Below are 72,089 nucleotides of genomic sequence, written 5' to 3'. Positions count from 1 at the left end.
GGCGTATTGTCTTTCTGGGTCTGCCATGGTCATTGTGTTATGATATGCTCTCTCTTCTTGGACTCTCTAACTCTCTAACTTCTGCCAAGTTAATTCTGCCATTATTTCAAGTCTTGTTATGCAAAATGCCGTTCAGTTTGCCGTTCAAAATGTGGTATTGACATAATGTGACAATTCATGCAACTATGTTTTACATGGATAATTTTTTACTTGATGTATGTATTGAAGGAATTCAGGATTTGTGAACTTGTGCACTGCCCTATAGATAAATAAAAATGTTGCATACTCCTGTATGTCAAACGGTGTACATGACAGCTCTATATCACAAATGTCTCCAGTGAGGATTTATTGAGCAGGAATAGTATTTTCTTTTTCAGGCTGGTGTAAATGATTTCAGGGAAAAATTAAATCCAAATTGTGTTCCTTTTGCAGACATCCCACAGTCTCTTGCAGCAGAATGGGAACTCTCAGCTGCGCATGCTGTGTGCGCTGTTGAAGGAGAGGGGTGTGTGGACCAACAGCACGCTGTGTCATATTCTGTCAAATGATATGCTCCAAACAGAGAAAGGTTTGTTTGGCATGGGCACCTCAATTAAGCAGCCTTTTCTATTATTTTTTTTTGCCACCTTTCGGTATTTTTGTCTGGCAGTCAGTGAATGGAACAAAGTGTGACGTGTGATTCAAATCCTGACTGGCTGATTGCTCCATAGGTTGCTGCCTAAATAACTGTAGTGTTCTCTTGGCAAGGTGAGTTGTGGTCGGAGAGTTTATGTGGCAGCAGACTGACCTGGTCTTTCAGGAACATGCCATCTGCCTACACATTAAGTGTATACCTCCGACAGTATGACTGCGCATGCTGGCTGACTGGTAGAAATCTGTATTGATAGAGGTAGTTGCAGTGATGGGACCAACCTAGATGGTCAACTGGGCATTCTCTGTTTGCAAAGGAATACAAATCTCAACTAAAGATTTCATTAAAAGGAGAACCGTTGCCGTGGACACAAACATGTGGCGTGTAACATTGCCTAGCAATTATCACTATGTTTTAATGTGTTGGTGTATTGCATTTCAGTGAGCTATGTGCAAATTGAAACTGAGCTTCTGCCAAATGCCAATAATGTAATGTAATGTAATGAGCTTTGAGAAAATTAATAATCTTTTACAACATATTCTCATCCCTTTTTTCACTGTTTAGTTCATGAATTTCTTGCACTGGAAGGGCCTGTTCTTCTGGAGCTCCGTATGAAGCAGCTAAAAAACAGCAACCATTTTGAAAAAGCTGCTTTGCTGGCTAAGCAATGTGCAGAGTACCCTGAGTTTGAAGGAAGGGCCAACTTCATGCAGACATACCTGGTCTGTCTGTGTGCTGCTGAACCACAAGAACAGCTAATGCAAAAGGTTAGTAATCTGTACAATTATTATGAAAGTAATATTATTTACTTGTTTTTTAGCTTATGCAGCCTACATTTGTGCATATTATGCATCTACTGAAGCAATAGCTAAGTAGCAGTTGAAGTACCTTACAAGTAGGGATGAATATTGTTTAGGTTTTGCGGATCCCTTTAACATGATACCAGTGCCTAAACAGTGTCTTTTAAATAAATCGCAAGTGACAACAAAAAGTATTTTTATTGCAATGCAAAGAAAATAAAAAATGTCATTGTTTTACTAATTGTTTAGATTATATTTTTTACTTGTACCATTTTGCCTTTGGCATTTTGACCCAGTCTAATCTTTAATCTTACTTGAATTAATGCTTCTGTTGCCTGTACCTTCCTTTTCGGACCACCAGAGGGGTGGTGGATATTTCAATTGGCAGCTCAGGCATTGTATTTTAAAGTGGCACCAGAATGAGGTGCCAAAATCGGCATTGCGATTTGGTACGGTAGCTACCAATCATATGGGAACGAGTGGTTTTGGTACCCAACACTGCTCATAAGTATTGTGGCAGTCCCCAGCCTAGAATTTGGTCCTGCAACCTCTTGATTTGCAAGCCTATTTCTTTGCCTCTACACTACATGTTGCTATTGTAAATCATACATTGAGTCTTTATTCATCAACTGTAGTATGTGTAATTATTGTTGGTTCTGTATTCTCTGTGGCAGATTTCTGAGGTGGACTGTAAAGACATACTGGAGATGGTCTGTAACCTTGAATCAGATGGAGATGACAGAGGAGCCCTTTGTTTGTGCTCCACCTTTCTCACCCGCCAGATTCTCCAGAGTGATGTTTACTGTGCTTGGTGAGTCAATATTTCCGCTATCACACTCATATCTCTCATGATAGTAGCATTACACAAAATCATTGTATATTTGTCAATTTATAGAAATGTATTTTTGACAGCATCAGTGATAACTGCTCCTCTGTACAGGGAACTGACACTGTTCTGGAGTAAACTGCTGAAGCGGGTGGAACCATCTGCACAGGTGTTCCTGGACCGGTGTCGTCAGTTGTCACGACTGTCTAAGTCTGTCTACCACATTCTTTTCCTTATCAAAGTTGTTCAGGCTGAGGTGAGAATTTTGGGTAATCTTTCTGTTCATATCCCAGCCAGCTTTTGTACAGGAGTGGTTGCAAGTTCACTTAACTTCTTTGGTACATTATTTTAATTAGCATTTCCAATAGTTTCATTCCAAAATTGTGTATGATTGTGTGTGTGATTAACAATTACTTGTAAGTTTATGATAATCACAAATGGCCATTTACTTGGGGATATGCAAGTTTTTGATTCTGTTGGACAGCAGCTCGGGGCACAGCATCCAGAAACTCTGGAATTCTATGAACTAAGCCTCCTGAAGCTGATATTCATAATTGTTTCACTGATTTGCATTTGCTTCACAGCTGCAAGATGAGGGTCTACCTGTGTGCATTGAAATGTGCATTCAAGCCCTGCGGATGGCATCCAGCAATGAAGGAAATGTTAAGGCCACTATATGCAAAACCATCTCTTGTTTGCTGCCTACTGACCTGGAAGTGAAACGGGCATGCCAGCTTACGGAGTTTCTTCTGGAGCCGACAGTGGACTCCTACTATGCTGTAGAAGTGGTATACAATGAGCCTGATCAGAAGCTGGATGAGAACAACTCCCCGGTACCATATTCATTGCGCTGTGAGCTTCTTTTGGTCTTTAAGACCCAGTGGCCTTTTGACCCAGAATACTGGGACTGGAAGGCTTTGAAACACCACTGCTTGGTGCTCATGGGAGACCAGTCATCCATAGTTTCTTCCATCGACGAGCTCAACGACTGCAAAAGCCTGGATGAGCTTGATGGTGATGAGGAGGGAGGCAAAAGTCATGATGATTTCAAAGACCCAACAGATTATTTTCTGGACACTACCAACCAACTGAATGAAATTGAGGATGAAAGACAGAAAAAGAGGGAAATCAAGAAACTTAGAGAGAAAGGATTTATATCTGCAAGATTCAGGAACTGGCAAGCTTATGTGCAGTATTGCGTGCTCTGTGACAAAGAGTTTCTTGGGCATAGGATTGTTAAACATGCACAGAAGCATTATAGTGATGGGGTTTACAGCTGTCCAATATGCACAACAAACTTTGATTCCAAGGAGCAGCTCATTCCACATGTAACATTGCATGTGAAACAGTCCTGCAAAGAGCGACTTACTGCCATGAAAGCAAGTAGGGTTTCAGCAACTTCTAAAAAAAACATTTCTGACCCTTCTTCCAACCAGAAAACTGAGTCTGTGATTGGGGTTTTTGAGGAAGAACAGAGCATGGAGCACTTTTGTCCTGTTACAAACTGTCAAAAGAGTTTCAAATTTTTCAGAAACATGATAGCCCATGTGAGAACCCATGGCAACAATGAAGAAGCTAAATGTTTTCTTGAAATACAAAGCAAAAAGGTGGTGTGTAATTATTGTCGTCGGCAGTTTGTCAGCATTGCCCACCTTAACGATCACTTACAAATGCACTGCAGTGACAAGCCGTACATTTGTGTGCAGCTGAGTTGCAAGGCCCGGTTCCTCTCCAACACTGAGCTGCTTTTGCACGGGAAGGAGCATACTACGTTTAAAGCGAAATGCATGTTTCCAGACTGTGGAAAGATTTTCACCGAAGCCTACATGCTGTATGATCATGAAGCACGGCATTACAACACATTCACTTGTAAAGTTTCAGGCTGTGGTAAGATATTTCATGCAAAGTCTCAGCTGGATTTGCACCAAGAAGACCATGTCACGAAACATCTCCTTACTGAGGCGCAAACTCCGGTGTCAATGGATGTGAAGACTGAGCCACCCACTGAAATCCTTATTGACCAGGAGCCAAACTGCCCTTCTATGAATACATTGCTATCAAATGATGAGGATCACCACTTGGAAAGTGCAGTGCAGTCAGTGTCAAGTTCTACCAATGAGATGGTGACTCTGCAAGCTAGTCCAATCAAAATAAAGCACTCTGTTGAGAGTATGCTGAACACAGCTAGTTGTTCCATGCAGGGGGTTGAGCAAAATCTTTCTTTAAAGGTTGAGCCACCTGCTGAACATCAACAAATACCAAATGCTTTGGTTCAGTCTTCAGGGAACATGTATGCCTCTTACTCAGAGCAACCAAAGTTGGAGAATCTGTTACCATCTCAAATGGGCTCACAGGGTCAAAGTGGCACTCTGAATCGCTGTGTTGCACAGAATTTGCAGGCCCCTTCAGCCTCAGATGTTCCGCAATCTCATGCTCAGAATCTGGTTTCATTCCCTACTTCAGATACAAGTAATCCAGACTTTTTACCTACTCAATCACTAGATTGGTCCTGCAATCATAGTCAATCTGAAAAAAACTTGCAGGACCCTCCGTTAGAGTGGAATCGTCCTGTAACCTCCTATAGTGTCTCCTGTAAAGGTGATCCTCTTGAATCTTCCCAACATGTAAGTGAAGACTGTTATAGCTACACAGGCTCAGGGCCAGCAAACCAATCCTGCACTTTTGACAAGCCGCTAGTTGTGCAGCAGATCCCTCCCTGTATGTCTAATTTTAATTCTGTTGCTACGAAATCTGTTGCGGCTACAGTGATTTCTGCTCAGCCTGCTATAGGCCTGGTTGTCAGCAGTAAAACTCTAGGTAATATTACCCATCAATCCAGTTGTGGTCCTACTGCACCTAAGGCAGCAAAGGAGAGGCACTATTGCCAATTTGAGACATGTTCTCGGAATTACAGCTGTGCAAAAAGTGTCAATAAGCATATGAAAACGGTGCATCCTGAGTTCTATATACAATGGAAATTGGCAAAGGAGAACAGTAAAGTCTCAAAAGGCCCTACAAGGATGCGGCCTATCAAGATGAACAAAGTATCTCCTGCAGCAGATACTCAGAGCACTATGAACCAACAGATGCCGTATGCAACCTGTTGTAGAAAAAATCCACCTGTTTCTCCTGGCAAGTTCTCAGAAAATTTCTTCAATGCTGTGTTACCATCTCAGCCTGGACAATCTCATAATGAGGCTGTACTTAACCGGACCGGACCAATGCAGACTGACATTGCAAATTGCCCACTTCTGCCTTTAATTATTGGTAACCATTCTGAAATTTCCACTCAGACGACCCATCCTTCAGAGTGCTTGCCACAAGAACTTCAGTCTCCTGCTAGTCAAGTTTTCCCTTCTGAAATGACCAAATCACAGGCTGGCTATCCTTCACAGACGGTCTGTGTTCATGAATTAGGTACAGTGAACCCGATTTATAATGGAATATCAGGTGTAGGTAAGACTTCAGCTGCTCATGGTACAAACTCATTTGTGATGACTCCGATTTGCAGTGGAACTTTGCAGAGTGAGATCCAGGCAGACGCAGATCTGGTTAATTCAGTAGATAAATTGCCTTTATTGAATAACAATGGGCCTGCTTTCCAGACCAATGACAGTAAAGGTTCTATTCCTATCTTCCAGTCACCCATGGACCAGGGTTCACAACTATCAGCTCTCCTGTTAGGTGAAAGGTCCTGTCCGTCTCATTTCTCTACCAGTGTACATCCTGATGCACCTCCCCTGAAAATGGATGAAGGATTAGCAAATGTTTCTTCATTCAATCACACCACACTACCTAATGAGCGTGCAGTAGCCAGGTCTATGCTGGTATCGACTATTAAACAAAAAAGCCAACTTGTGGTGCCCTCAGGTTTACAAGATCCAACAGGCAATTTAGCAAGTCCTGTATTGCCTTTGCAGTTGCAGAGCAGTTCATCTTCAGGGTTGATCACTTCAGAAAGAATAGCTAATTCAGAAATGAGTCTCCCATCCATTGAAGGAGACTTACTTTCGAGAGTTGATGTTGAATCCTTGGATAAGAGTAACATTTCAAGTCAAGAAGCAACCACACAAATGAAAAGAGCCAGACACAGCAAAAGATCAAAGTGGCCAGCTATTCTTAAGGATGGGAAGTATATATGTTCCAGATGCTTTAGAGAATTCCAGAGCCCCAAATCACTTGGAGGTCATTTATCAAAGCGATCCCTTTGTAAAGATACTAATCAGACTGGCTTGATTGGCCAAGTTCCTCCACCGTTACTTGATTACAAGTCTCCACAGACTACAGATATCTATAACCAAGCAGCAGCCTCAAACATGAATCCAAACATGCACTGTAAAGACCAGCCAGGGCAGTTATTCAGTGGTGCTATGGAACAAGTGTTCTCTCCCAATGTCACTTTAACACAATCTAATCCTTCAGTTGGTGAGGATGGGAAAGACGGTGAATCCCTGCAAAGGTTTTTTGATGAACTCCCCATTTCTAGCCATTCTAGTTTTGAGTCCTCTCAGTTTGCTCAAGGGACATTCCACAAACCTTGTGAGTCGTACACATCTGATGGCCTTTTAGCAGAGAGCACAGTCATACAGCACACAGGAAATCTTAATTTTAACACGGAAAAAGAATGCTGTAAGGAGGGTTTCAAGTCTGAACTGCAGCTGGACAGCAGTATTTTGTCTCAATCTCTCCCTGCTGTACAAGTCCAAAATGCCAGTTTACATAATGATCATCCCACAGATTACCTAAATGAAATCCTAAAAGCTGAAGCGTTGAGAAAAATGAGGGAGCTTTCAGAGAATGATGGGACATCCCAGAGGTTCGGGCTATCAAATGATACTCTGCTGGCCACTATTACCAATCTTGCTCAAAATCTGACAAGAAATCCATCACCGCAGTTATCCACCCCTGATGTTCAGCAACTTTTACTGAAGCTCAAAAGCCCCCTGGATTTTAATCAAAACCCAAAGTGTGATCAGGTTAAAAAAGAATTACGTGATCAGATTTTAGCTGGGGACATTCTCAGAAGGGGCGATACGTGTGAAGAACCAGTTACTGATGCAAACACTGCTTCGGAAATTTCTGGAGTCCCTCAAGTTGCAGAAAGATGCCAAAGCGCTGGAAATTCTGTGGTAATTCAGAAGATCACTGAGTGCAATGCCCAGTCTAGCAGTGGGGGGACAACCACTGTAGCCCCTTCCCAGAGTGAAGGAACATTGCCTATGCAGTCTGCAAAACAGGCAGAAGGTTCTTCCATGGGTTGTGGAAATTTGGTATTGGGGAAATGTATGACAGATAACAAAGATGAATCCCCTGCTTTGTCTACTGGTGATGAAAAAGTAATGGAAATTATGGAAGCATTACAGAGATTGGATCTAGATAAGAAAACCTTTGAAGATCCGTCTACTGCAGATGGTTGTTCACCTCTGAATGGTTCTCATTGCAATGAAGAATCCCCAAATAATATTGATTCTTTGAAACTTATAGATGTAAATGGAACAAACAGACCATATATTTCGGAAAATGTCTCAAAACCATTCTTGTGTGAAAAAGAGGGTTGCAAGTATGGAGCCATGACAAAGGAAGCACTGTTCAAACACCTTTCCAGGGTACATGGCTACACTAATGATATGATTAAGGAACTGAAGAAAGGCCCAGCAAAGTTTGCTCCCTATTGTTGTCATTTATGCGAAAAGACGTTCACCAGAACCACAAATCTCAGAATACATTGTGAGAGTGTCCACAAACTGTCACGGGAGGAGTTTGTTAAGCAGAAAGTGTACTTTCGGTCAAAGAAAATGGCAGTAAAAGACATTCCTGAGAGGGAGTCGAGCAATAACCAAACTGGCGTATGTCAAATGAATCCATCCTGTTCCCAGAATGTCTCTCTAAACTATGCAACATCTAAAATTATTATGGACAAAAGGCATGAACCATTAGATTTAGCTTCTGTACAAAATACAGGTCATAAACAAAAAGCAATAACACAGGAATATGTTTCTGGTTCTTATAAAGAGCTGACCTCCACTCAACAGGTAACTAATGCAAGCCAGTCTCCTAATGTCCAACATGCATCTGCAGCTGGCCAGTGCTTAGAAAAGCCACCTGCCCGAGTCTCTGTAAGATTAGCTGCAGCAGTCTCAAGTTCTTCAAGTTCCTCTCTTGAAAATATTGTTCCTAAACCAAATCAACCCAAATTTGTAAAATCCAAAATTGAATGTCCACAAAAGACTAAAGAGAAAAAGGATGAAAACCATGAAATGGAAGATGCTTTCAGCCCCTACAGACCATACCGCTGTGTTCACGAGGGATGTATGGCTGCTTTCACCATCCAGCAAAATCTGATCCTTCATTACAAGGCTGTGCATCAGTCTGCTCTGCCGAAATTTGACATGCACACAGAGGATAATGATCACAGTGAGGATGACAGTTGTGAGGGGGAGGATGAAGAGGCAAGGATTAGCGAGTTCCGCTGCCAGGTTAAAGACTGCTCAAGGATTTTTCCACAAATAACTGGCCTGTTGCAACATTACCTCCAACTTCATGAGTTTTCTGTCAACAAAGCAAGTGCTCTGATGTCTAGCATTAACTTCCGTAGGTTCCAATGTGATCAGCAAGAATGTACATCATCTTTCTCTGATTTCCAGAGATACATTGAGCATGTTGAAGAAAATCACAAGGTGGCAACGATGTCCAAGGCTGATGGCATAGAAGAAATTTTCCGGTGTGAGTATAGTGGGTGTGACCGTGTGTATTCAACACGTTCAAATGTTGTGCGGCACATCATGAATAAACACCAGAATTTCTACAAGCTCCTAATGCGAAAACAGAAAAGGCGTGAAAGGGAGCAGCAAGCCTCAAAGAAGTCTAAGGTGGCTGGAGTGAAAACAAACGGTGGGAAAGAGAACAGAGAGAACCAAAAACACGGGCAAAAGGGGAGTAACAGGAAGCGAAATCCAAGACCAAGATGCCACTGGACCAGTTTCGGAAAGCCCTCCCTGAAGTCCCGAGAGGAAGCCTCTGGGCTGTGCACCAAGAAATTTGCCTTGCAATATCCTTGCATGCTGAAGGGCTGCGATTGTGTTATGAGCTCTGAACGGAATGTTCTCAGACACTATGCTTCTCATGGTCTTACTGAACGATACATAGAGGAACAGAGAAGTGGTTTCATATTTTGCAAGAAGTACTCGCGCTCAAGACTAAGGGACACAGAGGAGTCTGAGGATGACACCACAGAAATCTCAGAGAACGATGATGTGGATGAGGCAGGAGCTGAGGAAAGAGAGACTGAGAGTTCCAAACGCACCTGCAGAAAAGTGGAGAGCCCTGAGCTGCATGAGGTCAAGCCGCTGTCAAATGAAAGTACTGAAACCAAATCGACAGAATCTGTTGTAATCAAGCGCAAGAGGGGACGGCCCCGAAAGGTGGACAGTATGGAGAGGAAAATAGTTGCTTCAGGAAGCAGGAGGGGGAGCTTGAGAAATGGAACTAATAAAGTCAACCGGGTGGGCAACCGTGCAGACCGCCTTGGTGTAGTAAAAGGACAAAAGGGGCAACCAGAGAAGACCATGTCTTTCAGTTCCTTCAAGCCGATGGGTTTTGAGGTGTCCTTCCTTCAGTTTTTAGAGAAATCTGCAGAGCCTACACATCCAGCAAAAAGGATAGCCAGTGAAGGACTCTCCAATGAGATGCCATCGAAGCGGCGTCGCACACTTCAACAAAGAACAGTTAACATAATTTGCGAGAGGCCTAATTTGCACAGGCGTGCAAAAGGCAATCAAAGCTTGGTTGATTTTAGAAACCCCCTCAAGCTGAAGTATGTGAAGAATGTGAAAATTGTGGTTGATGGAACATTTTCCAGTGGTGCTGATCTTGTGATGAAGCAGCTACAAGAGATGAGACCTATGGTGATACTGAAAAAGTGGTTGTATAGTTGAGCAGCAAAGGTTGAATGATTTCACTGTCAATGACTCATACTCAGGACTAGATATTATGCTGCAAATTATCTAAAATTTGTTTTTAGAATAATGCATTTTTTTCTCCTCCAAAGAAAAAAAATGCGGTAACTGTATTGGTGATTCCTTGTCTGGCATACTTGAAAGCGCCACATGTCTTTACTTAGAATAATGTGGCTGATTTTAAAGTTTGTGAAAATGATTTAGCTCTTGAATACTAAATTTGAATGCGTTTGTATGATAATTACGTCATATGTTATGAACTTGTGCTTGAATGTTTGCATTTTTAAGCTTCTCATGAAATATGTTGCCTTTGCTAATTTCAATTTAAAAAAAAAAAAAAAAAAGGGTCCGAGTTTTTCAGTCAATACACAAATAAAACCGTTTGTCAAAGCACTGCTTATTCCCAAGAATAGTTCTCTCCCCTCTTAAAAGCACCTTGGATAATGTGGACAACCTAGTGAGTATATTGGTATGCTTTACGCATGGTGACAAGTTCAAGGACTCATTAGGATTTAGCGGTTTTGTCCTCCATACATATGATTAAAAATCTCATTTGGATTTTTGAACTGACTTTGCATTTAACTAGTTGGATTGATAGGTTGTGAATTTTTATATATCCCTGTGGGACAACTTTATAACACATAAATGTAAAATGTAAGTATATATTCCACTTTTTCCATAGTGTGCTTTGTGTATAGTCTCGAGTTAGTCTCCATAATTTAAAAATGAAAATTGTAAGGTATTACATTTTGTGTATTCATTATTTGAATTGACCACACCAGTGGTCCAAGTCAGGCCAATTAAACATTGTTTTATTACACTTGTGCATTTTTGATTACACTTTAATGCAGATGAAACCTTTGACACTCAAATGGGTCCTGTTTGTGGGCATCAAAAGTATTTTCTCTAAAACGCATTGAAGGGCAGGAGGGAATGCCTTTCAATGATCTAGAACTGAGATTGTAAACGGTTCGACCATTACATTACATGAATGGCATTTGGCAGACGCTCTTATCCAGAGTGACGTACAGTTGATTAGACTAAGCAGGGGACAATCTTCCCCTGGAGCAATGCAGGGTTAAAGGCCTTGCTCAAGGGCACAAAGGCTGTGCAGCTCTTATTGTGACTACACCGGGGATTGAACCGCCGACCTTGCAGGTCCCAGTCATATACCTTAACCACTATGCTACAGGCTGATCAGGTTTAGCGCATGGGCCATTCACTCTTAAGAGGTTGGAAGTAACTGAAAACAACAGCTAAAATAATTAACTAAATGGTGTCCCCTTGTGGTGAATCTAATTCTGATTGCATTTGAGTTGCATTCCATTGCAAATCTTAATTATTTGCTGGTAAACCTAAATCACTGCTACTTTTAGAACCAACATAACTAAAATACAGTCCCCTCAAAAAATATGGGAGCAGAAAGGTCAATCCCTTTGTTTTTGCAATACCCTGAAAACAAGAGTTTGAGATCAAAAGATGTGCATGAGATGACTGATCCAAATTTTGGCTTTTATTTCTTGATGTTTTTATCTAGATTTCAAGATAATACTTCAAACATACCACCTTTTGCATCAGACCACCAAATTTCTAGGTGAGCAATTGGAACATGCAACTGACAGGTTTTTTTTGTTGTTGCCCAGATGTGTCCTGTTTGATTGGTTAAACGATAAATGGTTCAGAATGTCTAGCCTTGTAGGCCAGAGAGCTGTCTCTGGGAGAAAAGCAAGCCATTTTAAAATTTAGAAGGCCATTTACATTGGGGATGGCTTGTACAACAACTTGGAATGTCCTGAAAAAGAAGAAATACCACTGCCGTACTGAGCAACAGACATCGAACAGGTCGACCAAGGAAAACAACAGCAGTTGATGACAGAAACAATTGTGAGCTCAAGAAAAAGCCCAAAACATTAGTCAGTGACATCACAAACAATCTCCTCAGGACAGAGGTGAAGGTATCTCAATCAACCGTTTGAAGACTGAGCAGGAATATAAAGGCCATCCCACAAGATGCAAACCACTCATCAGTAGTAAGAATCGGAAGGCGAGATTACAATTTGCAAAGAAAATTTTACAATTTAAAGGAAAGTACAGAAATGAGGGCTTGCTAATCTTTATCTATGATGTAACTTGTGATGGTAGCAGCAGGATGAAGTCTACAAAAGCATTCCATCTCCCAACTTATGGAGAAATGCGTACAAACTAATTGGGAGGAACTTCATGCAGCAAGACAATCTCCAAAAACACACTGCCAACACAAAGGACTTCATCAGGGATAAAAAGTGGAAGGTTTTAGACAATCACCAGACTTTAACCCAATTGAGCATGCATTTCACCTTCTGAATAGGCGGGAAAACCCTCCTGAAACAAACAACCGAAAGAGGCTGAATGCAACTGTTTGGCGATGTCAATGGGTCACAGGCTTGATTCTGTTTTCATTTCATTTACTTAAATACTTTGTTCCAATACTTTTGCTCACCTAAAAATTGGGTGGTCTGATACCAAAGGTGCTATGTTCTAAGTAGTTTAACACATCTATGTGTAAATACCAGGAAATAAAAGCTGAAATTCGGAACTCGTCTCGTGTTCATCTTTTTCCTCAACCCCAAATGTATTCAATTTATTGCAAAAACAAAGTTGGCCTTGCTGTTCCAATACTTTGAGGGGACTGTATAAAAAATAAATGAAAAATAAATTATTCTTGAGCATACAAGTCACTTAGAAACCAATGATTTTCATCTTTATTTTTTGCTATACAACCATGCTGGCCTGCAATCACAATTTCATGGTTTCTGAAACACAATCGCATCTTCTCAGTCGATCCAGTTGGTAACTTGCTTTCCCTTTGTTTGATATCAATTTAAATTGATCAATGACAGGCTACATTAGTAGTTACACACATCCCCAGTGACACGGGCATGTGTGCACATATGCATACAGTATTAGCCAATTTCTATTGACTACATTATAGTTCTGAGATTGGCAATATGGCATGCATTTAATCACACTCCTCAGACAATGTCACATACCTGTATGTAGGTAACACAATATTCAGTAAAAGCACTATATCAGAGTTCTTGGCTATGCAAAGTCAAGCTGATGAGAAGGGCAGAATGTACACAACAGGCTTTTATCTAAGGCAGGTGAATTTCATTTTGTAGTGGATCTTGGGTGATGGCTTGTATTTAATATCTGGATTTTTTTATTCGATAATTCTTAAAAGCCATTCTGTGATAAATTCTCTCAGAAAAATGCCTATAAAATGATTAATTTACTCCTTCCTTGAACCTTCTTCTTTATACCTGCATTGTCAAATACTGTTGCATGCAGTCTGCCCAGCTCTAGGGACATCTGTTAGCATTAGCATTAGCATTAACAATTAGCATTCATTGTGCATAATTGAATGTTCCAAGCAGTCACCCATTTCCAGTGCATGTGTTAGCTGATTTTAGCTGCTGCTAATTGTTCATTGAGCCTGAAAAGGGATAATGCCTTCAACACATCTCCAGTGGCTATCCCACAGCCTGCCACTGGAGGCTAATGATAACTAATTATTTGATGCCAATACTTTTTTTTCCCACATTAGACCGATCTGACAAAGATTATGCTTTACCAACTTCAGAGTTTAACCCAGGACAAAACGCCTTGATTGGTTCCATGGTAACTGGAAATGTTAAGGGTGTGTTGATACCATAGAGCCATTGCTGATACTTATGTAAAACAAGACATGGCGGGGCCACGGTGGCGCTCAGCTAAAGTAACGGACCTTGATGCAGGCCTCAGTTCATTACAGTTGCACACCGAGGACCGGGGTTCGATTCCCAGTCCTATCAAGAGCTGAGTTGGGCCGGCTCTCATGGAGCGGCATAATTGGCTTGCAGGGACTAGTTGGGATTGCCATGTGCATGCACCCCCGGTGCGCCTTGTAATTACAGTCGCTGGCTGTGAGACAAGAAGGCGTGTTGTTCTCAGGATCGCTAGATCCATCTGTTGTAAGCGGTGTATCCCCAGCTAACACTAGTTGGATTAGATAGGGTACAATTGGCTACCAAATTGGGAGAAAAGGGGAAAAATTTGAATAAAAAAAACAAACAAAAAAACGACATGGGAGTGTGTTTCTATTTGGAACAATGGCAACAGGATGAGCGGAGAGGGTTTCCAGGTGCTTCGACAAGGTAGGTGGTCACATGGGAGAGATGGTGATGGTTAGTTCCTTGCCCAGGGGGGGCAGGATGTACCTCTCCTCCCTGAGCAGTCTGAGCAGGAGGTCCTCCACGTCCCTGGGCCAGCGGTAGATCTTTGTGTTGAGGAGCCACCCTGGCACATGTTTCTGTATAGGACAATTAAATAGCTACAGGGTTCTGCATTCCTATTGCAAAAAAACATTTCAGGACAAAACTTTTGAAGGAGCATAATATTTATAAAGAATTATGAAACTGCCTTTGGTAAATCATGAGGACTTTTAGGAAGTCCCACACACTTCAAAATAAACCCATTTGTATTTAGTAGATTGCACAATTGGCAAAACTGATGTTCAGTTCCAAGAGTACAAAATGCATAGCTGATGTAAAACCAAGCCGTCTTCTTTGTTTGTTGCCAAATGAGCAAAATAAGTATCTAATATTTAATTTGACAATAAAAATAGCTACTTAATGGTCAGACAGATTCAGCTTTGCCCATGGCTTGATTAAGCAAAAGAATCTCCATTTAAAATGGACTGGTCTAGAACCAGGCTTAATCGGGAATCTGGACCAATAATAAACTTAGAGTGATTTTTTCCACTCTGCTGCCATCCTGGCTAAGGACATTCACTGCTCATGTAGACTGGACTCACCTTAGTTGCATTTGGGAAGAGCACAGGGATGAATCTGAAGTTTAAGCTGCCTTGCTGGATGAACTCATTTTGTATCTGAAGGATGTGTGAAAAGAGAACTTTTAACTTTTTTTTTTCTTTTTCTTTTATAACCTCTTCTACAAGAATCATTGGCTATTTACCAATTACATTACATAGTTATTATCCATTCATTTGGCAACCGGCTTATCTTAAGTTTTATTATAAATCTTGGACAGATTTATGTTCATCACATAATATATGCTGGAAAGCTTATGGAAAAACTCAAAGCTGCTAGCGGTATTTCATCGTGAACTTAGACAACTTGAAATTTCTATTGCTTCTAATTTATAATAAAAAAGGACAAGTTTGCATGTGTCAGGAATCTGCAGGGAATAAATCCGTGAATCCTTGATAGTATACGACATCTCCACCTATTTGGAGACTTGATGAAGGCCCCCTCTCCCTTCAATAAGATAAGTATTTTACCATTGAGTGGATGTACTTGGTGTGCAGGCCATGTTCATCCTGCCCAGGCCCCTCAATGTCCAGCTTGTACTGAGGACTGATGACTATGATGATCAGCACTGATTTCTGAAAATAAAACTTTGTTATTAATTTCAGAAAACTATGTTTTAAGTGAAATGTTTGCATTTGCTGAAACCTCAAAAGACTAAATTAAATTGATCAGCCCTAACGCTAACATCAGCCTGCTCTCCATCAAGGTTTCAGTACAGATCTCTGACAACTGCTATAGCCATGTATAATGTTTACTCTATGTCAAACAACATGGGCTCAACACTGGGCAGATTGTTTTAGATTTAAACCTCTTAAATAATTCAGAATCTTGAGTATTGCACTGTAAAGTGTATTGGCAAGTTTGCATAATAAAGTTGAGGCAATATACAGTCCCCTCCAAACGTATTGGAACAGCAATATTTTTTTCTTTTTGCAATACATGGGATACATTTGGGGTTCAGAGAAAAAGATGAACACGAGACAAGTTCAGAATAGCAGCTTTTAGTTCCTGGTTTTATACCTAGAGCGGTATCCCCACTGAATTGAAATACAAAGAAATGATCTGAGGTAGAATGTCCGTTCACTTCATCTCTATTTCAGTGAATATGAACCGTAACACTAAACATGCTCGCTTGTGTAGTAGTTTTATATTTTATGGTTAATTGAATGCATTCACCATTTCTATCTACCACAAACATCTACCAGCGCTTACTGCAATATGCAGATAAGCTTCAGTATTATTCGAAGACCGACTTTGCCATCTCGACGCAGCCAAGCCGTTGTCTTCTCTAAAAATGCATTCTGTGTCAGATAACAGCTGACCCTCTTTCCGAAAGTCGTATTCAACAATTATAGTTATATATTACATTGTAAAAGTGTGGGGTGGAGCTGGTTTAGACTGCAATTTAAAATCTGTAATACAATATATTCGGAACTAGGGTTCCGGACATCAGTGTTCCGTGACAACTGTCACAACAGTTTATGAAATGAATACGACGAGGTCAGATATAAAATATATACCTTTATCATTGTAATGTATTCCTTTTTCTATGTTAACCACTCATGAGTCACGCAGCCTTGTCATCTGAGAGAAATCGCGGCGAGTTTACGATGTGCGCCAATGCCAATACGAATATGACGGGTGGGGAAGGTTTTATATTAGAAAATTACGTAAGACCAATCAAAAATACAGAAGTGTCGACCTTCTGAAAAGTAAAACAAAGTTTTGTAGTTATGTGTCATTTTCACTATAATTATTGGTCCAATTCACATGAATAAAGTGTTTTATTGTTTGGGATAGCCAATAAACAACCATAATCATAAACCACATAGATTCAGTCGGTAACGTGTCATAGAGATGTTGGCGGAGAACAAGGGGGAAAACAAACCTGCGTCTGCCATGGTTCTGACTAGGGAGCCATCGTAGATAATCACTATTTTAGTATTGCTGTCCTTATGCGGTTACACAGTGGATAGATGATCCAAATCTATAGCCTGAGGGTATCACTCACTGGCATCGTCTTCTACCTTGTGAAATCTTGTAAGATCCATAACCATAAAAAGTAGACTAACATTGTTAGCAACAAGCTAGTCGAACTAACCAGACGTTAGTTAGTGAACGAACTGACATTGAAACGCCATTGGCTGTGGCAATTAGAACTAATTTTCAACCAATGAGCTTGAATTGTCCGTCAACTGTATATTTTGAAACCCAAATGTAACCCTATAAACACAGGCAGAGGATGAGTCAACATGTCAGTGAGCCTTTTTCAATGATAGGAAGGGATTTACAATGGTCTTGTAACAATGTTTTAACAGAAAAATCTTACCTACCAGTACCTTTAAGAAATGTAAAAAAAAAATTATGTTTTCACTTTGTCATTATAGGTTATTGAGTGTAGATTGATTGGTAAAAATGACAATTTTATCCATTTAAAATTAAATCTACAACACAGTGTGGGAAAAGTGAAGAATACTTGTGTGAGGCAACTGTACATACGATTTTACTGCAGTTGTACTTCCAATATAATCACACTTGTTTGAAATATAATTGCAATTTATAGTTCATTATAATTACAACAGCGCAAGGAACACTGCTTAGCATGTAACTTCATTTCTGTTTATAATCTGTTATATTCTGTTTATAATCAATTGCAAGGTTTACGATTGTGCTTGAAAAGGTAAATATCATAGCTGACTATGTAAAATTGTCATATCGCTTATCCCTTGTGCACATACATATGGGTTACTTAACATTACAACAATCAAGATGAACTTTGGATCTATAGTCCAGTTATTTAATGGATCCCTTGTTTCCTCACACTTTAATCAAGCATAGATAATATTTAACATTTAACTCAGTGACCACTTTCATACATACAGTATGTATTACTTATTTTTTAGACTTGTTGGTCTTCTGCTGTAGCCCGTCCACTTCAGGGTTCACCGTGTTTATTTGAGTTACTGTTGCATTCCTGTCAGCTTGAATCAGTCTGGTCATTCTCCTCTGACCACATTAACATTTTCACCCAGATCAGATGTTTGGTCTGAACAACAAGTGAACCTTATCCGTTGAGTGGCTGTCACATGATCAGCTAGATATTTGCATTAACAAGCTGGTGTACAAGTCTACCTAATAAAGCGCATCAATTGTACAGCGCTTTGGATAAAGGCGCTATATAAATGTCAACCATTTACCATTTAAAGTGGTCACTGAGTATATTATGAAATATGAAAATTTCATTGGAACTTCCCCTTAAATTATGAGATGCAAGATGCAAATGTCCGAGTGTGTTTGAAATATTCAAAATAACAAGTGCATGAGAATAATTCCATATACATACATCTTTTAAGTAGCTGTCCATCCACTTTGTGATGTCCATGCGTCTTATCGGGTTATCAAATATGTCAATCTGCAAAAGGGAAAAATAAAAACACCGTTTCTTATTTTTCCTTTTTTGAACTACGATGTATTAAATTATTTAGTCATTAAATTAGTTCACAAATAACCTAAGTAACTTACAGCAGGAACAAAGCCATGGTTGGTCAGAAATTCCACAAAAGGAACTATTTCAGACGCAGTATCCACAGAATAGGTGACAAAAATATTGCCTAAAAATTTGAAAAAGATTAAAATAGATTAAAATAAATTCCACAATAAAAAGGCAAAATCCAAATCAGATCAAAGGAGTATTGTCTCTTTATAGCAATGGGAGAAAAGTAGCACAAGAACAGCCCCACGATTCTACCTTGTTTTGCTACAAGACCAACAACGTTATATGCAGTATTCCAAACGTTTAAGCATGCACATATGAGGTTACATAAATATGTAGAAAAAAAACATACTGTGCATTTACATACATGCTCTACACATAAAAGATATTTACAGAAACAATTCAGCTAGTGGCTTGAGAAGTACATTTCTCAACGGTGAAACCTCAGTGTCTCACCCTGGATGACAACGTGCAATCTTCTAGCTTTTGACCTATTTCTTTAACCACCTTTCAACACAGACACTCTTAGGACATGACCTGTTCCTTGGTGCCCTTGTCAGAACCTACACTCCAGCTCGGTCAATCCATTCTTTCACCTCCGTTTGCTTTGCAGTCCCCCCTGTTTCATGTCCTACCACAGAGTCTCTACCATGTCCCCTCAGTGGACTGCACCAGACTGGATGGTTAATTCTTATCTGTCTTCAGGCATTCATTGAAAACTCGCTGCACCTCAACAACCACTACAACCAAAGCCCTTATTTATTTATCCATTTTATATAATATCCCTTACTGCAATATAGATTAATACTTGTGCATTTGTGTGTGTGATGTCTTAATTTCCTTCAGTTGTACAGTGGTTGAGTCTGATTAGCTTTTCACTACATATTTACAGTGATGTGGTCTCCTCAAGTTCTGGTGGTTATTTTCCATATTAAACTCATTTTGGAAGCATCTATTGATTGTGATGTAAAATGTTAAGATGGCAAAAAACCAAAAGTTAAAAAAAGTCAAAAGGCTCATGAAATTATTACATTTACCTGGCCAATAAAGGAGGAGTGTCACTGGTCGGCTAGGTCTATCTTTCCCAAAACTGTGTTCTTTGGTTCTGTCTGCCACAATGCCCTTGGTCGAGCAAAATTAACAAATATAATGTAACTTCTTATTTATGACTGGTTTAATATCAGTCTCTATATGTTTGGCGATTTCCAGTGGTGCTGTTTTTTGACATAGGTGTTCACTCACGGCACTCGTCTGGCAGGCTGATGGTCTTCCTGGTGCCCAGAGCAGTAGAGACCCTTGGAGAAGATGGTGATGGGAGCACATTGGCCTCTAACATCACTTCCTGTGGTGGGGTGTCATGGCGTGGGACATTAACACTACATTCAGCTTTGGGTGCATGCTGGCCAGGATTGCTTCCAGAGAAACTGCATAATGGCAAAATGTACTGAATCAACCAAAATTCTGCTTTTTTGGGGTAGTTTCCCTGCATAACACGGGCAAAATGCAATAAGTAAAATACAAGTTAATACATACATAATACATTGCTTTTCATTTTATGAGTGACAAAAGGTCTCTGTTAAATAATATTTAATAAGTAATACTGGCAGGAGATCCAGCATACAGGATATTTTTTTCCTCTTTACTTGTCAGTGATGCGCTTCAAGCTCACATTCTTCAAAGAGGGTAACTCCGGTAACTAAAATAAAATAAAACCTTGTCAAATATAAGGCAAGAAAAAATGGTCTTCTACCTTCATTATATATTCTTGTAACTTAGAATTTTTGTTTTGACTAAGGTGCATACAGTGCAGTGCATACTACTTACTACTACTGTTTTTGCATCCATACTGGGTGAATAGTATAGGAATCATAGCCATTTTTATATCATAGCCCAATTTTAGGTGACCAAAAGTAATTGGACAATTGTTGTTTCATTGTTAGTTCATGTGTAAAAGAGCAAGCAAAATATCTAGAGTTGATTCTAGGAGTTCCATCAACATTTGGAATCTGTTGTTGTCTCTCAACATGAGGACCAAAGAAATGTCAATGGCAGTAAAACAGGCCATCATTAGGCTGAAAAATCATGAATCAATCAGAGACATGGCTAAATAATTATGTGTGTCAAAATCAATTGTTTGATAAATTGTTAAGAAGCAAGAATACACTGGTGAGCTCAGCAATGGAAAATTACCTGGTAGAACAGGGAAGGCTAGTGTAGTGGATGAAAGAAGAATGATTCAAACACTCTCCAGGATGTAGGCGTAGACGTGTGTCAAAGACAACAGTCAAGAGAAGATGATTCCAGTATAACCTCAGTGGGTTCCCCACAAGATGCAAACCTCTGGCAAGCCTCGATAATAGAATGGCCAGGTTAGTTTGCAAAAACGGACATTAAAAAACCTGTTCTCAAACAAAGTTATGGGCAGACGAGACGAAGATCAACCTGTACGCGAGTGATGGAAAGAGAAGAGTGTGGAGAGAAAAAAGGAACAGTTCATGATCCAAAGCATACCACCTAATCTGTCAATCATGGTGGAGGTAGGGTTATGACTTGGGCATGTATGGCTGCCACTGGAACTCACTCACTTCTGTCCATTTATGATGTCACTGCTAACGGCAGCAGCAGGATGAATTCCAAAGTATACAGAAACATCTTGTCTGCTCAGATCCAAGCAAATGCATCAAAACTGATTGGACGAAGCTTCACCATGCAGCAGGAGAATGATCCAAAACGTACAGCCAAAGCAAGGAGTTTTTTCAGGCCAAAAAGTGGAATGTTCTTCACTGGCCAAGTCAGTCACCTGACCTCAATCCAATTGAGCATGCATTTCACCAGACTGAAGACAAATAGCCCCCGGAACAAGCAGAAGCTGAAGAGAGCTGCAGTACAGACCTAGCAGAGAATGATACCCAGGGAAGATACCCAGCATCTGGTGATGTCTATCTGTTGTCAGGCAGTCATTGATTGCAAAGGATTTGCAACAAAATATTGAATATTATTTTATTTTGTGTTCATTTGTCCAATAACTTTTGGTATTGCACTGAATACTCAATGACCTGTCTTGCTTATGCTATGGAGTCTTCTTTGCAGATCTTTATCAAGGGCGAATAATTTAGGAGGACAATGCACCTGGCTAGTGCAAGCCACTGTTCCTGTGAACCATTCCAGTAAAGAACTTGATCCTGATCCTCACACACTGTGTTCTTTGCCTGACATAAACTACAAGGACCAGTCATTCAACTTGGCATATTTTAACAGGGTAATATTCCCTGTTCAAAGGTAATCTGTGCAGATCAACCAGCCGTTCTGGAATGCTTTTGTGAACGTAGCATGAGGAACAATGCATGTGCAAAAAATTGTGCAACTGTTTTTACAAGAGTCATATTTACATTCCTGTCTCCCTGACAAATTGTCAGCTTAATTCGACCTTCTCTACCAGTCCATAGTCTAGACTTGCTTGATTTGGTCTGCCTCATTTTAATATGTGATAAGTTACCAGAGTGTTGCATCCCATAAACCTTATTTTAAGAGTTTCAAGTGAATACAAGTTAACTTATAAGGCACAATGGAGTGATATTATTATTTTTAAGCCTATAAAATATGAGTAAAAAAACTTTCTTTGTTTATTTATTTGTAGATCACCAAAGTTAATTTCATTGTACTCTCTTTTGTGAAGTCTTGTATAATAATCAATTTAAATATAACAAAAGATGGGAATAAATTGGCAACAGTAAATGAAAGTACAAAGAACACAGAACAGGGAAAACCCCTAAAATAATTCCCAGCAAAGAGTTTTGTTTACCTGGTTTCTGTCCCTCCCCTCTGTCTGACTTCCGCCTGTTTCACGGGGCGATTCCACAGGTGGCGGGTGTGGCCAAAAGGCTGATTATGTAAAAACATTCTAGGGTCCATGACACCTCTCCGAAGATCAAGGCGGTGTGGAGACTGAAAGCACCCGCAGTCCAAGGGATGAATGTCTGTGCATGAGAGTCAAGAGAGGAGAAGCTAATCTAAGTGAATACAAGACAATCCAATCTCATTTTGTAGATGGGAGAGACAAACATGATTAGACCTAATGCTCTATAGAAGTGGTTCCCAACCTCGATCATGGGTACGCCCTGTACATGCTGGTTTGCAATCAGTTGCAATCACAGAATTTTAATCTGTTAATTTTTCATAATTAGGAGTTTTTGATATCTAGAGGGATTATTTACCCTCTCCAGCCACATTATGTCAGAAATAGTTCAGCATTCCACAAAGAATAATATTGTGAGATTCATGTTGTGTTTATTATGATATATTGTAAACAATTGTATAAAAGAGTTAACAAAATTATTTCTCATCAAATTAAAGATGGAGGTGAACAACAGGCTCCTAATTGGTGAAAGTGTGGACACAAGATCACTAAAATGCTAATGAAGAATGTAAAGACAAAGCGAGCCAAACCTGCAATGTGAACGTAATTAGCCTATTGATTCACCTCATTTAATCTTTTTTTATTATTTTTTTTTTACCATTTTTATGTAGTTGTTTGCAATATAGCACAATATGAACATAGGCTTGTATTTTCCATGCCATGAGTAGCTACGTCTGACATAATTTGGTTTAAGAAGTTAATAATCCCTCTCAACATGAAAAGCACATTTAACAGTTAACAGTTTAATAACTCAGGTTGGAACAAAAACCAGCATACACTGGGGAACTGGGTTGGGAACCACTGCTCTGTAAGGAGGGGACTGCAATCCTGGTCCTGGAGCACAGCAGACTGCTGGTTTTGTTGTTATTCTGCGCTTAATCCATTAGAGCAGTTGATTGCAGGGTTAACTCACCTGAACTGGTCTGACTGGGTGCTGACTAAGATGAAAACAAAAACCAGCAGAGCTTGCAGGTCTCCAGGACCAAGGTTGCAGACCCCTGCTCTATAGGGTGAAAAAACTCTTCCCACCACTTAACCTGCAGAATTAAATCAAACTAGAAACAACTAATTAGAAAGCATATCCATGTGATAAAAATTCACATGTACTTAGCCTTCTTTGGCTTTGACCTTACATACAGAGATATTTTCTTCCAACCATGTAGATTTGCTAATTAGCACAAATATTATGCCAGGTGAACTAATTAGTGAAATTTGCTAGCTGAGTTCAAGGGTGGACAAAACGCATGGCAGGACATTTTCTGTGTAATTCCACAGTGAACAATGAACCTGAACCATAAAAATGTAAAGTTACTTATTTCCAGTCAATTTCAACTTCGTGCCTCTCCTTAATTTTTCAGTTTAGGACAGGGGTCGGCAACCCTGGTCCTGGAGAGCCTGGATAAGCAACCAATTCAGACCCAAGAAACCAGGTGAGGTGAGTTAACTGTGCAATCAACGGCTTTCATTGATCAATTAATGCCAAGTAACAACGAAAGCCAGCACACCCTGCGGCTCTCCAGGACCAGGGTTGCCGACCCCTGGTTTAGGATGTGGTTACATTCACACTCCAAATACTAGAGCAGGGGTGGGCAAGGAGGGCTATATCTGTTTCTGGTTTTCATGCCAACTGCTGGCTTGAATTACTTAATTAGCCCTAACATTATGCCACCTCAAATTTTAGCTACATTTCATAAGCGCATGAATGACAGCCGAAAATTGTTCGTGTCCCTAAATTAAAGTGTTTTACTCTGATCTAATCTACGAGTCAAACAGTGTTGGTGTGTACACCAATTACAGCTAATTTAGCAAGGGTAATTGGTGGAAACAAAAACCTGCAGATACACTGGCCCTCCAGGACTGGAATTGCCCACACCTGTATAATATAGCAACATATCAAACCTCATTTTAAAGACACTTTGGATTTTAGGCGTTTAGTCATGCAAGTTCCTGTGCATGTGCCACCACAAAAATCTGAATACTGCATGTGGTGGGAATGTCACACCCGAAATGACCAGGGGAAAACTGCATGAATTTGAGAATGCAAACGTTGAATTGATATTGCAATCATTATGATAAGGTATCAAATACGTTATTTTTAAATATGAAAACTATGGATTGACATTTTGACATTTAACTTATGTTGGAGCACAGACTTAATTGTATTCATAGGAATTATGTGATATTACTTTTAAAAAGTAGGATGCATTCTTCCCCAGTATTTTATTTAATAACCTTTTTTGACAAAGTTGAGAAGTTTCTGCAGCAACATGAATAAAATATGAATGTTTATAAATCGTTTATTTTTGATGTATCCCGGCTGTGCATTCTCATGCTTGTTGTGTACAGTTCTATTTCAAGTATCACCGCGGCAAAGCAGCCATTCCAGTCAAAATGAAAAACTGTTAGATGCAAGATGATGCCCGTCAATCACCTCGCAACAATGTTGAATTTGCAAGTAAGAAAATTCTACCTACACACTGCCACCGCTTCTACTTCAGAAATTATCCAGTGCAGGTCTTGATTTGCAAGAGAGATTTGTGTCAGTAAGCAGGCAGAAGCGCGAAAGCTTTAGGGCAGGGGTCGGCAACCCTGGTCCTGGAGAGCCGCAGGGTGTGCTGGCTTTCGTCTCCACCTTAAAATAAGCAACCAATTCAGACCCAAGAAACCAGGTGAGGTGAGTTAACTGTGCAATCAACGGCTTTCATTGATCAATTAATGCCAAGTAACAACGAAAGCCAGCACACCCTGCGGCTCTCCAGGACCAGGGTTGACCCCTGCTTTAGGGTGACCGCAAAGTGGAAACTTTGTGGACCGGAGAAAGCAGAGCTGCGCTTCTTCAAAAAATTAAATGAGTAGACCTATGTAACGTGATCCCACTAATGTTGGAAAGTTTTTTCGTGCTTGCACAATGGTACAAATACACCTCAAGCTAACTAGTTAGTGTGTTTGGCAGAACAACGTTAGATTTGTTTTGCACGTTGCATAGCAACCACCTGGCACGACTGGATATGAGAACTACTTTCGTGTAAATTATTATTGCAATGAAACTTTTAATAAAATTGTTTTTTAATTGGATTGTGTCTATAATATCTGTATTATAATGCTTGGTCATACTCCAGATATGTAATCCAGACATGGTATATAGAAATTTCACCACAGCTACGGGGGGTATGATCCTCCGCTGCATGTCAGGCCGAACAACGCCCCCTAGATGTGATAAAATTTATATATATACTGCCTGTCGTGAGTTATTGCTTAAGTATAAATAAAAATCTTGTAAAGATGAGGTGCTGACTGTGAATCGAGTAAAAACGTAACCTTTCGCTGCCACGCTAGGTTCTTCCACATACCAGTTTTTTCTGTTTGTAAACTGGATTCTAAAAACAGAATACTGTAAACTCAATATAATTCAACTTTAGCTGTTTAATTTGGTTATACTCACATATTTGGAGCAATCATATTTCTGGTTTTATCACATCATAACCTGACAAATCACAACTCAGTTTGAAACTGAACACAATGTGGAACCAAACATATAATTTTGGCTGTAGTAGCCTAATACTCACTGGGACCTGCCACGAGGGGGCCATAGCCTGGTCTGCAGCTGTAGGGGTCCTGGGGCCCCATCATGTAGACAATGTCAGATCTCAGAGGCAGAGGAGCCTCCAATACATCCTGGGACTCGTACCCCGTGTCCTTACTGGGGAGACACTCTGATCTGCCCTGCCTGGGTTGGCCGTCCTTCTCCACACAGCGTTTGGTGTCATCCCCAGGACTCGCTGCTTTGCCAGGCCTGAGCCAGAGGCTGCTGTTGTCAGGGTGGAGCCTGGCTTCTACAGGGCCACATGACAGCTGTGACGCATCAGGAGGCAACCCTTCCACAGTCCACTCCCGATACTGGGAGCTGCGTGCCGTGGCAAACGAATAACCGTTTCTGTTAGGGGTCATACACTGTGCTGGCCCACTGTAAACTCCCTCCTGATACCTCTGCCTAGCATAATCGGACAGTGGGTAATCCATCAGTTGGACTTGGTTTTCTGGCATGCCTCCGGGATCGGGCCAATTATTGTCAACCCCACCAGCCTCGTCCAGGCCCAGAGTCGAGTGCTCAGCCAGCTTCAACTTTGAGACAAGGTCCAACACATTCATTGACTCATCCATCTCTACTGGAATGGAAGGGAATCCTTAAAATAAAAGGAAGGGGGGGGAAGCATGTGTTTAGTGATGTTTCATGAAAAATAGTAATACACATGAAAAAACTAATTTCTGTTTTTTCCAACACTTTGTTGGCAACTGAAAGCAGTGCACAATACTGCAGATTACACTCAGAGTGCAGATTAAACTGAACCATTTTTCAAAAAATGAGCTTGAATTATTGAACAGCTGTGCAATGTCTTGGTACAGAGTGACGGCCCATCAACTGTATATTTTGAAACCAGAACTTAAGGGCTATAAACACAGACAGAGGGTGAGCCAACAAGTCAGTGAGCCTTTTTTCAACGATAGGAAGAGATTCACCAGGTCTTCTAACAATGTTTTAATGCTTTTAAGCATTAATTTCCTATAAGGACTCAATAATTCATTCATACAGTTTCTGAAAGCTCTTTAAAATGTTACATGTAAACATTTTTATGTCACATTGTGACAAGCCTGTGTCTGGCCCCCCTATTTTTTAAAAATGTTTAATTTAAATTAAATAACCTAAAGATCATTTTTCTTATGTCTGCCTATTTATGTTAAACTCATATATCCTAGAATGACAATTACAGTTGACAATAGTGAAGGAAATGTGCAAGTTGTTTGTCATAAAATATGGGATCTCTATTAATTTCGGTATAAACCAAAATGGGATCAAACAAAAAAGCGTTACTTTCAACCCGACTCTCCCCTATAGCCTACGGATAGAACCGTGAGTTTTAACGCTTTCAAGGTAGGCTATATCCTGTCACCATAGTGATTGAAAACTGTATTGTTAAAAACTGAATTAATGCAACAGCAAACAAAAAAACCCCACACCTGCCGAGCCGGTGTAAACGTAAACGTGTTCCGAACGCCAAGTTAGCTCACTATGTTCCGAACAGCAGGCTGCAGATGTCTAAATGACGAATAAAAATAATAATACCGCCAGATCAGCTTTGTTTTGTGTGTCCATTTTCATAGAAACTTGGGACGAGTCACATACGCGATCCGTTTCAGCATAGGCTACAGTGACAAGGAAACGGTGATCCACTGTGACACTGTGGTGGGGAAGATGTTGCTAACGAGAGACTACGAACCGGGACGTTGTACAGTTATTTGTCGTTTTCTCTATAAATATTGGTCCAATTCACATCAATGTATTTTTGTGTCTGGGATAGTCAATACTCAACCATAATCATAAACCACATTCCTCAGGAGAAAAACTACTATTGAACGGATGTTCTGGTGGATGCGGCCGCTTCCCCGTGTTATTTCCGGAATACAGTGAGTTTACGTTATTTGTTTTAAACATCACGCTGGCTATGACATGTTTCCTGAAGGGATCCTACCTGTGACGCGCTTCATTATCTTCGCAGCAGGCTACCCAGGTTTCTTACAGCCTACAAGGACATGCAAAAAGAAGAAGAAAGAACAAATAACTAAAAATAATAATCTCCAAAATTCGAGAACACATTCTAAAATATTTTTTGTGAATTTGTACAGTGGATACCTAACAGGCTGTAACAGACCCACGGGAACGTTAGGTCTTCTGAAAAGTGTGTAATTTCAGTTTCGAACATCACATGAAGTTAGAGTGGGAAAGTACAATATCAACGCTTATAACTGGGATGCAAACATTATGCCGGTCTACAAATGTTTATTTATACACATTGATTTATTTATACATTTTCCACACTTCAACATCGTTCCAATTACATAATTAAATTGTAGGCAACTTGTATCAGGGTAATTTCTGAGACTGATGTACACTTGTATAATTTTACATTTAATGTAGGAATAGAATCACAATTAAATAGGAATAGCACCAGTCCTGAAACAAATACCCTTAACAGCATAGCCTCGGAGTTCTGAATAAGACGCTTCCGCTGGTCGAATGTTTTTTTCTTGACCTGCGAGAGATCAGCGAAACAACGACTCACCGTTGTCCAGTGCTTCTTTCACAATAAGTGCAACACATTTTGTATCAGCGCGGGCACAATACATTTACATTTGATTCTACTTTAAAAAGCAGTATGGAGATTACTTTTTATAGATAGCCTACCTTCTTGCCGTTACCGGTACTGACACTCCGTCTACAAGGAAACTTGCCCGGAATGGCAAACGAGGAAACAATGCTGCATTTTTCATTGGGAAAAGTTACATGCAAAGCAGGAGAGTCACCGGTTCAGTATATGCAAATACAGAGGGTGCGTCAACTGTAATCTACCAATCACAGACGCCGTAGGCTCTGAAATAATTCCTCCATACAACTTGGGGCATGACATTAAGATCCTCAGATGTTAGAGCGTTAAACAGCGGTACATGTAATAAGCTGTTAACCCTCCTGCTGTGTTCCGGTCAAATTTGAGCGATTTACAACTTTTCTGTTTCATAAATGTGGTTTATTTAATCTAATAAGGCTTCATGGATTTGTCCACTCTAGGCCACTCATTACATTTTGGGTGTTTTATTCAGATTTCTATGGTGTTGCTTGTCAAATATAGGACATGAATGGGTGAGGCGAGATTCAATTCATTCAACAATTGGAAAACACACTCACTCTCTCTCTCTCTCTCTCTCTCTCTCTCTCACATACACACACACACACACACACACACACATACACAAATATACACACACATGCAAGCACAAACAGTCGCACACTCAGACAACATGGGTTCATCTTATCTTATCAGGTGCAAGATTGAATTAATGTTTACAATATGACCCATCTTTGGCTTAAGATACATGATACACACTTGATAGTAGTGGCTGGTGGTGATAGTGGATGGGAGGGCGTTACTGTCACCTTCCTGTCAGCTTCGACCAGTCTGCTCCTTCTCCTCTGACCTCTCTCATTAACAATGTGTTTTTGCCCTCAGAACTGAGTGTTTTTTTGTTCTTCGCACCATTCTCTGCAAACTCTAGAGACTGTTGTGCGTGAAAATCCCAGGAGATCCGAAATTTCTGAGATATTCAAACCACCCTGTCTGTCACTAACAATCATCCCACGGTCAAAGTCACTTAAATCACATTTATTCCCTATTCTGACATTTGGTCTGAAAAACATATGTACCTCTTGACCACATCTGCATGCTTTTATGCATTTAGTTGCTGCCACATGATTGACTGATTAAATATTTTCATTAACAAGCTGGTGTACAGGTTGACCTAATACAGTGGTCACTGAATGTATTTAGCCAACCAAAATGAAATAGCACGCACTAGCTCACCCAGAATTAAAACAGCTGTCGAAAGTCAGTTATTGTTTAAGGGGGGTATATGTCCTTATTGTGTAAGTTCAAATGTTAAGAGTATGAGAGTATTTTGTGGGAACAAATGGAATAGAAAATTGGAAAAGGGTGTAAAATATTTATTTGGCATTGAATGACTCAAATGGTCAAATTAATAATAGAGGGGTGTTATGAACCATTGAACAGTACAAAAACGGAAGAAAACAGTATACCTTCCAGTTAAACATACACTCACTGAGCACTTTATTACATAGACCTGTACACCAGCTTGTTAATGCAAATAGCTAACCTGCTACTTCTGCCAAGAACTGGACCTTCCCGGATAATCATCTATATTTTTCATCTGCATAATTATTATTTGTATAAATTATATTAATTTATTCATTTATATATTACATAAAACACTACTGCTAAAGTGCCGGCCAGAAACAGATGTGGTCCCCCTCTTAGCTCGGTTCTGCTCCAGGTTTCTTCCTGTTTTTCCTTGCCACTCTTGCCCTAGGCTTGCTATCAAATTCCTTTTGAATTGTCTTGCTGCACAATGAAGTAAGTAGTTTGATTTTCCATGTAAGTTGGTTTTTGTAGACTTCTGAATTCATCCTGCTGGTGCTACCATCATGAGTGTAGGAAAGCCAGGGTGGTAAATGGGTGTGAAACAGGAGTTTCATTTCAGGAGTTTGGTTTCATTCCACATCACATGCATTGGTAAAAAAATTTTGTCTGCCTGTCACCCAATCAGGGACAGGAACCTGCTTTGTGGGGTATAACGCTTGTACCCACACAACACTTCTTCGTGATTGAACTGCTTTGCTTTTACCCAGTATGCTTCATACTGTAATTAAGACTATTTTTGCTATATTAATAAATTGTTGTTGACCTTAATATCGGACTACAAGTTTTACTTACTTACTGCTATTAAGTCAACATGGACCAGAATCTCTAAGGATTGTTTCAAGCACCTTCTCACATCCATTCGATGAAGAATTCAGGCTGTTTTGCGGGCAAAGGGAGGTCCTACCCAGTACTAGAAAGGTGTACCTCATAAAGTGTACACAGACAGACATTTAAAGATATTCATGCACATCAAAGCATCAAACGACACTTACCATTTGTCCTGAAATCACACCTACTGTATATGCAGGAAATGACCAACAATGAGCAGCAACAGTACTCCTTCAGTACTTCCTTCATAAAACTTCACTTGTTCAGCAGTCTGCATACTTAAGCAAATTAATCTGTTTGCATTGAAAGGAATTAAGAGAAAAATGTGTTGAATTAATCCAAGCATAATTTTCCTGTATCAAATGTTCACCTGGCACTTCACCAAAAAAAACAAGAGCACTATGGGAAATTGAATTATGATTAACAGCAAAAACTGACTGGCCTCCACCTGCTACAGTTACAGGCCCAGACATGGGTTATGCGAAGAGACACAGAAGATACGTATATGGCTTTTATACTGTTTTCTGTACTATTAGTCTTTCAGAGCCCAGAAAAGCATGTGTCTGCACACCAATTTCTGAGCCTGGTTTACCACACACAACCCCAGCAGTCCACAAGTATTAGGACAGTGACACAATTGTTTTGGCCCTGTACTCCAGCATATTGGCTTGAAAATGAAGCAATACATATAAGGGAAAAGTGCAGGCTGTCAGCTTTAATTTGAAAGCATTTACAACCATATCTAAGGCAAGTTTTTTTATACAAAGTTGTCGCATTAAGAAAAGCACTGTACAACAAAAATGTACATGAAAACTTGCAAAAGAATGAGTGAGGATTCTAGCCATTTACAACTGGAGTATGTTGCTGTTTTCAGCACAAATCTATATAAATCAAGCAGAGACATAGCCAAAACTTTGGGAGTGTCAAAATTCACTGTTTGGCATGTTGTCTGGAAACAAGAATGCACTGATAAGCTCAGCTTGAGCATAAAAGGAAGACCATTATAGTGGATGACCAAAGAATACTTTCAATTCTGAAGACAAACCCCCTTTCAACTGTCAAACAGATCATGAACACTCTCCAAGATGTAGGCATAGTGACCGCCAAAATAGCTACACTTACATAACATCAGCGAGTTCACCACTGGTTAGCCTCAAGAACAGAACGTCCAGAATAGAGGTTACTAAAAAGTACATTAAAACTGAATTCTGGAACGAAGGGGAATCTCTTTTCCATTATAAACAGGGCTCTCTCTAATTCCAAATTTCTTGTCTTTTTTTGACTTCACACTCTCAGCTTCACTAGTCAGGTCAAATCAGCCCATGTCTGCACTGTGCATCTCCTTTTAAGGTACGGTAAAGATAACTTGCTTGTGCTTATCCCCAAGTCAATCAAAATCTAGGACACCACAAATTGTCTAAAACACAAGCTACATGCACAATGGGTTCAGTGCTCCAGTGAACAAATGAACAAATGAATGAATGAACAAACACACACACACAGCAAATATAGTAAGAAATTAATGAATGCTGTGGTGCAGTCATTCCCAAACCTCTCCTTGGGGGGCCCCCTGCTGGATCCAGGTATTTGATGTGTTCCACCTCAAGCACACCTGATACTGTATACCTAATCAAGCCTAATTAGTTCTAAGAGGTGTGCTTGAGATCACACATCTGGCTGGGGGTCCCTAAGGAGAGGTTTGGGAACCACTGCTGTTGTGAAAACCATTGAGTTCACTCAAACGCAAAATTAACATTATAAACCTTAGGGGGTCAAACGGTTTAATCCTATTATTTCAGGGATTACCACTGTTATCATTATCATCATTGTCACCGTATTTGTCCTCAGGAAATGAATATTCATATAACATGAATAGGAAAAACATCATAAGGAAACAAGTAAAACAGGGGAGAAGTAAACAAGCAATTCATATTTACAATAAATACAGGCATAACAATATCATCGTTATTTAATTTGAGTACACCCTTTCCCCAACACCCCAACCCACGAAGACCAGTAACCCCAAAATGCCGTCTGACTTATGAGCCTTGAGCATCTGGACACATCCAGCTGGCAATCGTGTGGAGCAGTTTGTATTGGGTGGGCAGTCTGTGCGCTGCCACGGAGACAGCCCTATGTAGGGCAGTTTGTATTTGAGAGAAAGGTGGGGACAGTACATTTCTTGCTGTGGTAACAGGCCTGCATAGGGAAATTGTACTGGAGTGTAGTCGGTACACTGTTATGGTAATAGGTGGATCTGCATTGCGTTTAGAGGTTGTCCCCAGGCTGGTACTGTGGCTCTGTGGCTGTGAAGTAGTCCTCCAGGAAGGCCTGCAGATACTCAAAGGTGGGCCGTTCCTCAGGGTCCTTTTTCCAGCACTGCACCATGAGCTCGTGCAGAGAGCTTGGGCAGTCCTGAGGACAGGGCATCCTGTATCCCCGCTCCACCTGCTCCAACACCTCTCGATTATTCATCCCTGAGACACGGGGAAAGGACAGACAGCAGCACATGCACACACACGCACACGCGCACACACACGCACATGCAAACAAACATGGACACACCCACCAGGACATACATACAAAAACAACCAAATACGCACATGTAAGAGTAAACGCATACACACATGCGTGCATACACAGACGAAAGAATAACAGAGGAAAATGGTGGAAAAAAGGGTTAGAACTGTATGAAATACAGGTGTCAAACTACAGCCATTGGGCCTCATGCGGGAACATTTTTGTCTTCTTAACGTTCTCTTACTTTTTTTTGTATGATGGGCTTGTACACATGTGCCAAGTCGAAATCAACAAACACTTTTAACTTCAGAAAACTGTCCTAATGACCACGGAAAGATTGTGAATCCCACCCCTTCTTAAATGAGCGTGCGTTCATGATAATTGTGAATTAGCGTAATTGATGCCCCAAAAATTCCATATAAGGCCCCATTTGTCTGGAAATGTCATTCATAAAAATGGCATCTAAGAGCACAAAAAAAAAACTTTATGAGTTTGGAGATTGAAGTCCTGCTTTCTGAGATCAATAAAAAAGGAATATCATTTTTAGCAGTGTCAACAGTGGAATTAAGGGATCTGCAAAAGGGGTGGGGAAAAAGGAAGGTCATACTGTCACTGAAATTAAATTATTATTAAAAAAAACACAGCTAAGCAGTCCATGAATGCAATTGGAGGGGTTCCCAGGAGGGGAATCTCAGTCATGGAGCCATGGCGCAAAAATGCTACTCTAACTGAGTTTTAGGACTACAAGCTGTATGATAGCTACTGCAAAGCTAGCTTCTATCATGCAACCATTCTAAATGTTAACATGTTTTTCTCACTCTAAATGACAGCCTATCTACTCTAAAACCATTGATGGCCAAATGCATATTATACTGCAATGTTGATAGAATAATGGAACTACACATGATGAAATATTGTATTTTATCAAATATTGTATAACCATTTTATTCTTTCTATTTTATTCATTACAGATAGCTTGAAGAAATCTAGTGGCCTATTATAGTATTTTACTGAGCCAACACCAGGGAAGGCCAAGTGCAATATAATATAATTTGAAAAAATTATATCAGCCATCAGCCTCCCAACTCTAAAATGTTGGTATCGTTATTGGCCATTGAAAACCCATGTCGGCCCACCACTATTCATGGCCTTCATTAGCAGCTGACTCAAAGGAAACTACAAAAATCGGTAGGCATAATACCCAAGGTATAGAACCAGGAATTGCACCAGAATTGAGATAGATTTTTGGGCAACATTATCATCAAGCAAACAGATAACCACTTAAATCACTGTACAAAACAACATCTAAATCATTAAAATGTCCTCCCTGGCTTGAGTCCCACAGCCCTGACCATGTCTCTCACCTGGATAGGGTACCCTCCCTTTGGTCACCAACTCTGTCAGCAGGATCCCGAATGACCACACGTCTGATTTGATGGTGAACTTCCCATACAGGGCAGCTTCAGGCGCAGTCCACTTGATGGGGAACTTTGCACCTAAAACCAGTTCCAGAGGAAAGGGTCAGAGTTTGAAAGGGGAATGCCTGTAGTGTAGTGGTTAAGGTAAATGACTGGGACACGCAAGGTCAGTGGTTCTAATCCCAGTGTAGCCACAATAAGATCTGCACAGCCGTTGGGCCCTTGAGCAAGGCCCTTAACCCTGCATTGCTCCAGGGGAGGATTGTCTCCTGCTTAGTCTAATCAACTGTATGTCGCTCTGGATAAGAACGTCTGCCAAATGCCAATAATGTAATGGAATGTCCAGATCCATCCAAACAATCAAGCACATGCACAGACAGACCACAAGCAAGGCTTTAGCCCCTGCCCTCCTGCCCTGTTGCCCTCTCTCTCGACTAGTGCCCTTTTGGCGGGTGGTGTTTATAGTTTGTATTTTGTATAATGTGTGCACGGGTCCACAGATTTAGCATCCTGCTAGTAAGTCTAGTGTCCGTGCCTGTGTGCATGTGTGTGTGGTCATGCTGTGTGTGGTATATCCAGTGGTTAAATTGGGCCAAAGTGATCCAGAGCTGTGTTCTGCCACCTACATGATTATCTAAATCTGAGCCACCTTAGATTTCCCATAATTTACAATCAGTAAATTTACATTGCGAGCAGCTGGCACTGTCAATAAATAATGATCCTGCACAGATTCTCCACAGCCTTATGCTTATGGAGCAAGAAATACAATTTATGTGATACACAATTCACAAATGGCATGAGCGTTTTATAAACGGTCAATTCAACAAACGTATCAGCTTCATGGGTACTCACGTTTTATACTTTTTAGCCTCTGAGCATGTCTAATCTGTATGAAAATGTCATTGTAAACATTACTAATTTAATTATTTGTGGTACTTCTTTTTGGCAATAAGCCTAGTGTTGTCACCTTTTCTGATAGGCAAAGATCTTTTCTGTCTATGTACAGTAACGTAACTGCTTGCTAGTTTTGGCAGTGAAACTAAGGTCAGTTAGTGACTCGGTCGTGAGGATGGGACAAAGAAGTGTGTTAAAATGCCTTATAAATGCAGTCTCTGTCTCAACCGAACAGAACGGCTGACAACAAACACAATGAGTGTCCATTACTGTAATATATTATAGCCAACTAGTGTGGTTGTGCAGTTTTTGCCTATACTATATCAGTAGGCTACTTAGCTAGGTGGCTACTGCTCCTAACCCGCTGATCGAGTTGGAAAATATGTAAATCAATAGCATAAGCTAGCCTACTACAAATAACTTTACTATGTGAGCCATGCCAAACCAAACCTCCCTTCCAGACTTTCTTATCAGATGTGTTGTATGGGATTTGGCAAGCTATGCGCTTTGCTAGCTAGTTTTTACCACGTGACACACGGCAACTGTAAATAACTATCGCCATTACCCCTCCAGTTATAAACTTGTCCCAAGTTTTTTCATAACTATTATAAGGATATTGTTGAAGACATTTACATACATTGAAATTGTATTTGAGTTCACAATGTTGGCTTATGTTTCTCCAAGTTAAAACCTCTTATAATGGTCTGACAGTCCTTTGGTTTGGTTTGTTGTTTGCTCACAACAATGCTGAAATCAAAAGTGTGTGTAGTGTGCTCATTACATTTCAAGATAAAGCCCAACACAGGGAGAGATTGGTGCTATAACCTTGAAAGATAAAACCATTTTCATTTTTCATATATAAGAATATATATTAGGAACAGCTGGGTGGATGAAGTGGATACTTATGACATCTGTGTCTGTGTTATAAGGATTCAACCTGTTCATGCACCAGATGGAGAGAATCCAAAGTGCTTAAGATGGAATGAAGTAGAACTGCAATTAGATACTGCATATTGTGAGGTTTCAATCCACAGTTTTGGAGTCACTTTTCAACAAGATGGGTGAAATGAGTGGGGAGGGCTGGTTGGCAGTTGAAATAGTCGAGTGGCAAAGATATCCTCTGTCTGAGAGGCGACTCGCCACTTACCTTGTCGGGCCGTATACTCGTTGTCCTCGATCAGCCTGGCCAGGCCAAAATCAGCAATCTTACACACAAGGCTGTCTCCCACTAGAATGTTGGCGGATCGGAGGTCCCTGTGGATGTAGTTCATTCTCTCGATGTATGCCATGCCTGCAGCCACCTGAAAGCATAAGGGAGCTCAGACAGCCAAAGATGCAAGTAGATTGAAAATATAGACAAAAGTGGCGACCTGAAAACTGAAAGGTGCTCATTGGGGCCCTTAAAAAGAGAAGCTCAAACTATGAAAATCAATGGGTAACTCAAAAAGGGGACATCAAATTTGAAGGTTGCACAAAAACAGAGGACCCAGAGCAGAGACTATTACACAACCCACCTGTGCAGCCATGTCGACCAGGTTCGGGAGCTTCAGTGTCCGTCCTTCACCGTCCTTTAGGAAATCCAGCAAACTTCCTGTGAAAGGAGCAGGTACTAAATGTTAAGGCCTATTGCGGACATTCTGCAAAATCAGGTGCATCAGGAGATGCTCAATGCTAGATAAGAACATGTGAACAATGTACAGGAAAGCAGTTGTTCTCTCTATTGTTAAATATCAAAGATTGCACCAACGATGTGCTGCTATCTCACCAGTCGGCTCTCACTGCTGATGGCTGTGAATGAAATTCTATTGGAATTTGGAGTTAATTTGGATTTGAGGGGGAGAGTGCTAGATTCACTAATCAAATCGCAATTCATATTTATTAAATGGAGTAAGGCCAAATTTAATTAACATTGTAAGAAAATACTTTGCATTGTACTAAACAGCTAGTGAGCGAGATATCATTCATCCCGCTCTGGTGAGTAGGCTTATAGTTTTTTAATAGGCTATCTGTGCTCATTTGTTTTTGTTGTTATAATAGTGCCAATGCTACTGCTGATAATAAAATGTGAACAACGCACAGGAAAACAAGTCATCAAGTCATTTGCATGTCCATTCATCTTTGCATGTCCCTTAATCATTCTGTGACCAGTGCTAACGAGGTTAAATGCTGCGGTGGAGGATATACCCTATACACTCACATTGTTAAAAAAAAGTGTTTATGTAAGAAATTCTTGTACTTTTTTACAAGTACATATTTTTCTTACAAGTACACAACCTAATGGCATAAAACTCCACATACTTCCTTCTCTGGACTTGATTTGCACTTTATGATATGGTGGCTTTGTTTTATAATGAACCTTTATTCAGGAATTCTCTTGAGATAGTTGAGGTACATATTTGTCCTTCAAATTTCTGAAATGTACCCTGCAAGAACAGTTATGTTTTCTTTGGGTACAAATGAGTATGTTTTCCAAGCCAAAAAGCCACAAACGGCTCTGGGTAAGAGCGTCTGCCAGATGACTGTAAGGCGATTTGATGTACCTTTGCTCATGTACTCGGTGACGATGTAGATGGGCTCCTCAGACACCACAGCGTACAGCTGCACCAGCTTGTCGTGTCGGAGCTTCTTCATGATCTGGGCCTCCTCTAAGAATGACTCGGGTGACATGGTGCCCGGCTTCAGCGTCTTCACCGCCACCTTGGTGGTCCCATTCCACGTCCCTGCCAAGGGCAAACAGGATCTAGAGTCAGTGGCTCCGGCCATGTCCAGACACTTCTGGCACCTACAGCTCTACCAGGATTTCCCCAGTTTTTTGTAAACTCAGGTAGCTTCATTTAAATTCATGCAAACTTCGTAAACTTTAAATTAAATGAATCACACATTGTAAAACATTCACTAATGGATGACATTCTGGCACTCATTTTGGCTACAGTTTTCTTAACAGTTTAAAGAGTTTCTTCCCAGAATGATGTACACCAAAGTGTCAGGCCAGAGGTATAAAGCATGTATACAAGGTGCTATGATTTGTGTGTGTTGTACCTTCAACTGAATACATTTTCAGGGTTTCATCTTATAATATGGGCTAAATTATTTTATGAATCTCTTATGAAGCTCTTACTTCACAAGCAGCTGGCTGAATAAAAGGTACAGGGACTAATTTAAACTTCATTACCTGACAAATTGCACTTTGACTTGGCAAGGCCTTATACTCCTTATACTAAGGAGTAGAATGAGCCAGAATTAGACAGCGCGGTTCCAGTTCAGGATTAGTCAAATGTCAAGATGCGGTAAATGCCTTTTTCTGAATCTGCCAGAGGAATGATTGCGGATTATATCCCTGGGTTCTCAGCATGCAAATCCATGAGACACTCCTTGTTCAAACATTCATGTGCAAAATAATCACGATACACAAAGTAAATTTAATGCTTGCTCAATGGCAATAATTTGTGTGTCCAGAGATCTTTATCGTTTGGATGGGTTGATAGTAGAAGATAAAGAATGTTGGATCTGCCCATTCACTTTGGAATCTTGGAAGCTCAATATCTCAAAACTCTCAGAACGCAGATAGAACCTCATAATTCTCAGCTCACGATAGTTTGTACGTAAGTTGACATCAAGTTTGTGCACAAATATAAAGTAGACTTGGTCCTTGACTAAGAAATTGAGATATTCCGTGCTAAACCATAAAAACATTTTTTTTTTTTTAATCTTTTGTGTACACTGTATGTACATGCTCTAACATAAATGTATTCTGTCTCAAATTTCTGAATGATACAAGCCTCTTCTTTAATTTAAGTATTCAATCATGTGTGTTCAGTAAACAGTTCTTCAGATATTGACACTTACAAAGTAGGCAGAAATTTCCCTCGGGGGGGCAAAGTGGAAAGGGTTCACTAACACCCACATATTGAGGCCATGGCACTCAAGTCAACTCTACAATTCAAGAATGTCAGATGTGAGATGTAAGATGTATAAAATGTAAGTTCAGCTTCTTCACAATTTTCTTCTGGGATGGTGGTTTCTGTCGGGAGAATGATCAACTTAAATGATCAGTCATATGTCAGCATTCAGTGAAAATGAAGGAGAAATAAAAGCCAAGGAGACTGTGTGGATGTGACCTGTAAAAAGGGCAAAATTACCCAAAACACCCTTCTCTCACAGACACATCACTGCCAACACTCCAAAAGTTAATAGTTACAAATTGGGATGGGATAATTGCGAAGTCATTAGCTATTATTACTCCACTATTACCTTACATTTCTGGTTGGTATTCCAATCCAATTTCATACGTTTTAGCTCTAGCTCACCCTCCACATGTGAAGGCAACTTCCTGGTTTACCTCCAAAAAATGCTATTACTATAATCACATAATGTAAAGAACGCGGGGAAGCGGCCGCTTCCACCAGAAGTTAACGTGCGTTCAATGGTAGTGTTTCTCCTTGGGAATGTGTTTCATGATTATGGTAAACGACAAATAACTGTACAATGTCCCTGTGTTCGGAAGACTGTGTTAGCTGGTCCAAACACCGCCATAAAAGTCTGCCCAGTTCATAGTCTTTCGTTAGCAACAGCTTCCCCACCACAATGTCACAGTGGAGCACGATTACCATCTCATTGTATGCTGAAATGGAGTTCTTATGAAAATGGAAGGAATTATACTTTACAACACACAAAAACAAAAGCTGATCTGGAACACGATGAGCTAACTTGGTTTTTGGACAACACGGTGAGTTTACGTGAAATAATATCATTTTCACTTAAGAGGCTTTCTGTACTCTAAACCATCTAAACTAATAGGCAATGATATGCCTGAATAGTTTCACTTCATCATTTTTGAAAGCATCTTCAATTTCCAGAATTTACTTAAATGTGCCTAAAACGTTTGCACAGTTCTGTACCTCCCGGTGTAACTGCATGTGTGAATACCAATATAAAGTGTGCTGTACATCAGTAATTTAGTTAATTATCTTTCGTACATACTGTACATATACAATCACGTGTAACTCATGACCCAGCTCTACGGCCAGCCCTCCTTTAATGTAGCGAGGTGAAGCTTACCTATCCAGACCTCCCCAAACTGGCCGTTCCCGAGGCGTTTGATGAGCTGCAGCGACTCCCGCGGGATCTCCCACACGTCTTTGGTTTTGACGGAAAGGTCGGCCAGACGGGGCATGCCTTTGTGACAGGGCACCACCAGGCGGCAGCAAAGCCCCGCGGCCCTCTCTGTGAGAGGGCGATGGAGAAAGGGGAACAGAGGGGACAGGGGAGAAGGAATAGGAGAGAGAAGAGGAAATGCATAGGGAAAGAGACAGAAAACAAAAAGAAGATTGAGAGAGTGAAAAAGACAAAAACGGACATTTTGATAGGAACATATAAATGACAATTCCCCCGAGTAAAACATTATACATTAGACACAGTACTCACAAAAAAGGAGAATAAACAATGACATACACATACATATACTGTACATAATCATATTATGATTAATAACAATTTAATACAGCTTATATCTATAAGTATTAGTGGAATCCTTTTTTTTCCCAACTTTACCTGAGTAATGCTGGACCAGCTGTTGAAGTGTCTCAAACTGGGCTCTGGTGGTGATGTAATAGCCACCACTGTCTAGCTTGCGAATTTTGTAATGCTTCACGTGGTCTCCTTTAATGTCATCCCAGTCTCGTATGGACAAGGAGAAGGCCCCTGAGTGAATTAGAAAGGATATCATTTTGTTGGTGTGATTTCAATGCCCCCTTAAAATGACCACCCTATTTGAGAGAAACCCCCACCTCTTAATACATTAAAAATGGTATAGCATTTCAATACTACCTGAAATAGTATTGAAAATGAACTGCACACACCTGGATAAAAGCAGCACGTTAATGCATACCTGTATTTTTGCAGTAAAATGTTCATTGTTAAATTGACTCTGATAGAAATTAATGGCAAAAAGAATGCGTGTGTATGGGTGTAAAGACGTGATTTTCAATCCCCATCCAGGAAAATGTTCATAGCATCCAGGAAATAAAATAAAATCCTCAATAAAACTTTGACATTGGCAAACTTTTAAAATCTGATAGCAACGACTACACCAATGTGATAGCGTGAGCTATCAACGCCCAGAATCATGCGTAGAATGGTTCCTACATATTAACGAAGCCTTGGGGGCAGCATTAAGTCCTATCAAAGAATATATCGCAGAAAATTGAGCCATCCTTGAAGGAATTTGGGAGGAGATGTTATAATAAAAATGATAAAAATGTTATCAATATATCTGCTGAAGTGGGTACGCTCCAAGGCTCACTTCATAAAAGAAAAAAGTTTATCTTTTATGATGCATGCACTACTTCACTGGCTGAACCCAGATCTACAATCTCCCAAGAGAGATAGCAAGAAATTATATCACCAATCAGAATACAAAAAATGTTGTTTTCTGGCCTAACTTCCAAAGTGGCTCACGCTATGGTTCAATAATAACATATGCTTGACAATCATTTGAAGCTGTTGAAAATTTCTGGGATTAAGTGGCAAGTATTATACTCAATCACCTCTCTGGCATAATCAAAATCTTTTAACAGGTGGCAGGCCATTCATCCAGGATTCATGGGCACAAATAGTTTCAGTGGGGCAGGACTTAATTTTGCGCTATGATATTCCAAAACAATCATGACAAGATTTATTTTCTTGTTGGTAAACAGATTAATCTTGGTCCTGTCCTCCTTCTCTTTGGTGTTCATTTTAATCTAACAATGTTAGAGAGGGGACACAAGTTGTGGTTGGCTGGTATGACAGCAGCGAAGAAAATGATTGTACAACGCTGGCTCCCGCCTCATAGTCTCTCTTTAACGCATCGGTTGCAAATACTTTTAGATATGTATACTTTTCAGTTATTTTCGTATCCCATGGAAGTGGGGAGGAGTGGGGGGTGGTTTGGGTTTAATATGTAACAGTTCTTCAATATGTGATGATTGCCCTCAAATAAAAATGTACCTACAAAAACAAAAGTTTTCTGGATAGTTCTACCATTTTTCAGTTTCATGGGTCATTTCAGGGGTTGTTACCTTTGGTGGTTTCACTTTCCCGGATAAGAAAGGTACCCCGCGGGTTTCCACTGGAGAGCAGCTGTCTCTCCGCGTCCTTCCGGCCCAGTTTTCCAAAGTACCAGCTGCGAAGGCAGGAACTAAGGTTCAGGGCCCTCAAAGTGAGTAAAAACCTCTTCCCAGCGTGCACTGGCACGGAGGGAACCTAGACAAAGGCAGCATCGAACTGGGAAGCATCTGGTGTGGACCAAGTACTGCTTTTCAAGAACATTTTAATGTAATGCACATCCACAGTACTGTGCAAAAGTCTTAGGCACCCTAGATTGTTTAATATAAATGATCTTAGATATTTTTTATGCATTAGTGTGTCAATTGAAAAGAGAACATTTGTAATGTTACAGAGCATTTTTTTATTGCATGAAATAAAGTATACTAAGCAATAGACCCCTTTTCTTATGAAAACTTGATTGCAGCTACTTTCATTCATATAATATTACTGTGTCCCAAACATTATGGTGCCTTGAAATGGGGACTACGTATAAACACTGTTGTAATTTCTCCATGGTGAAACCAAAATGTATAAAAAAGCCATTTACTAAAAACCTACAATGTGCACTTTAGCCTCGTGTGATTTTGTTCATCACAAAACTCATATTGTAGAGTACAGAGGTTTACAGAATATGGTAGATTAAGTGTTCTGGTCAAGGGTTAATCAGAAGTAGTCTGAGACATGTAATGAGCATGCTTGTGTTTGTCTGAGTGGTAGACTCAGGTATGGTTAGAAAATGTACTCACTCCTCAGCCTGTATCGAGTCGACTGGAGCCACATAGTTACTGGGAATGTAGCCAGTACCACCTGTAGTGAGAGAGCGAGCCTCCCACCAATCCCCTTCACTGGAGAGAGAGAGAGAGAGAGAGAGAGAGAGAGAGATGCTTGAAATGCAAAAAGTTTTTAGACAGAGTGACAGTATGAGAGCACTCCAAAGCACTCCATCTTTGTCTTCATATATAATGAGATGTACTTATGGGCAGTAAATTATGGAACACAAAAAGTAACTTCATCCTGCAGTTGCAACACCATTATAATATAGCATTATATTCTACACATGACACTTGAGTGCCGTCCCAGGAAACCCAACCCAAGCACGCGGTGGGGGCCTCAGTCACTTATTCAAATTTGGGGCGACATGGCTCAGGCAGTAAGAGCAGTCGTCTGGCAGTCGGAGGGTTGCCGGTTCGATCCCCCGCCCGGGCTGTGTCGAAGTGTCCCTGAGCAAGACACCTAACCCCCAAATGCTCCTCACGAGCTGGTCGGCGCCTTGCATGGCAGCCAATCGCCGTCGGTGTGTGAGTGTGTGTATGAATGGGTGAATGAGAAGCATCAATTGTACAGCGCTTTGGATAAAGGCGCTATTTAAATGCCAACCATTGGTACAAAATGGAGGACCAAATAGATTAATATCTCAATTTTGCATTGTCAATTCATAACCCTGTTCAAATCAGTTTCTTGGTAGGGATTCAATATCAATTCTCATACACATTATAGGTATTCACAAATTGAATTGAATAACATTTTCATTTACTAACATCTACTGAATTTACTGAATCAAACCTGAATCAAATTAAACAAGTGATAATTCAAAAGTTTAAAATTATTATCACATATTAATTAAAAACATGCATATTAATTATGGAACAAAAAAAGCTCAGAATTGCAGTCCAACTTTAAGGTCAAACATACTACTGTTAGATGGAATATGTGCCTATGTGCTTAGTGCAAAAATCATAACATACTGTAGGCAGGATGGAGAACAGGGAAATGAGAGCACAGATGGCCTGCAGCATTGCATGTATCCACTAGAGGGCACACTCATCTTAACCCGTGTCACAGCAGGAACAGATGTTGAAGGCCATTGGACGCCAGGAACAGCTTGTACTTACCCTCTGCAGAATAGTTTTCTGTTATTCTTTCTTTACCAATTTCATACCTTGATTTTTAAAATTTCACACTGTCAAATTGTATCTATTGGCCTGTCTCACGTTCTCTGCCATGGCACTACGCACAGGCGTATCACACTGAAGTTAGCCTACCTCACTCTGCAGTCACTGCTGCCAGAGGAATACACTTCATGCACAGGTGGCCAAAAGACAGTGAGTGCCCAACTGAGCAGAGGTGGTCAGTGGTGCGCAGCAATACATGGACAATCCCAGCATATGAAGCATCTTCCCTGGGTGACTCTATGGTCATTATGAGCCACACTGTGGAGATGCTGGCCACAGTCAGCACTGGTACGTCAAGATTTGATAGCTGATTTTGGGGCCTGTCCACACCCTGGAACTATAAAACACTGTGAAGTGTTGGTAGTTCTGGATTTGTGATCTTTAAAGGTGTCAAAATGTACATTAATCACACAAAAGCCATACAGATGATATTAAATTTTAAAACTAGGACAAAATACAATGGAAAATACAAAAACCTTTTGTAATCCGCTTAGTTTCACACTTACGTGCTGTTGAGAATCTGAAACTTCTCCCCTTTCCTGAAGCTGAGGTCATCCTCTGTCCGGGCCTCATAATCGTACAGCGCTACAAAGAGCGTCACGCCTGTATGAAACAAACCAGGGGTGTGAGTCAGCACTCAAAAGGCTCACAACAGAAGGCCAAAGAAAGCTCACCTTTCATGGACACCCACTATGACGTTATAGGGTTATAACCCCCAGGACAGGCATTTGCTTGAACATACAGCAGCGTTTACAGAACAATAACCACAAATATTCTATTCATTGAAAAGCTGTTGAGCTTTGTGCATCTGACTGCTTGGAATGGAAGGTTCTAGTGCTGATCATGTAGCCAAAGTATGCTCTTTAAGCAATTAGCTATAAAATAAATCTGTATTAAGAATTCCAACAAAATACCTATTATGTGAAGAGAATATGCGCATTATGTTTCTGTGGTCTTCCACTCATTCCCTTGGGTTCATGCATTTTCTTTTTGACATTCTATTAAATATTTTGTGATAGTTATTTTTCCCATCACTTCTTTCTCATAAATTATCATTATTAGAGGTCCATGCAGCTGCTGGAACCCTAAAGTTTTTGTTGTTTTTTATTTTAGCCAAATGTGAAACGGTCTGATGAAAACTTGGAATTAGATATCAGAACATGGAAAGAATTGTCCTAGTGGTAGCACTATTGAGCAAGTTCCAACTTAAAAAAAGCATAACTTTTTTATCTTTTCTCCTGGAGGCTACAAACCAAGACTATAAGGTGCTCCTGTTCATAACAAAAAAATATTATTGAGCCAATTAAATGCACCTGATTTGATTTTCGGCTATTTAGCATTTTCTATTAAAAAATATTAATCTCATGAAATGATGAATGGGTATGAATCATCTAGTGTCTAATTAAATTGTTAAGCAATAGTTGATGCATAAAAAATGGCTGAATGGTGAGGCAATCAAATTGACTCAGCCGGGTGTGTCCATTAAGATCACTGTACTTAATTCCAGTTGTGGCGTTGAAACTGAATTAAAGCCCACATCGTTCTGAACAAGACAAAACTTAATACATGGCTGATATAAAAGAATTGGTAATTTAGCATTGTTAGTCATTGTTCCAGTTGAAGATAATTCTTAAAAACTTTTGTCTCATGAAGCATAAGATTAATATGCATTTGGAACAAGATCACTTAATTCAATTACTGTACACTGCAAGAATTACATCCAATCATATTTCAATATAGGAAAGTTAGCATACAATACAGTCGGCATTAATTTTTGCACTGTTTAATTCCAGACCGCATTGCCTGTTTGGACCCCAGGAATTGCTGAATAGCAGCTAAATTTATTATTATTGTTATTATTTTTTAGAAAGCAGCCCTCAATACCTTTTAGTATCTGAACAAACACAGATCTCAACTGGTTATCACGGAAGTGTGGTGTGATCAGCGATTTCCTTTCAGCTCCTCAATAAAGCAGAGAGGATTTCCTGGACCTGGTGCCCTCTCTTCCTAACAAAAGCACCAACCCCCCTGCCCCCCGCCCACTGGCAGACATGGGCCTCCCGTCTCACAAACTAATGGGGAAAGAGGGGGGGGTGGGGGGTGAGCCAATTTGGGAATGGTGTACGGTCGTGACCCTTACCCGTTCCACCGCGGGACCGCAGCGTCCCAGAGCGGGAGGACGAGTTCACCCCGCCGAAGACGGCCACCCCCTGGCTGACAGGCGCGTGGAAGTTGTTGAAATTGGGGATGGCGGTGACCCCGAAGCTGGGGTAGTGCTGCGGGGTCGGGTCAGCCCCATAGCGGTACCCTGAGTTCTGGGCGATGCCGGCGTCTCTGTCGTCTGTAAGTTTCGCTACCTCTTTGTCCTTACATTGTACACAGCCCATTATCTATCTCTGTAGAGAGAGGAGAGAAAATACATGCTGTGAGACAGAGGGGAGAGAGGGAGAAATGATGATCTGTGAAAGACTGGCCCGTCACCCACCACCAGTATTGGTTAGTTAATTGGTTGAATTATAATTCATTGTTTAAATTTAAACTCAGTTGAAACTGTTTGGCTAAGCCTATATAAGTCTGTCAGCTGGGAAAAGGGGATGGGAAGGCTAGCCACTATGTTCACTTGTGCTTTTAAAATGAATTCTAGCCTTTTTTACATTTGGTGTCAAAAGTTGGATTTAGCCCCTATCCATGTATTTTTAAACTACTAGGGATGTGTGATATGAAAAGTCTAGGGCCGATATCATTCACTGATATTTGTCCGGTCATACTGGCTGATACTGATGCCAAAACTGCCCTCCTTTACATTACAGCACACATGCCAACTGTTCCATGTTCATGGAAGAGGACAGAAATTAAACAAATTTTAGTAGTTTAGCAAAATATTTCAACTTACTTTATTATTATTCATTATAAAGAGAACTGCAGACAACAAAGTCTTCACTTTTGAGTTTGGCCGGTCGAAAGAGGTTCAGATTTTACTTCACAGCGGCATAAATTTAACATCGAGCTGATACCAAGTTTTGTATTTTAAACTATTTTAGTTTTTGAATAGGGCAAAAGGCAAATTCCAAGCTCAATATTCGTACGTCCTGTGTAGAGAGCAACCGGCCATTCCTTTTCTTTCAGCATGATGTACTGCGACTGTTAGCATAGGTCACAGAAATTATTGTTCATAACAGAAATGACAATGAAGAAATTTCACAGGACAAAGAGCAGATTGCACATAACCCTAATTTCCCAATTTTGCAAAACATCCTAGCCAAGGTTTAAGTATCTGCTCAAAATATATGATGCAAGCAACACTGACAGACAGAATGAAGGAGGATTTTGACTTTGATTTTGAACTGGGAGTTGAAGGGTGATATAGGAGACAGTTTTCTGGCACTTGGAAACATGCCTTTTTCTTTTGTGCACTTCTTGGCACCGGAAGGAGTTTGTCAACTATTTCAGAGAGAGTAGGAAACAGTCATCGAAGGCGCATGCAGAGGGGAAGGAATTTCACCCCGAATAACCACCTCCACCCACTTAATTCATCATTCACTATAGGAACAAATTCATGAAAATAGGAAAGCCCCTTTCTCTGATTATCAACAGCCTGACTCAAAATGACCTTGTAGGCCTTAGACAATGGCTTCCCGCACCACCAGGATAAGCCCTGAATCTTATGACTGACCACCTCCCCTATCTTCCCGTCAGAGACACTCAGTAAGGAAAAAATGCAATGGTTAAAAGTACGCATTGAAATCAGGCATGTGTGAACAGAAAAACTTTCCACTTTAATTGGTCTGGTTGCATCACATCAATTGTGCGAATCCATTGAAAGTGAAGTGGATACATCCATCTATCCATCCATTATCTGAACCCGCTTATCCTGATTAGGGTCGCAGGGGGGCTGGAGCCTATCCCAGCATACATTGGGCGAAAGGCAGGAATACACCCTGGACAGGTCGCCAGTCTATCGCAGGGCACACACACAATTCACTCACACACTCATACCTACGGGCAATTTAGACTCTCCAATCAGCCTAACGTGCATGTCTTTGGACTGTGGGAGGAAACCGGAGTACCCGGAGGAAACCCACGCAGACACGGGGAGAACATGCAAACTCCACACAGAGAGGCCCCGGCCGATGGGGATTCGAACCCAGGACCTCCTTGCTGTGAGGCGGCAGTGCTACCCACTGAACCGAACTGGATACAATGATTAAAAAAAAAAAAAAAAAAAAAAAAACTACAAGGGATCTTCCCAATCTTATTAAACAGAAGGGGAACTTGAGGGGAACTGGTAGAACTTCAGTGTTCCCCACACAACAAGTCAAAACAAAAGTTGCCATCTCCGGGTTGATCCCTTGCCCTGTCAGGAATCAGAACACTGAACCCAAAAGTTAACGTTAAAGTCTTTATTGACTTCATAACAGATCAGACAGGCAGTGGTCGATATCCAGCAAACAGTAGTGACAGAGATCAGGCATTTTGAAAACGAGAGCCAGGCAAAGGGTCGGTACACAAGAAAACGGGTTCAGCAAGGATAATCCAATACGTGGTCGATGTCACAAGCAAAGGGTCGATAACACACAGGCAGTCCAAACAAAAGGAGAATCCAAAATCAAAAACCGAATAGCCAAACAGAGTTCAAACACAACGGGTCAAATCAGAGCAGAAGGCTAAATCAAGAGACGGCGGTCTAACACAAAACAGGAGTCGATCAGAAAATAACACTTGAGCGTATGGCTAAGGCTCATTGCAATCTGGCAACTAACTGCACAAACAGAGGGGTTTTTATACATAGGTAAGGAGAGGGAATTAGAATCAGGTGTGGAAACAATCAGGAAGTGGGAGACAGGTGAAACGAATGACAGGGAATGAATGAACTGATAGACAGACTACGGAGAACACAGAGGGTAACAAAACACGGAAATGCTAACCACTTAGTCAAAAACAAGACAACAAAAAAACAGAACCTGACATGTCTTGGGTGTGTTGAATTGTCCCTGAGCAAGTGTCTGCCTCCAATTGCTCCCAGTGAGCTGATTTGCATGGCAGCTTTTCACCGTTGGCATGTGAGTGTGTGTGTGAATGGGTGAATGAGAGGCATTCATTGTAAAACTACCAGATGTTCGCTTCAGACTCTGAAATACTGTAGTCTATGTTATAGAATGAAGCAATATTTATTCCACAACCAAATCTGCGCCCAACAAGGTGGGTGTTCACTAAGGATGTGATGATTTATCAGTAACCGGTTACCATCCCACTTTTTGAATGGTTAACTGGTTAACCGATGCTGCTTATGATTGCTAGGGGTCTTATATATACAGTACTGTGCAAAGGTTTTAGGCAGGTTTGAAAGAATGCTTACAAATAAAAATGCTTACAAATATAGAAATGTTAATAGTTTATTTTTATCAACTAACAAAATGCTGAACAGTAGAAGTGAATGAACAGAAGAAAAATATAAATCAAATCAATATTTGGTGTGACCACCCTTTGCCTTCAAAACAGCATCAATTCTTCTAGGTATACTTGCACACAGTTTTTGAAGGAACTCGGCAGGTAGGTTCTTCCAAACATCTTGGAGAACTAGCCACAGTTCTTCTGTGGATTTAGGCAGCCTCAAATGCTTCTCTCTCTTCATGTAATCCCAGACAGACTCGATGATGTTGAGATCAGGGCTCTGTGGGGGCCATGCCATCACTTCCAGGACTCCTTGTTGGGGACTTTAGCCAAAACCGGAGACAGCTAGTAGGTCTCAAAGATAACCATTTGATTACCCCGACACTTGGAGCACACAATTGGGATTTGTTTCAGTGGGAGACCAATACAGATCTCAAGGCTGATTTCCGGACATTTGTTTCTTCCCTTGGTCATTCAGCTGGCAAAAGCACACAGCTGTTGGACAGAGGGAATGGAAAGACGCACATCATGGGAATGCGAAGAGGACACTTGTCTCGCTGTGCCATGGAGAGCTTGCCTTGATTGCCATGGCCGTGCCAACATGAATGAATACCATTTCCAACAAATTCTCCTCAAAACCAAAACAAAATGCAATAATACACCAGTCTACAATCTTCTCGCTGTAATTGTTGGTTAATCAGCTGCAGGTCTTCCTCTCATTTTCTTGTTCTCATAGTCCATCTGCAAAGCACTCATGACATGAATACACCAATAAAGCAGCATAGCTGATAGCCAGGCGGACACCATGCACAGAAACATTTGCTGTTCTAGCACATCATAATTACAAAGTCAAAGCTGAGGACTGCCATTCTCAGGACTAGAGTTGGGAAAGAAAACAAGATGGGAGGAGGACAAGCATCCTACTACCTTTCTCACAGACAACCTTACATGTGATTTTGCATAGTGTTTACAGCTGGATATTTACTGAAGCCATTCAGGCCAAATTAGAATAGTAAGAGTAATACATCAATCAAGGGGCCATACCCTGGATTTGAACCGGAAAGTTTGGATGTTCGTCTTACATTTTACTTTTTTACATTTTTGTCATTTGGCAGACGCTTTTAATCCAAAGCGACTAACAAGTGCATAGGTTCTTCCACAAGTTAAAGCATCACATCCATAACGAGTAAAATACACATGAAGTGTTGTTCTAAACATACAGTGATCTTTTTTTTTTTTGGGGGGGGGGGGGTTAGACAAGAGGCATAGGGATATCAAAAAGGGGGGCGGGGGAAATCAGGAGGTAGGAATAAGGTACAGTTTGAAAAGGTGTGTTTTTAGTCTGCGTCGAAATAGGGGGAGGGATTCAGCTGTCCTGACAGTGGTAGGCAAGTCATTCCACCACTGAGGAACCAGAACGGAAAACAGGCGTGAACGTGCAGCTCGACCGCCAGGTGCTCATAGTGAGGAACCATAAGGCAACCAGAGCTGGCAGACCAGAGTGGTCTAGCTGGGGAGTAGGGAGTGATTAAGGATTGTATGCAAGGTGGGGCAGTCCCCTTAGCAGCCTGAAATGCCAACACTAGGGCCTTGAATTGGATGCGTGCGGCAATAGGAAGCCAGTGGAGGCCAATGAAGAGCGGGGTGACATGAGCCGACCTGGACTGACTGGTGATCAGGCGGGCTGCAGCATTCTGGACCAGCTGGAGGGGCTTGATGGCACAAGCTAAGAGATCGGCTAGGAGGGAGTTGCAGTAATCCACACGGGAAATGACGAGCACCTGGACTAGGAGCTGGGTGGCTTTCTCCGTTAGGAGATGACGGATACGGCGTATATTGTAGAGGAAGAACCTGCAGGTTCTGGCAGTGGAGGATACTTGTGGAGCCAGGGTGAGGCAGTTATCAAGAGTCACCCCAAGATTCTTTGCCATATGGGAGGAGGAAACTACAAAGTCCTCAACAGTCAGTGAGAGGTCGATTGTCGGAGAGCACTTAGCAGGGATGCAGAAAAGCTCAGTTTTGGCAAGGTTCAGGTGGTGGGAAGTCATCCACGCAGAGATATCAGCCAAGCAGGCAGAGATCTGTGTGGTGACCTGGGTATCGGGGGGGAAGGAAATAAAGTGCCAGGCCTTTTTAACCAAGTGGTTGTGTAATCCAGCGCATTGGATTTAAAATCCACATCTGTAAGGCCGACATCTGGCATTATCACTCAGGGCTGGTCAGCTTGCTGGCTTCCTCTGGTATTGTGGAATATGTGGCTGTAAAGTAATTTAACGTAGGAGCATGCATCATTAACCCCCACTATCTCCCCACCCATACGGGCAGGAGCCTGTAGGGGAAGACTCAGGCCTCCAGCCGTAAAACTCGTTACGATGGGGCAACATCCTTTACGGCACGGGAAGGTTTCAGAGGGCACGGCCTGTTAGGCCCTGACCTTCTCCTGAACCCCCCTTTTATTGCTCTCTTCCTCTTTTACTCAGTCACTAAATGATGTGTACAGCATTGGAGGTTTCATGACAAAGTCAGTTTAGATAATATTCATGTTTGGTATTATTCTGATTGTTTCAGTGCGACTGGTGCAATGGTTTTATTTCTGCAACAGCAAACCCTGTACATCATAACCAACCAGGAGAAGCTGTGTGGAGCTCTGCCCCAGTGAAAGCCATGTGCCTAAACCCCCCTGCGCTTCCTGGAGAGGCGTGGCTCCAAATTACAGATGGGTGACTCATTCTTAGGGTTAACATCAAAGGCCAGATTTTGGATTTAAGGACAGCAAACTAAGCAATCTGGGAGAATGCAATCAGCCTCCCGTGCACTCCGTGCACGTAATTTCTATGTACAGGGTGTCTGTACCCAGACTCCCGTATGTAGCTTTTATTACCAGGTATGACTTTTAAGACTCCGTAATTTGGTTTGCATTGTTATGTTTTTTATTTGGAACTAGTATGCAATTACGTGTATGTAACCTGCCTGGTAAAATAAACTGTTAAAACTTGATCTGTTTGGTTTTCCTTACTGACACTCAAAGTTATACAGGGAATGCTTGGTTTACCCCCTCGAACTGGTCTAGGGAGGATGATTATTTCCACTTACTGTATCACGGCGTATAGCACCCGTAGACCTATGTTGGTAAATCCCTCGCCTCCGCATGGTAGTTCATTCATGTCGAGCACAGCCGTAGCTATGTTGGTCTGCTTGGGTCCCTAGGCTGTAAACAGATATACCCGGGAGTAGCTATTCCTGCGACCTCTGTAATGACTACAGATAGCTAGTCAGTTTGTGAGATGTGCACATAACGCGCGATGTGACATGCGGTGGTACCAGCAGAGGATTGTTCAGCGAGTTCTTCTCAGTACAGGATTCCTATAGCGATCAAGTCAAAATTATAAATAAGACATCCACTAAATGTGGATAACTAATCTAAATTATTATTCAAATGGAGTCAGATAAACGAAGGTGAATCTATTGGCCCTATTGTGGAGATTCTGGGTCAGCCCGGACCAGTAAAGAGCGGAAGGCAGAGTGGTACTACTGCCTTTGTATCGTGGTTTGTTTATTGGCTGATCTAGACTGTCTGCATAGGGGCCACTAATTTTTAACCCTATTAGCATTCTTTCAGCAACACCAGAAGGACGAGCACGCTGATACCTTCAGCCCTCGCTAAATTCCGTCGTTGGGTTAGCGTTGGGTTTTACACATCCCTTCCATTTTAGGAGAGCAAAAGCAATTGGAGAAATTGACATAATCTGAAATAAAGTCATTATATTTAGTACTTGGCTGCAAATCCTTTGCGTTTGATGACTGCCTGAAGTGATTGACTTGGCCAGTCAAGAACAATCCACATTTTGGCCATGAAAACCCCCATGGTTTCTTTTGCAGTATGTAGTCATCAACCTGTTTATGATCATTTTACTGCAATGCAAAAGAATGGTTACTATAAACATGTGCATATACTTCCAATACCATTTTGTTAAATGATTGTTTTAATCGATTCCTTTAAAGAAGGTAGAAAAGCTAGAGTAGCATCCATTTTTAACTTCATTTGGTGGGATTTACCTTCAATTTCTAACACCTTAAGATTCTTTTCTCTTCTCTCAACTGCATCCAATCTCTCCTTCAATCACCTGCTTTCCTTCTGGCAGTGGATAATATAGTCCTTATTTGTTGGGTTTATCTTTAATGGTGTCTCTTCTGTCTGGAGGAAAAAATCTATTGTCTCTCCAATTTGTTTTTCTCTCTTTCTCTCTCCTTCTCAATATCTTCTTCCTTCCCAAAGAGACATTTTTAAGTATTTATTTAATACCAAGGCATCTGCAAGTTACATCTCCGAGTCACATTCATTTGCAATGATATCTACCACTGTTGTTGAATAGGAAGACCATGAATTCACGTTAGTGCCTTTATCTAGGGCCTATTCCGTTTCTGGTGGTTAAACTGAATTATGAGGGGGGAAAAAACAGATAAATAACAAAAAAATAATCTACAGTACTCTAAAGCTAAATTTACTCAACAGATAATCACAGATGTTAGCTTAAATGAACAGCCTATCTACTCCAATCAAATGTGCCATGGCTGGCTGACTCAAACTGTCTCCTTCCAAATGAATTTGACTGTTAGGCATGGATTTAGCATAGCCCCATGGCAACACAATTGTCAAAGAAAACACTTGCACAAAAATTGTCTGCCAGCAGCAGTATACCTAATTCTCCATAAGAAATCCCAGGAATTAAGATGAGCAAAGTTAAACCACTTTGCCATCAATGTTATAATTTCATTCCCATGGCAAGATCCGTGACCTCGCTGCCATTTCCTTACATCCACACCTAAACTGATCAGCATAGTAAAGTATTATAACACCATGCAGCCTTCTAATTACTTTAATATTTACATCTTCTCTTGAATTTCCTCAAACTGATAATGATCTGGCTACTCTCCTTCAGAACATGAATGGCTTTTGGCTTAATAAGACTATACAATAAAAACTGCTATGCAGTGGAAGTCTTTTTGGTGCTTCTTCAAAATCTTTTACAAACCAAGTTGAAATTGTATGTCACTTAACCTTAATGGGCAAAGGCTGAGGGCAACAGATGGAAACTTCCCCCTGGATTTTCAGATAAGAATTCATGGTGAAGTAGTGGTTGAGGTTTGACCAATGATTACCCATGTCATCGTCATCAATCTAAGATTGCCTTCAAGATTAATCTAAAATTGTCTGTTAAACTTCATACTGTGATGATGAGAGTAAGAATTAACTTCAATGGCACCCTAATACACCCCCCCCCCCCATTCTTATGGGTGGAAGAAACATTCCCTCATATTCTCCCTGCACATTAACACCATTTTCAGGAAAGCTAACAGCCTAACATGGACTTCCAGTTCTCACTTTAGGGGGTGTGAAGTCCTTCCATTATAAATCACAACTGCATAGCCTATGGCAATGAAAATTGTACCATTCGCAAGACAAGTCGCAAAATTCTTAGCACCAATCCAACTGCAAACACATAATACATACAAACCCTGTATGTATTTTTGGAAGAAGTACTGCTTTAATTGCAGGTTTGCAGAAGGGCCAAGTGAGTCTTTGGGGAGAAGCCGAAAGCAGGAACAGAAATATCTAGGCCGCCCTATTCAAGTAAAACAAATTACAGTATATGTTTTGGAATAAACTCAGTTAGGGCTGGGTGATTGATCACATTTTATTTTCAATTACGCTTCCCACAATTATGAAAACAAGAAAATTTAGAGAGAACTATTTTTATGCAACATTTAAATGCATAATAAAGGGAAGGTATCGCACTCTTGCCTTCACAAAAGCCTATCACCAGTAAACACACATAAACACATGTGCGACAGTCTTGAGAAAGTTGGAATATTGGGGTTGCAATGTTGAGGTTACACTTGAATCTTCTTTTTCTCTGTTAGTCACCCAATGTTTGTTCATACCCACCCAAATACAGAAATAAAAGAATGATTAACAAGACCTCAGACAGTCTATTATTTTAAATAGATGTTCATGTTCCAACATTGTACAATTCCCAGGAGATCTTGGTCTGGCCATGGATCATCTACTAGGTTCTGGTTTATCCAAAATAATTACTACAGAAAGAGGACAGTCGGTGCAATATATCAGCTAGGTAGCTATAATAGCAGGACATCCAACCCCAATCTCAAGTTATACTTACAGTTAAACTGATGCACTAAACTACAAACACAAAAACAGATTTTTGATGATAATACTAATAAGTGCTCAAATATGATTTACTGCTCAAAAATACAACTCAGCATCTGATGGTTATTAAAGAAAATTGCAACTTACAGAGTACAAGAAGCAATTGCACCAAGAACAGAGCTGTGTTTGCCAACATAGAAGTTGCATCAGAGTTCTTGATCTCAGATCTTCCATGCTGATCATGCAGATGATGTAGCTTGCTGTAACAACAGCCCCCAACCCTCCACTACCTTTTCAGTCCCTGAACAGAAAAACATTGTATTCATATAACATCACTCAGAAAATAAAACTGAAAGATCTTAACGAACAGAAATACCAACTACCATTTTTACCCTGTGAGAAGTAAGAGCAGAGAAATCGGAGACTGTGCAAACAGTTTTGTGTAACCCCCAGCCGTCTCCAGCAGCCATCCTCAAAATTACTCCTTCCTGTGATTTGCTCCAGTAACTGCTCATGCTTTTACTGCTCAGGCTTTCTCGTCAATATTTTCTCCTTGTGTGCTAATGTCAGTGATGGGGCATATACAAATGGGGGAGAGCTTCAGGCCTGCTGTATCCTGCTGAAAAGGTGTTTGGACACCTCTGTTGTTAGACTGAGCAGTGGCTTTCATGGAAGCAAACTTCCCACACAAAAAGTGAACCTATTGGTGCCCTCAGCCAACTGAATGAATGAATGAAAGCAGGGCTGCGAGGGTGAGCTTACTGATCATTTATTTATCATTTCTGACTGCCTACCAGGCTTATTCTATGGAAAATAATAATAGAACAAATGTGTTATTTAGCTGACGCTTTTATCCAAAGTACCTGACAGTTCATTATACTAAGCAGGGGACAATCCCTGGAGCAATGCGGGGTTAAGGGCCTTGCTCAAAGGCCCAACAGCTGTGTGGATCTTGTCGTGGCTACAACTTCCGGGTCCCAGTCATGTACCTTAGGCACTAGGCTACAGCCTGCCCACTACACTATCCCTGTCTTTTCATACTCAGGAGTGGGGACCCCTGGTCTCTGCTATACGAAATACCGATACGACCAATTTTATCAATGAAAATAAATGACAATTCATTTCAGTGTTCCATCTGGCTGTCCAATCAACACTGCCTGGCAAACACAGAAAATTCTACAGACTATTGTAGACACAGCAATGATACAGTGTGTGCTCATTGGAGTTATAGCCGACACCATGAAAAAGAAGACGGTCAATATGAATGCAGAATCTCTTCTCATTTATAATCGACAGAGATTATGTATTTTGGGAGGCCTCTCAAAATGTTCATTGAAGTAAAGCACACCAATGCAAAAGGCTGTTAACTTTTATTCTGAAAAGAAAAATTATTTAAACACTATTGCCACATCAGTAGCTATTTAAATAAATTATAAACAGTTATGGACAGTTTGGATTTACCACTGCATTAATGGCCTTACGCCTTGTTATGTTTATGTTTCTTGCAATTATATAATTGTGTGACTGACCACTGAAATTCTTCAAGAAAGATTTGGGTGGTCCTAGACAGCTATAGCCTTCTGTGGGCAGAGCCAGGGGTTGACATATGACATACAGAACAAATGTTTCCATGCTATAAAAATCCTAATGTCAACATTAAAATGGGCAAACTGTTATGAAAACCAATTTAAATACCAAAAATATATGTTCAGGAAAATCAACATAAAAAGCAAAGGACTGATTCTTTTTTAAAATAGAGAATCAGTATTGCAGTGGAAAAGTGTAGACAGGCTAAACATAAGTTTTCATTTTTAGATATCTATGCTGCTACTAAGGAGGCCTTCGGTGGTCTTGAGACAGACAATTGGGTGGAAAATAACTGTGTCTATAAGGGCAGATGGTGCAGCAGGGGGAGTGACAGCCCTTGTGGAGGCTGAGGCAGGGGAGTTAATTGTGCCCTTTCACTGCATGCCACATAGGACTGTACTGTAGTGAGATAAGTAATACACTGAAAATAATTAGCCCAATTTTCAGGTTTTGGAATTTTCAGGTTGGAACTGCCCATGCTGTCTATAGAGGCACAACCCAATGATTGACCAGGTCTACAGCCTTCTCAACATGGTGTGGAAGACCTATCACTACATCTCCTACAAGTCCATGAGAGAGTTGAAGGCCCTTGGCATAGTGTTGGGAGTGAGTCAATCCACCGAGTGGGGTCAAAGGGACTCGCTGGCTACCACATGTTTCTAGGGCTCTTAACACCTTTATCAAACCTGGGAGGAAAGATGCATAAGCATCCACGTGGACCATTTGGCAGGAACATCAGCAAATGCTGATATATCTGAGTCAAAAAGTTTTGTAGTGTCAGTAGCTTTTTTTAGATTCTTCAAAATATTACATACATATTTTATATATTAAAAAAATATTAATATTATATAATTAATTTAATTGATCAGATTTTTAAACATGCATGAGTTGCTGTCTGAACAGGCTGTTGCTGGGATCGCAAATCTGTTCGTGACAATTGAGGAAATGGCAAGAAGGCTATCTACCAGGAGGTAGACTGTCACAACTGCTGACAACCTTCAAGCAGCAGAAGAGGGCACAAGAGGATGTGCCAATATTCACGTATTTGGTAATTTTTTATAATTCATAATAGGCCTATAAGAGATACTGAAAACAGAACATTAGTAATACTTAAAAGTTCTTATCCTGTACAATCAGGCAGTCATTCTAAGAGGTGAAGCAGCAGTCAGCAGCGGATGAATCCACCATTTAAAGTTGCAACAAACAAACAGAAAACACAAACAAGATATATATTTCAAACTGTTAACATATGTCAGGTAGTGAGAGGAAGGAATCATTTTAAATTGTTAATTCAAAAGTTTGGACTTAAGACTATCTGCGTAGCAATGTGCACTCTTCCTAAACAATGAATACCAACTCAGTTTGGCTTTGCAACCACGTAGCAAAATAATAACTTAAATGTACGATGCCAAGGCAAGTGTTGTGCCACCAAATTTTCTGATTGCGCCACCAGTTGAAAAAGTTGAAAAAGTCTTGGACATCCAAGAAATATTCTTGCAGAAGACGGCATAAAAACAAGGACCCATTAGTGACAGCAAACATTTAGCTATAACAATAAACACATTCAATGAACAAAGCTGTGAATTAAAAAACTTTATCAGTGGTTTGTTATATTACCGCTGAACCTCCACTGGAAAAAAAGCAAGATAACGCCTGATACCAGAGACAACAACAATAATATCATGCGAAGATGGCGTGCCAGGACTATATTCTTGCAACATCAAGACTAAACTTCAGGAAACAAAAAAAAAACAAAAAAACATAAGTTTCAAAATAATAAGTGATGAAGTATGATTTACTGCTCTAAAATAAAATTCAACATCTCTCGGTTATTAAACAACTTTACAGGGAACGTAGAGTCTACATCAAGAAGAGAGCTGGAATGAGTTTTCCATTTTGCCAGCATAGAAGTGGAAGATCTCAGATCTTCCATGCTGATCATACATCAGCTGTGTGGGATGAGTTGCTGACATACAACAAATTCAGAAAGTGGATATTTTCAGTCAGGCATTTTGTAGATATACTGTATTGTCTGTGCCAACAGTTGAGGTCCCATTTGTCACCTCCCTTGTCAACTCCTCCCTGTCTTCCGGCTGTTTTCCGGCATCCTCCAAGAGGGCCCACATCACTCCGCTGCTAAAAAAGCCTACTCTGGATCTCTCCATCATCCAGAACTACCGCCCGGTATCTCTTCTTCCTTTCCTTTCTAAAACGAGCCGCTTCTACTCAACTTTCTTCTTTCTTTTCTAACAACAACCTGCTAGACCCCCATCAGTCTGGCTTCAGATCGGGCCACTCGACAGAGACTGCGCTCCTCTCCGTCAGTGAGTCACTCCATGCCGCACGAGCAGCCTCCCTCTTCTCTGTCCTCATTCTTCTAGATCTCTCTGCTGCCTTCGACACTGTGGATCACTCCATCCTCCTGTCTGCCCTGTCAGCAACGGGCATCTGTGGCACAGCCCTGGACTGGATTGAGTCCTACCTCTCTGGTCGCTCCTTCCAGGTTGCCTGGGCTGGTTCGGTATCGACACCTCGGCCCCTCGCCACAGGAGTTCCCCAGGGCTCAGTCCTAGGCCCGCTTCTTTTTTCTCTTTACACTCGCTCCCTTGGCCCTGTGATCACTGCACATGGGCTATCCTACCACTGCTACACGGACGATACCCAACTCTTCGTCTTGTTCCCGCCGTCTGATACGCAGGTTTCAGCCCGTATCTCTGCTTGCCTGAGGGACATCCAGAGCTGGATGGACAACCACCATCTAAAGCTCAACCCAGGCAAGACTGAAATGATACTCATCCCTGCTAATACCTCTCCTCATCTGGATCTCTCCATTTCCCTCTGGGATACCACACTCACGCCATCACCCAGTGCAAGAAACCTCGGCGTGGTGATGGACAGCAGACTGTCCCTTTCCGATAACATTGCAGCGGTGACCCGGTCTTGCAGGTTCTTCCTATACAACATACGGAGAATCCGCCCCTTTCTCACCCCCTACTCGACCCAGCTCCTGGTCCAAGCGATGGTTCTATCCCGCCTGGACTACTGCAATTCCCTCTTGGCTGGCCTCCCAGCGTCCGCCATCAGACCCCTCCAACTTATCCAGAATGCAGCAGCTCATCTGGTCTTCAACCTTCCAAAATACTCACACGTCACCCCCCTGCTTACTTCCCTCCACTGGCTGCCGGTCATGGCTCGCATCAAATTCAAAACATTGGTGCTAGCCTTCCAAGCAGTTAAGGGGTCTTCCCCAGCTTATCTACAAACAATCATCAGACCCTACACCCCTGCCAGACCTCTTCGTTCAGCCTCCACAGGCCGCTTGGCACCTCCCCCTCTCAGAACCTCCACCTCACGCTCACGACTACTGTCTGTTCTGGCTCCACGGTGGTGGAACGAACTCCCCGTTGAGGTCAGAACTGAAGAATCTCTCCCCACCTTCAAGCGCAAGCTGAAGATACACCTCTTCAAGCAGCACCTCTCCCCATCCCTCCCTACCTCCCTGTGAACCTTAATTGTTGTCTCTGTGACTTGCTTTGTGTGTCGGTATTTTTAGTTAGCTAGGTAAGCAGTGTTTGGATAGTTAGCTTTGGTCACTTTTGCTGTTTGTTTGTTTCTTTGTTCAAAAAAACAACAAAAAAAAAATCCTTCCTTATCCGTCCTTATCTTTGCTGTACAGGTAGCAGTTGAAATTGTACTTCCCTCTAGGGTCTTTCAGCGAACTTATCCCCGGTTATGGGTATGGATAAGATGGATAAGAGCGTCTGCCAAATGCCAATAATGTAATGTAATGTAATGAGCTATTACTAAACTACACTATGGTACTGCAATGACATATCAATATACAGTACAGTCGATATAATGTTCACAGTATTTGTGTAAATCACTGGACTGCACATTATCATTCCTAATATTTAGTTAGCTAACCAGCCATCACAACTATCAAGCCAGCTGTCATTGGTATGTAGTTTGTCATGTTTAGGTTAAATCCCTCAACCAATAATACATACACTCAGTCACTACTTTATTATGTATACCTGTACACCAGCTTGTAAATGCAAATATCTAATCAGTCAATCATATAGCAGCAGTTCAAGGCATAAACGCATGCAGACATTGTCAATAGGTTCAGCTGTTCAGACCAAACATCAAAATAGGAAGGAAATGTGATCCAAACCACTTTGGTTGTGGAATGACTATTAGTGCCAGATGAGGTGGTTTGAGTATCTCAGAAACTACTGATCTGCAAGGATTTTCATGCATAAGTTCAGAGAGAAAGGTGCATCAGACATCCTGTGGGCAAAATTGCCTTTAATGGGAGAGGTCAGAGGAGAAAGGCCAGACTGGGTCAAGCTAACAAGAAGGCAACAGTAACTCAAATAACCACGTTACAACAGTGGTATGCAGAAGAACATCTCTGAACACACATATTGAACCTGGAAGTGGATGGGCTACAACAGCAGACCAACATGTCTAAAAAATAAGTCTAATAAGTACCTGTGTGCCTTTCCCAGCAGGAAACAATAGATATAAGTAAATGCAAACATGTTCCAATGAAACTTCATAGATATAGACAACTATGAAAGCTCCAGTGGAATTTAGGCTTTTTTTTTCAATTCAATTTATCAGGCAGGCAAAATCTTGGCTTATTTTCAGAGGCTTACTAAAACTGCTTACTCTACTCCAGGAGATGTTGTTTGAAAAAGAATTAGGATTCTGTTCCTGGTTTCCTGTGTCAGCAGAAGACCCCAAACAGCACATTTTGCATCCTTTCAGATTCAAGCTGAGCTAAGCATTAAACTTTCATTCATCTGTGAGAAAGCATTTCACTTAATTATGTGGTACGTACATCATAGTGGAAGGACCCATTGCATTTTGTTCTCTCGACAGTTTAATTACACTAAAAGGAATATTATGGGGGATGTACATGATGTTCAGGTGGAAAAAAAGTAAAGAAATCTATTTAATCAGTTAATCCGCCCAGTGTGATAATATCCACATTAGGCAGGCATTCTGCACATTTCCTGTTTTGCGATTGAGGTACTATCTTCTGTTTGAAAAGGCACCAATAAGGCTAGCTCTATGAGGAACAGCAGGACATTTTAAGATAAATCTGGCACTGATATCACGTCTTTTTTATACAGAGATGTGAAGGCGTGGAACAGCTAGTCAGATCACACAGTGTTTAATTCCAGGCTTGATGCTGTCCTGGATTCTCTCTAGTGAGTAGGCAAATGACTACCCAAGATGGACTGAACACCGTGCTCTTGTGGTCATATTTTCTTATACTCTGTCCAGTAAATGAAATGCCAGGGAAGATATCTGGTTGGGCCGTCAGCCACACATTCATAAATAGGCCTCTTAATAATGGGTGTGGCATGTCAGAGTCAGACCAAAAACTGTCCCCGCATTTCTTCTTCTGCATACTTTGAAATTAATTATAGAAGATCTAAGCTGCTGTAATTAATACTTGTAATAAATGTGAAGTGAGACAGCATTTGCTGTATATCATTTAGCTGACTTTGACTCAACTGTGTGGACCCTTTACATCTGAAATGTCATATTGATATGCTTTTAATCTAACATTGGCATGAAATTCTACTTGTGTGAAACATTTCCATGATAAATGTTTCCATTAAAGGTGAAGATACAGTTGTATATTTTCAATGCTTTTAATCTGTTTAAATTTTCTTTGATTGAAATAATTCCAAAATATGTAGAGCACAAAATATTGTGAGACAGACATGTAATACCACTGACATCCATAAAGGCTTGCTCTACAACATTGGCAATATTTGAATACTGTCTTAATTCTTTGCATGAATTGGTTGGGAATTCATATCAATAATCAAATTCGCAACTACATTTTACAATTTTGCTCAATTATTCAAGTACTGACTGTTATACTATATATTCCGATGTATACACAAGCCAATTCTTGTAATAGTATGTTTTGTTTTACAGCACTATTACAAAACCATTAGACTATTATAAGCTTAGAGTTATCTGGACTTAAGCATAGGTAGCTCTAAGTTTGAGATGAATATCCCTCAATCCCAACTGTTATTGTACATTTATTTCACTTGTCTTAGTGATTTATTACAATGGGATGAAAAAACTTTTTTTATTTAGGGTTGTCAAACTGTAGGTCTCAAAAGTAGACGTGGTAGACCAAAAGGGGAGCGAACAGGCACTTTGTCCTTAAGTTGCTTAGCTATTTATAAAGTGTTTAGCTATTTATGTGTTAAATTAAACTTGTGAACAGAACTATAATTTTAACAAAAGAAGCCAGAAAATGCTTTTACAGAATTAATGTCATGCTGGCCCGCCTTCATAATAGCCTCTCCTCTTCGGAACAGGAAAATAATACTTACATTGTATGACCCACCAAACTACATTTCCCACAATCCCAAAGGACGATTCTGCGTGTGTTTGTACATTTGTTTAATAAATATATTTTATTAAACCCGGTGTCTGTTTTGGTGTCACATAGACATGAGAGCCGAGTCAAATTAGTCCAACCTTCAGGTTATCGGTATGTTTAATTATTGATATTGATTACTTTAATTATTAATTAAGATACTAAATTTGTGGTTAGATATTTCTGATAACAGTAATTTTATGAGACTGATTACTTTTTTTTTGTTATACTGCTACATAACATTAATTGGCACCACGTTCTACGTTATTTGGTGGCCTGTTCGAGGACCCTCCAACATCATTCAAGAGTATGAAGTTTTTCATGAACTTTTCCATGGAGTTCATTGCTCAAAAATATGCTCTACATACTTCTGTAGCTAGAAGATAAAATCGTTATGCTCTGAAGTCAAAGGTACTGGTACGAGGGAAAATGCACACTAATCAATCATGTCAGCTGCTCCAAAACTACAGCTGCAGATCAAAAACTGTGAACTGAAAACAGGTCCATCCTGTACATCAAAGAGCATAGATTCAACAAGATCTTCCATCATATCCCATACAGAAATAGCCTCACTCAATGCTCATTAATTGGATGTGTCCCTGTAATGCCAGGTCTACCTTGATGCCAAAAAATTATCCTGCAGAATGAGGAAAAATAGCAGGCATGTTGGCACTTTCGTCATTCCATCATTCTATTGTGTAAACCTCTCATGGATACAGTATGTGCTCACGTGAAGAGAACTAGATCTGCTCCCATCAAATACACTTTTTTTATTCAGATACACTCAGTCAAAATCTGAATGTAACCTAGTTTTTTAGAGCACACCCTGATCATTCATTGATATGAAGAAAACAAAGAAATCTACCTTGCTCATTTCTTCTGATTTGTGCTTCTGTGGCATTTTTGTATCATCCTTTTCAGCAAACGATTATAAATGTATATATGAATAAATGTATAAAATTAAATATATGAGTACTAAATATATGGGACATTCTACAGAAGTAAATATATTTCAATGGTAAATAATAATTCATTAGATAATTTACACTTTATTAAAACTCAAAATATATCACAGATATTATAGGACAATGTGTTAATAAACATTTATACAGTCAATGCACATGTCCTTAAGATTTTAAAATTCAACTATTCAAACATATTCTTTCCTTTTGTAGTGATAAAATTGAGCATATAGAGAAAGCTACAGAATGAGAGATCTTGATCTTGTGTGCATCAGCGTGATCACAACATTGGATAGTACTGACTCTTCTTGCCTCAAATCGAGCACAAGATCTCTGGACAATGCTGTTACTCTAATTCACCCACCAACCAATGGGACCCAAAGAGATGTTTCAGGTTACTCCAAACATATTTTATGCAGTCAAGCTAGGCTTGTGAAGTTCATGAAACTCCAGTCTCACCGACTGCCTAGTACCAGTACATTACACACTATAACCCTGCTCCAAAGATAATGAAAAAATGAAACCACACCAGAAAGTACTGATTTTTACAAATGTGCTATAGAAATATAACATGAAAATGCAGTCAGTCTCTTCTGAAATATGAACGTTTGCTATGGGGTGGGTGTCAACTGCTACAATCATAAAACGTGCCCCACAGAGGCAAAACTGGGTCATATTTCAGAAAACTGGTAAACAATCAAGTAGGCCTTTCATTGGAAGTAGGCCTAGGATATATATTTTTAAAACTTGTATAGAATTTGTGAGGCTAGCCTTAATTAACCTCCATAACTCACATCCAGTTCCAATGTTTAATATATAGGCCTAGGCTATATCATACAGGCTACAATTTGCATTCCAGAAATCGGAACTTTCTACCCTACGTTATGAAGTAAATTTTACAAACAGCTCAGTTTCTTTTATCAAACTGCTCTGTATGAATTCGAGACTGCAGTTGAGTCAAAACCAAATTATGTTTTCAAACAGCAACTGACTTGCAGCATTTAACAATACTGACAATAGTGTCTTCAAAGGTTGACCATGCCGGAGATGAAGCAAAACAGAAACGCGTGGAAATCTGAACGTGACTTTCCTTCCATTAATAAATTAATTGTTGGCAAGGTTACTGGGGCTACAGCGACAGATCCATTAATGGCTTTTGGTTAATGGGCTAGCTGAACTGAGATCCTGGTAGTCGTGGACTGCTGCATTTGCCAACGAAGCACATTGATTCGTCTACGAATTAATAGGCACAGACTTCGATTAAACCTTTTTTTGGTAGCGCGACTGGATAATAGCCTACAGTCCAACAGTCAGTGCGTTTGCATTGTTCTGCGATTCAATAAACCACAACCGCAATAAGCCCAGGTTTTAAAAATCACAGCAGTGGATCACCCCGCAGCGTCCTCGGGATAGCCACTGGCTAACTAGCAGGGTACTCTTTTTTACTTCATATCTCGGCACATGTTTATCTACAAATGTTATGCCTTGAAGAAAAGAGACGCTAAGAATTTCACTGAAACGCACGCGCTTAAATTGACTTGAACCAAAATCCAAATCATATTAGCAAGGTAGCAAGCTAACTGAATAAAATACAATAATAATAATAATAATAATAATAATAAAAAAGGAGATGCAGTTGTACCCATGCAGTCGTGAAATAATAATAAAAAACCCTTACATACCTGAATTGGACCCTTCTAATACATTATGTATTTTTATGTACACGCGAATACATCGATATTATGTATGCGTTATTGAATATTTCAGGGATACAGTATCAATAAGGGGTAGGCTACTCTTCTCTCGCCACCGCCGCTAAGCGTAACAGATGATGGCGTAGACGCTGCGGACCACTACGAAAGCAACTGGGACCAGAGATGTAATTTAATAGACAATATCCGCAGCCAATCAGGGAGAATACCGATTGAATGTGCTCCAATGGATCGGCTGTATCTTTGATATCGAATGTCGGTGGATGGTTTGTAAACACGTTTGGTGATGTAGCCTATAACCTGATATTATTGTGATGTTGTGTTTTTTTGTGCATGTGTACGTTTGTACTATGCTGTGATTACATGTGTGGGTATGTGCGATGAAAGCGGGCAAATGATTGTCGACTAAATTACGCATTTGCACCAGGACTCTGGAGCAATAGTATATTTATACTTCATATAGGTATAAATACCGCCTAATTCTACTAACTTTTAGAACCAGGAAACAAGAAATCTTATGTTTACACTAAATCAGGTAACCTGAGGATATCCACCCACCCACATTCTGCAGCATTGATAGCGCAAAGGGGCCAAGCAAGCTATTTTTTTTGTAATTATTCTTCCTTAAAATCTATAAAACTGTAAAACTATGCTATAACTTCACGAAGATATTAGGCCTACCATGTAACCTCATGGTAGCCTACTTTTCTCGCCACTAGTGATTGGGATTGGGATTTGCCAACAATATGTAGCAGAAGTTGGCTGTGATGGCACTATACCCTAGTGTTGTATTGACTTGAAATTTTGTAAAGAAGATATTATAAATTATAAATTGTGAAGGAAGACTAAATACAAACTTTATACAATGCAAAACCAGACCTGATCATATTTATGTAACCAGGCAGATGAATTACACAAATGGACAAATTCTTCTTTTTTATAATGATAGCCTGGCAAGAGTCAGATAGCCCCTTGTAGTCTTAGGAACTTAGACTAGTTGAGCGCCAGCAACTCGACTCTTGTTCTTCCTAGTTTTTGCATAACTGTTTGGGATTTGTATATTTAGGAGGGGTGCCATGGGAACATTATGGTGGTTTCTGACTGGTGCTTTCTTTGGTTGTTTTGTATTTTGTGTTGTGTGTTCATTCTGGGTCTGGGGAAAATATTATTCCTCATGTATTTCAGTTCACCACCAAGGATTGGTGAAGCCTCTACTTCCAACCCTAAGTCAAACAATCACTTGGTTCATTGCATAAATAATTTCACTTGATCATTAATTTCCCAATTAGGAACAAATGAAGAGTGACAGCAATATTTATTTCCACTCACACATCACATCAGGCTTACTGCATTGTATTACACAATGTGACAATAAGTTAAAATGTCCACCAAGAAAAATATAGTTTGAGGTTTTCTGTTCCTTAAATAGATATTATAATTGTTCTTGTTTATTATAGATTTTTATGAATTCTTCGCAAAGCACTGTATGAGGTCATGATTCTTGGCATGTTGATTCTTTTATTTAATTAAACAATTTTAAATTAAGAATAATGGATGTACTCATGGTTAGCTGCAATTGTTTTAATTAACACTGATGTGTTCATTTCATCGCCATATGTTATATTTTCTCATACTTTGTGTATTGTAATGCACTCGTAATTGTATATACTTCCATACTTATGGATAGTACTGTATTGTAATGGTCTCCTGATTGTGATTTTGTTATGCTGCCATTTGACCCTGTTTTGGCTAGGTCTCATTTGTAAAAGAGGTTTTAATCTCAATGTAACTTCCTAGAAAAATGAAGGTTATATATGTTGTGCAACAATATAGCTGCTTATTCAAATCCTGAATGTCTTACAGCAATATAATACACTCCTTCACTGCAGTAGTGTAAAGTATTTTTCTGTCTCCTCAAACCTAAATAAAAGCCTCACGCTTTGCAACTGCTAAGACTGTACCTTCGTCAGACTGAGCAGGTGAGTGTAAACAAGAGAGTGCGTCTGACTTGACATTCTTGGGGCTGGGACGGTAGGTGAGAGTGAAGTTGAAATGGCAGCGAGGATTGAGCCTTTTAGCTGATCTAAGGTACTCTAAGTTGCAGTGATCAGTCCAGACAATAAAGGGAAGCTCCCTCATTCTTGATGGCTAGTAGCTAACAGTTGAGCTGCAATTCCTCTCAGTAAAAGTAAGAGAAAGAGGCTCATGGGTGTGTCTTGTTGTCTGGGGCTCTTTGGGACAGTACCGTTCTGACTCCGGTATTGGAGGCATCCAGCTTCAGGGTGAACTGCTTCTCAGGGTCAGGCATGACAAGAATGGTAGCAGAGGAAAAGCGTCTCTTTAATTCTAGGAAAGCCTCTTTGGCTCTAGGAGTCCAGCAGAAAGTGACTTTGCTTGATGTAAGGGCTGTGACGTGTTGTACATGTTCTTCTAGGGAGGTGGTGAAAATTAAGACATCGTCCATGTACACAAACATGAACTTTTCTCTCATGTCTCTCAGGACATCATTGATCATACTCGGCAGGAGTGTCAGAATCCCCTTTGTTACTGACGGGCATTTCCCTTTGACTGGACAGTTGGCAACAATATGCCCCGGACTGGCACAGTAAAGAAATAGCCGCTCTGTCACTCGTCTCTGTCTCTCCCGTGATGATAAACTGTTCACTTGCATAGGTACGGGTTCGGAAGCATCAGTCAGGGGTTGGTAGATGAACCACGGAGTGAAGGCTGGTCTGAAGGTCTGAAGTTTCCGGACCCGTCTCTCATCTCTTTTATTCTCTGAATATCAGTGGTGAACCGGTCATGCAGATTCTTCCTATACAACATCTGGAGAATCCACTCCTTTCTCACCCCCTACTCCACTTCACAGTTAATTTTTTTTACAATTGCTAACAAGCATTTTCAATACTGAGTTCACTGAGTCCACTCTTCTGCCAACTCTCCAACACGCCGCTTGGTGCAACAGTTTATTTAATGCCCAAAATGCACCACAACTACCAAAATATTGCAGACATAAAAGTCTTTAAAAAATAATCAGTATATAGAACACCAGCACTAGCTTTCTTCTAAAAATGATCTAAAAAACACTAACAACCAGTGGCATTAGTGTAGATTTTCTGTCAGTCTTTGAAGTAGTAATGAATGTGCTCTCTAGTTTTTCTTTTGTTTTTGTCATTTCCCCGTTGAGGTCAGAACTGTAGAATCTCTCCCCACCTTCAAGCGCAAGCTGAAGACACACCTCTCCCCATCCCTCCCTACCTCCCTGTGAACCCTAATTGTTGTCTCTGTGACTTGCTTTGTGTATCGGTATTCTTAGTTGGCTAGGTAAGCAGTGTTTGGGTAGTTAACTTTGGTCACTTTTGCTCTGTTTGTTTGTTTCTTTGTTCTCAAAAAAAAAAAACAAAAAAAAAAAAAAAAGGCCCTCGTCCTTATCTTTGTTGTACAGGTAGCAGTTGAAATTGTACTTCCCTCTAGGGTCTTTCAGCGAGCTTATCCCTGGTTATGGGTATGCACTTTGTTGTACGTCGCTCTGGATAAGAGCGTCTGCCAAATGCCAATAATGTAATGGAATGTAATGTCATTTGTTCAAGTATTACTTTGGTCCTTGATTCTTAGTGTAGCAATGCGTTTTCATGATTTTATTATTTTCCATGACAAAGCAGAATGGCACACCTTTCTTGTATGGAATGTACCACAACTTATGCAACAGGAACAAGTCAGAGAAATGCTGCAGTAAAGGTTTTATTGGCATACAGCCTTGACAAATTAAAATATGAAACCAAAATTCCAATATTCTAATACAGTGAAATTGATTTTTACAGTGAAAAATAAATATTCACAAATACTCTTTCTACTTAATTTGGCCACTTAATTTGTGTCAACATCACACCATAGTGTCTGTCCTATCATGCTATAAGGGAAAGAACCTGGATGTATGATCCATCCCTGGCAAACATTAGCTAATATCCAGGCATCTGGCGTCAATCCTCTATGTTGAAAGGCATCACAAATTTGAACTCCTCACCCTCTCCCCCTCCATCATCCAGCCATTTGTCTTCCTCTTTCACCAACATTTGTATTTCCTCCTGGGTCCATCTTGAACAAAATCATTCCAAAGATTAAATGGAAATATCCTCAAAACCGAGGCTGGTCTCCAACTGAATCAGATGTGATTGTTCTATTCAATAACCAATTCTATTGTGAAACTATTGTGAAAACTTTTTTAGGGTTTTGAATGCATTTCAATATAGTTTTTGTGGCTTAGCAAATTGCTATCCAATTGAATTTTAGCATATATTTTAGGTTTTGAACATGAGTGTATCAGTTTTGTAATACTGTGCACAAACATTAGCTAATTGGACTGCAGAAATATACATTATTTGGTGGTTGAGAGTGAGGAATTCATTCATTTTTGAAAACTGTGTTCATTGAATGCGTTTTTTGTCAAGGCAATGAAAACAACATTCACAGTTTTGAAAAAGTAAACTCTGTAATGAAAAATGCTTGTTAGAAATTATTTTAAAAATATGAAAATGTATTTTGATACAAAATACAAAATACCCCAAATGTGAAACTAAAAAAGCTAACTGAATAAACTACAAAATAAACTCAATAAACTACAAAATAACCCAACCAAAACCAAAAACAATTATCAAAATAAAATACAGCATTTTGTATTTTGAAAATACAATAAAATACATTTCCTGGTGGGCATTAAATCTGTGGTTGAAATGACTCCATATACATTCATTCATTCATTCATTCTCCTAACCCGCTTATCCTGAACAGGGTCGCAGGGGCAGGAGCCTATCATAGCATACATTGGGCGAAAAGGCAGGAATACACCCTGGACAGGTTGCCAGTCCACCGCAGGGCACACACACCATTCACTCACACACACAGGCACAGGCAAAAGTCGCCCCATTTTCCACTCTGCAAAAGCAAGTTCACAGATGAGTGTCAGGTGTTAAGTGTTGCTTGGGTGTTTCCTTTCGCATGGACTGTTCTCACATAAAAGAGCAGTGAATGAGTGTCAAGTCTTGGATTTTGCCTTTGTTTTCATCTGTGGAGATTGCATTTGGAGTCAGACATACAGACATACACCATCAAGGAAGAAACTGCTGATGGGCTAAAC

General features: G+C 40.4%; 3 protein-coding genes across 7 annotated transcripts in view; 1 reads left to right on the top strand and 2 right to left on the bottom strand.

Annotated features, from left to right (window-relative positions):
* LOC133138582 (zinc finger protein 292-like) overlaps positions 1–11,032 on the top strand; it is a 25,092-nt gene extending 14,060 nt beyond the window's left edge. Inside the window, exons 4-8 of the mRNA XM_061257466.1 lie at positions 433–568; positions 1,196–1,398; positions 2,106–2,242; positions 2,372–2,513; positions 2,842–11,032. Of these exons, the coding sequence (XP_061113450.1) occupies positions 433–568; positions 1,196–1,398; positions 2,106–2,242; positions 2,372–2,513; positions 2,842–10,191 (7,968 nt within the window). The 3' untranslated portion in view covers positions 10,192–11,032. The remainder of the gene's footprint in view (positions 1–432; positions 569–1,195; positions 1,399–2,105; positions 2,243–2,371; positions 2,514–2,841) is intronic.
* Positions 11,033–13,592: 2,560 nt separating this feature from the next.
* Positions 13,593–28,789, bottom strand: traf3ip2a (TRAF3 interacting protein 2a). 5 transcript variants are annotated; one of them, XM_061253518.1, is made up of 11 exons: positions 28,713–28,772; positions 28,495–28,560; positions 28,000–28,050; positions 26,038–26,655; positions 22,358–22,532; positions 19,798–19,979; positions 18,585–18,673; positions 18,406–18,474; positions 15,533–15,637; positions 15,047–15,121; positions 13,593–14,542 (listed from the first exon to the last, which is right to left on the bottom strand). In XM_061253518.1, exons 3-11 carry the CDS (start codon positions 28,013–28,015, stop codon positions 14,396–14,398), a joined length of 1,476 nt encoding a protein of 491 aa, XP_061109502.1. In that variant the 5' UTR covers positions 28,016–28,050; positions 28,495–28,560; positions 28,713–28,772; the 3' UTR covers positions 13,593–14,395. The 5 variants fall into 5 exon arrangements, with proteins under 5 accessions (XP_061109502.1, XP_061109493.1, XP_061109510.1 ...); XM_061253509.1 differs by lacking the exon at positions 28,495–28,560 and having other exon boundaries at positions 28,713–28,789; XM_061253526.1 differs by lacking the exons at positions 15,047–15,121; positions 28,495–28,560 and having other exon boundaries at positions 28,713–28,789.
* Positions 28,790–32,610: 3,821 nt separating this feature from the next.
* fyna (FYN proto-oncogene, Src family tyrosine kinase a) lies at positions 32,611–67,079 on the bottom strand. The gene is made up of 12 exons (XM_061230853.1): positions 66,926–67,079; positions 46,857–47,112; positions 45,223–45,319; positions 43,511–43,609; positions 42,737–42,840; positions 41,229–41,378; positions 40,737–40,901; positions 38,219–38,398; positions 37,193–37,269; positions 36,826–36,979; positions 34,731–34,862; positions 32,611–33,323 (listed from the first exon to the last, which is right to left on the bottom strand). The coding sequence occupies exons 2-12, from the start codon at positions 47,101–47,103 to the stop codon at positions 33,115–33,117; spliced, it is 1,614 nt and encodes a 537-aa protein (XP_061086837.1). The 5' UTR covers positions 47,104–47,112; positions 66,926–67,079; the 3' UTR covers positions 32,611–33,114.
* Positions 67,080–72,089: the final 5,010 nt, after the last annotated feature.

The sequence above is a fragment of the Conger conger genome, chromosome 1, assembly GCF_963514075.1.
Source record: "Conger conger chromosome 1, fConCon1.1, whole genome shotgun sequence".
Lineage (NCBI taxonomy): Eukaryota > Metazoa > Chordata > Actinopteri > Anguilliformes > Congridae > Conger > Conger conger.
The sequence above is the reverse complement of the archived record's forward strand: the minus strand, read 5'-3'. Positions and strand labels throughout refer to the sequence as shown.

What these genes read in the sequence shown, in the direction of transcription:
- traf3ip2a (XM_061253509.1), bottom strand. An exon ending in AGGGGAGGGACAGAAACCAG is followed by an intron (nt 19,980 to 22,357) that starts GTAAACAAAACT and finishes GCCATTATGCAG; the next exon opens with TTTCTCTGGAAGCAATCCTG. An exon ending in ACCATGGCTTTGTTCCTGCT is followed by an intron (nt 18,475 to 18,584) that starts GTAAGTTACTTA and finishes TCCCTTTTGCAG; the next exon opens with ATTGACATATTTGATAACCC.
- fyna (XM_061230853.1), bottom strand. Translation starts at nt 47,103, where the DNA reads ATGGGCTGTGTACAATGTAAGGACAAAGAGGTAGCGAAACTTACAGAC. An exon ending in GACTCGATACAGGCTGAGGA is followed by an intron (nt 42,841 to 43,510) that starts GTGAGTACATTT and finishes CTGCCTTCGCAG; the next exon opens with CTGGTACTTTGGAAAACTGG. An exon ending in CGAGTATACGGCCCGACAAG is followed by an intron (nt 34,863 to 36,825) that starts GTAAGTGGCGAG and finishes AACTGGTTTTAG; the next exon opens with GTGCAAAGTTCCCCATCAAG.